Source organism: Hordeum vulgare, chromosome 5H (assembly GCF_904849725.1).
Source record: "Hordeum vulgare subsp. vulgare chromosome 5H, MorexV3_pseudomolecules_assembly, whole genome shotgun sequence".
Taxonomy (NCBI): Eukaryota; Viridiplantae; Streptophyta; class Magnoliopsida; order Poales; family Poaceae; genus Hordeum; species Hordeum vulgare.
The window spans coordinates 7,622,079-7,694,167 of NC_058522.1; the positions used below are offsets into that span (position 1 = coordinate 7,622,079).

At 45.5% G+C, this 72,089-nt stretch overlaps 2 protein-coding genes and 1 long non-coding RNA gene across 4 annotated transcripts; 2 read left to right on the top strand and 1 right to left on the bottom strand.

Annotated features, from left to right (window-relative positions):
• Positions 1–13,056: 13,056 nt before the first annotated feature.
• LOC123395625 (pathogenesis-related 5 protein Cup a 3-like) lies at positions 13,057–13,996 on the top strand. Its single transcript, XM_045090654.1, has one exon. The coding sequence runs from the start codon at positions 13,130–13,132 to the stop codon at positions 13,811–13,813; it is 684 nt and encodes a 227-aa protein (XP_044946589.1). The 5' UTR covers positions 13,057–13,129; the 3' UTR covers positions 13,814–13,996.
• A 22,230-nt stretch (positions 13,997–36,226) lies between these two features.
• On the top strand, positions 36,227–43,651 carry LOC123395672. 2 transcript variants are annotated; one of them, XM_045090699.1, is made up of 7 exons: positions 36,227–36,658; positions 37,571–37,795; positions 38,359–38,530; positions 38,606–38,828; positions 43,021–43,062; positions 43,105–43,181; positions 43,279–43,651. In XM_045090699.1, the coding sequence occupies exons 1-7, from the start codon at positions 36,327–36,329 to the stop codon at positions 43,414–43,416; spliced, it is 1,209 nt and encodes a 402-aa protein (XP_044946634.1). In that variant the 5' UTR covers positions 36,227–36,326; the 3' UTR covers positions 43,417–43,651. The 2 variants fall into 2 exon arrangements, with proteins under 2 accessions (XP_044946634.1, XP_044946633.1); XM_045090698.1 differs by having other exon boundaries at positions 43,021–43,181.
• A 27,248-nt stretch (positions 43,652–70,899) lies between these two features.
• Positions 70,900–71,341, bottom strand: LOC123397764. Its single transcript, XR_006610024.1, has 3 exons — positions 71,239–71,341; positions 71,071–71,125; positions 70,900–70,949 (listed from the first exon to the last, which is right to left on the bottom strand). It is a non-coding gene; the product is annotated as an uncharacterized LOC123397764 (long non-coding RNA).
• Positions 71,342–72,089: the final 748 nt, after the last annotated feature.

Here is a 72,089-nt window from a genome sequence, read left to right on the forward strand (position 1 = left end):
CACGTCATTGGGAGAATCACGTGATGGACTAGACCCAAACTAATAGACGTAGCATGTTGATCGTGTCATTTTGTTGCTACTGTTTTCTGCGTGTCAAGTATTTATTCCTATGACCATGAGATCATATAACTCACTGACACCGGAGGAATGCTTTGTGTGTATCAAACGTCACAACGTAACTGGGTGACTATAAAGATGCTCTACAGGTATCTCCGAAGGTGTTAGTTGAGTTAGTATGGATCGAGACTGGGATTTGTCACTCCGTGTGACGGAGAGGTATCTCGGGGCCCACTCGGTAATACAACATCACACACAAGCCTTGCAAGCAATGTAACTTAGTGTAAGTTGCGGGATCTTGTATTACGGAACGAGTAAAGAGACTTGCCGGTAAACGAGATTGAAATAGGTATGCGGATACTGACGATCGAATCTCGGGCAAGTAACATACCGAAGGACAAAGGGAATGACATACGGGGTTATACGAATCCTTGGCACTGAGGTTCAAACGATAAGATCTTCGTAGAATATGTAGGATCCAATATGGGCATCCAGGTCCCGCTATTGGATATTGACCGAGGAGTCTCTCGGGTCATGTCTACATAGTTCTCGAACCCGCAGGGTCTGCACACTTAAGGTTCGACGTTGTTTTATGCGTATTTGAGTTATATGGTTGGTTACCGAATGTTGTTCGGAGTTCCGGATGAGATCACGGACGTCACGAGGGTTTCCGGAATGGTCCGGAAACGAAGATTGATATATAGGATGACCTCATTTGATTACCGGAAGGTTTTCGGAATTACCGGGAATGTACCGGGAATGACGAATGGGTTCCGGGAGTTCACCGGGGGGGGCAACCCACCCCGGGGAAGCCCATAGGCTTTGGGGAGACACACCAGCCCTTAGTGGGCTGGTGGGACAGCCCCAAGGGGGCCTATGCGCCAAGAGAAGGAAATCAAAGGAAAAGAAAAAAAAAGAGGGAAGAAGTGGGAAGGGAGGGGGACTCCTCCCACCAAACCAAGTCCAACTCGGTTTGGGGGGGGGAGTCCTCCCCCCCTTGGCTCGGCCGACCCCTTGGGAGTCCCTTGGACCCCAAGGCAAGGTCCCCCTCCCTCCTCCTATATATATGGGGCTTTTAGGGCAGATTTGAGACGACTTTCTCACGGCTGCCCGACCACATACCTCCATAGCTTTTCCTCTAGATCACGTTTCTGCGGAGCTCGGGCGGAGCCCTGCTGAGACAAGATCATCATCAACCTCCGGAGCGCCGTCACGCTGCCGGAGAACTCTTCTACCTCTCCGTCTCTCTTGCTGGATCAAGAAGGCCGAGATCATCGTCGAGCTGTACGTGTGCTGAACGCGGAGGTGCCGTCCGTTCGGTACTAGATCGTGGGACTGATCGCGGGATTGTTCGCGGGGCGGATCGAGGGACGTGAGGACGTTCCACTACATCAACCGCGTTCTCTAACGCTTCTGCTGTACGATCTACAAGGGTACGTAGATCACTCATCCCCTCTCGTAGATGGACATCACCATGATAGGTCTTCGTGCGCGTAGAAATTTTTTTGTTTCCCATGCGACGTTCCCCAACAGTCTGCCCTCCGTTTTTTTAAAAGAGGAGGATGACGGTGGTGGAAATGTAATTATCTTCAACTTTATAAGGGTAATGGGTCATTAGCAATCCATAATCTGATTTTAGTTAGGATAGAGTAGATTGTGACTTTTTAATAATCTGTCTATCTAGTTTTTATAATCTACATCATAATTTGTCTTGTTTGAAGACTAAATAGATTATAAAAACTGAATTATATAATCGGAGTGGTTCTAAACAGGACCTTTCACGTATGCATGATCACCACCTGACAGGCTCAACAAATAGCCAGCCAGCTTGCTACACGATCGAGGCGTCACGTCACACACACACACACAGACTCAGATCGTATGGTGTACGCGGAACTTTTCCTTGATCGGTCTTGACTATACGTGCTACTGCGGAAGAAGACGAGATCAATGCTGTCTCATGTGGAAGTTCTTGGAAGAAGATTATTATACTTGTAGAGACGAAGGACAGACCTGTGGCGGTGCATTGATTTGCAGTGCAGAAACTGGCAAGAAATTCTTGGCTGGGCTTGTAGAAAAATGTGGGAGGCTACCTCATCACATTGCATGCTCGTTTGATCGACCTCTCCGTCTTATGCGGCGTCCGTCACGCATCACACTCGGCTGTGGTACATGCACGTGCCCGTTCTTTTGGAACACCTCAATATCGTTCGGACTTAACGCGTTCTCTATTTTTTTGCCAAGTTTTTGTATAATTTGGGGGCAACTGTTTGTAACTCCCCTTCAATTTTATTTTCCCTGCCGAACGAATATCGTCCTCCTTCTATACACTACCGCGTGTGCGTTGTTGCTCCGCCCTGCCTAAGCTGAGCATCTCTTACCGATCCCTCATAATTTAGTGTAACAAGAGACGAAAAAACCGCAGCTCAAAACCGGAAATGGTGAAGAAAAGTTCAGTTTATTCAGTCGGAAGGCGGAGAATCCGGGAAGCAAGCCAGAAGTCTGGGCAGTGGCCGGATTGTCGAGTTTGTTTTTTTCTTTTTTTGAGGGAGATTGTCCACTGAATCCACTGAATCATGTCCATACGATCCGGGTAAGGCCCTGTTTGGAACCATAATAGATTATAATAGTCTAGATTATGAAGATAGATTATATAATCTGGTTTATAAAAATAATCTAGATGGACATGTTTGGAAGTCAGATTATATAAACTGTAATCCAGATTTTACATTGCATAATGCCCTTTTTGCCCTCTGTTTTTTTAAAAGAGGAGGGTGACGGTGGTAGGAATGTAATTGTCTCCAACTTTACAAGGGTAATGGGTCATTAGCAATCCATAATCTGATTTTAGCTGGTATAGAGTAGATTATGAGTTTTTAATAATCTATCCATCTAGTTTTTATAATCTACACCATAAGCTGTCCTGTTTGGAGACAGAATAGATTATAAAAACTGGATTATATAATCTTGATGGTTCGAAACAGGGCCTAAGTCAACTTGAGAAACGACTCGTGGTGAACTGGAAATTTTGGGGAGTATCTTTTTGGGCTGGATTACTGCCTCTTATCCTTTAACTCATTATGTTTGGCTCGCTAAAGAAAATCCATTTCTAGCCCATCCCCAACACTTTACTCCTTAAAAATATTTTTCACAAAAAATTGAAAATCGATAGGTTTATAGGATTCAAACTACATTGCAAACACGGATATAACCATATATTGATAAGCTATATCTCAAGCCGGTCGAGAAATTAAAGATAAGCAATATCCTAAATATTGGTTTTATCTATTGTCATTTTGGATTAATTCGCTTGAAACTTGTGTACTTCCGGGAATTCCTTACTTTACTGCTCACAAGCTAACTAGGAAATTACATTGTTTATCCTTTTTTTTTACGGTCGGTGGGTGAAGGGTGGGGGGAGCTTTTAGAGAGATGTATCAAAACCTATGTTCCTAATCTAATTGTGAATCTTTGAGAGGTGATGCTCATCTTGGCAGATGAGAGCGTTGCCGGAATCGCAAACCAACCTGTGGTTGGATGGTTAGGAGGACATTGATATATCTTGTCCATCAGAGTTCAAGTACGACAGTTGACATTGGTCCTTGCATTTTCCTGATTTATTACAGGCATTCTGGTGATATGCATTCAGTGAAAAAAGATGTTCCCGTCTATTACAAAGGCATCTGTGACAACTTTGTCAATCTCAATATGATATTCCAGTTCAGTCTCCCAAAGGTGTTTATTGAGATAAGGTGTGCGTTCATGTATTTATAGAGGTGAGAGTCTATGCTTGTGTACGTGACCGCTTCCATTGAACTCTATTAAAAAAAAGAGCATTGCGAGAATCGAGAATCCCAAATCTCCCAAAGTATGGTAAGCACAACAGATGGCCGAACATTGGGGGCGAGTCTCGTTGGGGATGGAGCCTTGTCGTTTTGATTTTATGGAAAGAGATTGATTATCGGAATATTTTTGAATCACATCTTTATAAATCCTGTGCAATTTGAGATTTGGGAATTTGCAACTGGGGCATGCACTATACACGCCATTTTGTATGCAACTTTGATATTATTAAGGATCTGACTCACATCCAAAAGAACGGACACGCGTATGTACACAGCCGTGTGTGATACTTGATGGATGCCGCATAAAACGGAGAGATTGATCAATCAAACGTGGAACGTGCATGCAGCTGGGTGGCTAGCTAGCGTCCTCCACTTTGGTTTCTTTCGTCGTCTCCAACTTTTTTCTACAAGGACTCGTCCACGCATGGATAGATATACACCTTGAACGTGAAATATAGCCCCTTTTTTCACATCTCGATGATATTTCCGATATGCAAAATTAATGTCCTTAATTTTTTTAACATAATACAAACACAAACGCTCATATACATGCGTACATATTCATCCCTATAAACTCAAGCACGCATACCATATCCCTATGAGCACCTCCGAGAGATTGAACCGACATATCATCTTCAGATTTACAACAACAGTGCGGGGGAATTGTGAGGAACTTTCCATCGGCGACAACAGTGGTTTCTGTACAGGGCAATGCGCCCGCCATAGTCACCCGGAGCCGTCGATCTTCAATCCTCTGGCTCTCTTCTTTGCCTACCGATTCGTCAAGTAGGAAGCTACCCCAGCAGTAGATCTTCCATCCCACGTTTGCTGTGATTGTAACAGATAGTTCATGTTTTTATCGTGAGCACTGTAGCTCCGGTTCATGTCAATATTGTTCCTTTTCACTTTTTGTAGCTATTTAAACAGGGGAATTCGTGAGGAGAGGATTATTCTGGATGCAATCAGGCTTTGCCCTAGCGCCGTCGTGTTCCAGCCGGCCAAACCCTAGTTTCTCTTTCCTTTAGATTGGACTGAAAACCAACCATCGATTTGAGTGAATTTCTATCTTGTGTGTGAAACAGTAGCTAGAACTCCGACAGACTTAGAAGAGCTTGTCATAAGGTGCACTCAGTGCGCGGCCACACCATGGCGCCCGCGGTACCGGCGGGCCCTATGCTGGTCAATCTCCAACCAGAACCGGTACTATTGGGCATGCTATCGACAAGGTAAGGACATATTATATCTCTTTTCATCCTATACAAGGTTAACTATCTAAAAGTGCTATGCTCGGGTTTTCAGGAGAACGTCAATAAGGTAGCAAAGGATGAGGATACAGATAATATGCAGGTTGAAAAGGTGATAAAGAAAGACGAGGATAGAAACCCTAAGTCGATAGAGGTGATACAAGGAGATTCTATTATGGAGGATACAGAAAATATGCAGATTGAAGAGGTGATAACAGTACAAAATGATACAAATCTAGTGTCCGGAAAGGCTACACAACAATCCATTACGGAGGGTCCAGAAAACATGCTTTTTGAAGATGTCATAACCAAGGATGAAGATACAATCCCTAAATCAACAGAGGCGAGTTTTCTTTCTACATGGCATTACTATTCTAATTCTAATGCCACAAATCAGACTGTAATTTTTAGTACAATATCACACAAAAAATATCTCTAATGATATAATATTACCGTGTGTTTCAGGTACTGAGCAATGACGAATCAAGTGAAATACTCAACGATGGTGAAGTGGAGGAAAATAATTGCATGGAGAGCCCAGAATATACACCTCTTCTTGAAGAAAACATAGCAAAAAAGAGAGGCCGAAGATTCTGAACATACACAGGTGAGTTTGATTTTCAAACTATATCTTCTAAAATATATTTTTATGTGTTATATCCTACATAGGGATAATTCTTTTAATTTTATTTTTAGAAATTAACCAACAATGAAACAAGTCAACAAATGGTGGCAACTAAAGACAAGGTATTGGCAAAAACAATCGGCACGAAAGGGCGTGAAACTATAGAGGACGAGCTAACACAGCACGTGCATATAAAGAAGCATATATGACGACATAACAAGCCTAAGAATGCATAAGACTATGTTGTTTCTCCACAAGATACAGAACAAAACCTTTGATGTCCTAGTACTGCTAAATTATTGTTCTTTTGTTCATCATTATTAAATGTTATCTTGGCCATCATGACATATTATGCCTGGCGATGATTTGTCCGTCATAGAAACTATCATATCTGAACCAAGCGAAGAAAGACATTTAGTGAGCATCAACGACGCATTTCTGGAAAAAAAACATTTACCATTTCTTCTAACTCCTGGATAATGGGTTGGCGACGAAGTAAGTAGAATAATATTGCATTACGACAATAATATACTATTTGATTGTGAGTATGTGTCAGCTAATCTATTATTTATATTTTAAATTGTAGGTCATAGCTAGGCGCGTATATAAATTGCATGACTACTATTGAGCATCTACATGTAAGGTCAGGTGAAAGTGTGTTCTTAGAGAATGCATGCATCTCTAAAATGATAAAGCTCGGTAACTACCTGCCTTCAGATAACACGGATGATGTACCAGTATGTGTATTAAAGAGAGCTGAAAACTATTTGAAAATGATATGGTTACTCTTACTTTACTACGTATTTCTATGAATTAGAGCAAGAACGACCAATTCGTCCATATAGGAGTACAAGTAAAATAATCTTTTTCTTCAGATATTCATTCCAATAAACATGAAAGATGTTCACTCGTACCTATGTGTTATAAATGCCAGAAAACTATGTGTTCAAGTGCTTGACTCGCTAGGCACATCAATGAACCGCCAGGACCTTAATGATACGGTTAGTATTTAGTACTACAGTGAAGTCTGCTCATAAGAAGGTTTTTCTCTTGCCAATTTCTTGCTTGTGATGCTTATGCTTTTTTCATTTGTTGGTGTAAATGCTAGAGGGACTGTAGGATTTATTCAGATATGCATCCAAGCATATGCAATTAAAATACGATAAGTGGATTGATCTAAATGTTACAACATGGAAAAGGGAAGAACATATTAAGAACAGACCTCAAACGGATGGGTACGCGTCCTAACATAACTCAGTCCATTTTTGCTTATCAGGGTACATTTGTTCAATTCTTTTTTATCGAGGTTGCCCAGTCACTGACTGTGTGGTTCAATCATCATCATTTTATAATACTAATAATATTTTGTTCATATTTTTATTAATCATATCAAATTTTCGTAATCATCTAGGTCATCTTGTGGTCTTTGGATGTTAAATTACATGGAGTACTTCACGGGAGATAATTTGTCCAACACTCCCAAACAGGTATATCTTGCATCATACCATGATACTATTTATTTCATGGTTCACTTTAGGTTCGTATGACATATTTTAGAACAAAATTAGGGGTCATTTTAGTCGACTCGGAATTGAATGGTGATGATATAAGAAACTAGAACTTCGATGATGATGAGACCAACACGGATCCCACCGACTGTATGATTGTGGAAAGACCTCCTAACAAACCAAAAGCATCCAACTCATCATCACAAGTTGAGCTTAGCTCGCAATCATATATCCTTTCGCCGTCTGTCACTCCAACAAATGACAACTTAATAGACGAACTTTGCTTGTTCATGAGCATGGTTGATGATGTCCCGTTGCTAGAGTAAGACGCATTTTTCAAGTTCATTTTTTTTCTAATAAATTATTACTCTTGTATCACTATAATTGACAGAATTCCCATTTCAAAGGAGTGAATGGGTGAGAAGCTCTCACCCTTATCCTATTAGTCTAAGTTTGAGACAATTAAAACATATTAAAGAATGATGAGTACATGGATGCTGATTGTTTTAATATGGTTGTGCGGATACTAGCGTGCCACGACGTCCAACTTGCTAGAGACATCCGAGTAAACTATATGGATCTACGATTTTGTGTAAGTTATTATAATCATATATTACATTTTGCTTCATTCTAGTAATGTTTTCTTATATTATTGTAGTCCATGTCCCACTATGCACGAGTTCTAAGTCGTCGTGACGGCATGGACATTGCTATGTTGGCACGACTATTTGATAGCTGGCCTGATAGCAATGAGTATCATATCTCAGAATGTGATATGGTAAGATTTGAATTCGAAGTCATTGTTTATTTGGTCTTAATGAATGATAATGATTGTCGTGTTTCTAAATGTATGCATCAATGCAGGTTTTACTGGCTTTTGATATTCTTGGGCTATATTTATTGTTTGTCTTGGACCAACATAAAAAAGTTGTCTTCATTTTGGACCCACTTTAAGAAAGCATATACTTGAAAGTATGGTTAATGATCTAAACCTTGCTCTCCAAGTTGCAAACCGTGCCTTCAAGGACAACATCTTGACATGGAGATGCAAAGTTCCCATAGTACCCACAAACTCATACGGGTAATAATTTTGTCTCTCTTTTCTACACATAGGGTAATAATCTTGTCAATACATCACAATCTTAATTGATTCATTCAACTCACATGTAACATCTCATACATGCAGTCCCCTCTTTGGTTATTTGGTTTTCAATTTAATGCACTCATGGCGCGATGGAACATTACAGCTTCCGGTACCCAAGGTAAGTATTGACACCATGCTCATTCCTATACACGTTACACATGTTTTTTTAATAACAATGCTATATAATACATATGTTGGATGATTTTGAACTCAGGAAGAGATTTTTGGTTCATATTTTGAAGTATGAAGAGAATGAAGTTCTAAACCATATCCCGGTTTTAGAACGAAGCATTATAGACCGCATCAAAAGATGGACCTTCCAGAGCGGATCATCATCAAATAGTGACTACTAGGTTGCATATAGTATAGAAAATGCTTCACAATTTGTGGATATGAACAACAATTTTTTTACCACACGCATGGAAAGAAGCGGAAAGATAACATACCTGTATGTGTTTCACTAGTAATATTCCACAAATGAATGGCGATGTGATGAAGCCATGCATGTGGTGCATACAATGGCATAAGCATGAACAAAGTTTAGATGTCAATTGATGCATTCACATGCATTTCTGTGATAAAAAAGCGCAGATACTAACTTGGTTGTGACCCTGGAACTCTCGGTTACTAAGGCCCTGTTCGGCAATCCACCAGCTCCTTAAAATCCAAGGATCTGTGGACCACCTGGTTGATCGCTCCAACATTTTCTACTGCTGCTCCGTCCGCTCCGGGAGGGAAATCGAACAGACCCTAAGTGCCAGTAATAATGCGACATTACCCCGCCGCCACCATCCTTGGCGCCCCGGGCTTGCCCGGCGGCTGCCTCAGGCGGCGGTGAGGAAGGGAGGGGAGGGGGAGGGGGAGGCGGCTAGGGTTAGGAGGGAGGGAGGGAAAAAAAGTCATTTTTTCTTAACATGGACTGCTGTTTTTTTTTCATACACCATCCATACTGAGAAAAAAAGGCATATGTTGATTCTAATCACTAGACCACTAGTAATTGGGCGGTCCCAATGAACCGGCAAGCTGGAGGAAAAAAATCATAGAACATCGCTAGCTGCACAATAATAAAGGCTAGCTGTCGAAATGCTTAGTTATAGCATCCAAGCAAAGTGTTATTTGAAAATGCCACGAAACGGCTCCAGTCTTATACATGAAAATGCTCAAATTTTGCCCTTTTTAACTATAATGTTTAGCAAATGTTCATGAATTTATTAATAAAACATATTCATGTATTTTTTTTAAAAGGAGTTTTTAAAAAATATTTATTTTAAAATTTTCGTGAGATAAATATAGACACGAATTTGGGGAAAATTTCTTGCAAGTTTAAAAATATATTCATGAATTTATAACATGTTTATCATAGTCGCAATTGGATGAAAAATAACTTATGGTTGCGACCCACCCCTCGAAAGGAAACAGTTGCGACCTCCTTACAAAATAATGCAATTGTGGCACATTTACAAACTTGTATTTGCGACCCTTCCAAGAAAAAACATGCATTCGCAATCCTCACTTGAAAGCATGCGGTCTCCAACCCTTGAAACACTTGCATTTGCGGTACCTTAAAAAACATGCACACCCCATTTCAAAATATAGAGTTACAACCTTTCTTAAAAAACATGCAGCTACGACCCCACTTAAAAAATATGCAATTGCGGCCCCTCTTAAACCTCCTATTAAAACTATGCAGTTGCCTCGGAAAATTTGAAGTTGCCGGTTGCCTCGGAAAACATGCAATTGCGGGTTGCCCCGGAAAACTTGAAGTTGCGAGTTGCCTCGGAAAGCTTGCAGTTGCGGCCTGTTTTGTAAAACGTGCGGTTGCAATCTGTCTCAGAAAACTTGCAGTTACAGGCTGCTTCAGAAAAAACTTGTACTTGCGGTCTGTTTCGAAAACTTGCGGTTGCGAGCTGCCTCAAAAAACTTGCAGTTGCGGGCTGCCTCAGAAAACTTGGAGTCGTGTGCTGCCTCGTAAAACTTACAGTTCTGGCATGTTTTACTTGCAGATGCAATCTATTTCGGAAAACTTGCAGTTGCGGGCGGCCTCGGAAAACTTGCGGTTGCGGGCTACCTTGGAAAACTTGGAGTTGTCGGCTGCCTCAAAAAACATGCAGTTGTGGGCTGCCTTAGAAAACTTGCAATTGCGGGTTGCATCGGGAAACTTGCAGTTGCGTGCTACCTCGGAAAACATGCAGTTGCAGCCTGTTTTGTAAAACTTGCGATTGCAATCTGTTTCAAAAACTTGCAATTGCAGGCACCCTCAGAAAACTTGCAGTTGTGGGCTGCTTCAGAAAACTTGCGATTGCAGCCTGCCTCAGAAAGCTTGCGGTTACAGCCTGCCTCAGAAAACGTGTAGTTGCGGGCTGCCTCGGAAAACCTGGAGTTGCGGTCTGTTTTGGAAAACTTGCAGTTGCGGGCTACCTCTGAAAACTTGTAGTTGTGGGCTGGTTGAGAAAACTTGCGATTGCAGCCTGCCTCAGAAAACCTGCGGTTATAGCCTGCCTCGAAAAACTTGCAGTTGCGGGCTGCCTTGGAAAACCTGCAGTTGCGGTCTGTTTTGGAAAACTTGCAGTTGCGGGCTGCCTCCGAAAACTTGCAGTTGCGGTCTGTTTCGGAAACTTCAAGTTGCATCCTGGTTTGGAAAACTTGCAATTGCGGCCTGCCTCGGAAAACTTGCAGTTGCGGGCTATCTCAAAAAACTTGGGGTTGCGGCCTGCCTCAGAAAACTTACGGTTGCGGCCTGCCTCGGAAAACTTGCAGTTGTGGGCTGCCTCGGAAAACTTGCGGCCTGGCACTAATGTTTTTTGTAGACAAGTAATATAGAGCTGCCAGATAAACCACAACCTCCTACAATAAGAAATCACTGTATATAACAAAAAAATAAAAAAATCAGAAATGTGGGTACGTTGGGCACGTTTCCATAATAAATAAAAACTGTATATAGTCGTTGTACTAATGTTTTTGGGCACGTTTCCATAAAATGTGGTAGTTTTTGATTACATACTCCAAAAAACTACCTTGAAATGTATCATATTCCCACTAAACTTCAACCGAATATGGTATCATAACCCAAAACTAAACTTGAGCAGTATATGGAACCTATATTCCTATAATTAAACTGAAACTAAAAAAGATAAATGACTAAACTGCCAAAACTGAACTGTGAGAAGTAGATGCTCCTCCAGCCAACCTTGCGACTCCACACAACAATTATCAAGAAGTAAGCACTTGAAAAAAAAATTCTAGGAGATAAACAGAAGTGACAAGGGTGAACAAAAACACAGTGTCCAGAAAGTCTGTTGCCTATCACTTAGGGCATACATGTGTACTGATTTGTCTGATGATTATCCTGAAAGGGGTTGAAGAAAAAGAGATTGGAGACTGAATAAAGACAAACCGAAGGCTTGCGAGATAGATGATAAAAAGTGTGGATGTGTCTAAAGAAAAAAAGCATAACCTAGTACCTCAAAAATAAATAATTAAATACAATATTCCCTATAATCAAAACATCTACTGAAAAAAATAGACCCTGAATACATAAAAATGTATAACAGATCCTACAAACACCTACTCGAGAATAATGAACTAAGCACTAGAAAAAAACAAGATGCTTAAATATGGGACAAAAATGGACTACCACCCCCCATCTACAAATCCTAAAAAAAAGATAACGGTGCACATCATAAAAAATCTTCTGCTGCTTCCCAAAGGAACAAATCAAACAGTATCCTCACAGCACAAAAAATCTTCTGCTACTATCCAGAAAAAGAAATCAGACGGTATCCCCTCCATAACATCTGTCACAAATTGACAAAAATCCTATACCAACCCATCTTAGAAAAACATGAATTAACCTCTTAAAAACCACCACACATCACCTCCTATAAGACATAAATCTAAAAAAATCCCGAAGACAAAACCTTCTCACTCCATGCATCTACACGAACCCTAGAAAAAAAGCCAGAACAAAAAATGAACCACACAACGGGGGAGAAATGCCTCACTTGAACCGGCGGCGCAACGAACACCTCACTCCTCTTCCCCCATTCAGCTCTCCTCCCAGCAAATCTGAAGCTCGCCTCCTTCCAACGGACAGAGGAGATGTGGCGGTGGGAGACTGCAAAGGATAAAATGAGGAACCAGCTAACGACAACAACAACAGCACAAAACGAGCCTGCTAACGCTTCGGTTCTGCTAACGCATAGAAGAAAACGGGCCTGCAGAGTGAACAAACAAAAAACGGCCCACTACAGCAACAACAAATAACGGGCTGCAAACAAAACAGAGAAGTGGTTCAAACCCATGAATCGCGGCGCAAAATGATCGAACGGTTGAGATGGTGACTGAGACCAAACCTGAATCTCAGCTAGCTGAGTTTCAGCAATCCCGAATGATATTACCCGGGACTGATGCTGATCCAACGGCCAGAAACACATGGCATATAAGTCTTCAAAAATGTATTGAATATATCCGTTCAAACATTTGACTCACATGTAGTGCATTGTACACTGCCCCAAGCATACATGAGGTGTCCAAGTTTGGATTCTAGAACCATATTGCATGCTGCCAAATACGACCGTGGAAAAACGCATGCAACCTAACTATATTGTGGCTATAAATACCTCCACCGCGAGAGCTGCAGAGCAAGCCACAGTTCACCACCGCTGCACGCACGCACGCACACTACCATCACAATTCACAAGTCCTCCATGGCGTCATCTCACGTTGTTAGCCTCCTGGCCGGTCTCCTCCTTGCCGCCCTCGCCGCAAGCACAGACGCGGCCACCATCACCGTCGTCAACCGGTGCTCCTACACGGTGTGGCCGGGCGCGCTCCCAGGTGGCGGCGTGCGTCTCGACCCAGGCCAGTCGTGGGCTCTGAACATGCCGGCCGGCACCGCGGGCGCCAGGGTGTGGCCGCGCACGGGGTGCACCTTCGACGGCAGCGGCCGTGGCCGGTGCATCACCGGAGACTGCGGCGGCGCGCTGGCATGCCGCGTGTCCGGCCAGCAGCCCACCACGTTGGCCGAGTACACCCTGGGACAGGGCGCGAACAAGGACTTCTTCGACCTGTCCGTCATCGACGGGTTCAACGTTCCCATGAGCTTCGAGCCCGTCGGCGCGTCGTGCCGTGCTGCGCGGTGTGCCACGGACATCACCAAGGAGTGCCTCAAGGAGCTGCAGGTGCCGGGAGGGTGCGCGAGCGCGTGCGGCAAGTTCGGCGGCGACACCTACTGCTGCCGGGGCCAGTTCGAGCACAACTGTCCGCCGACCAACTATTCGAAGTTCTTCAAGGGCAAGTGCCCCGACGCCTATAGCTATGCCAAGGACGACCAGACCAGCACCTTCACCTGCCCTGCCGGAACAAACTACCAGATCGTCCTCTGCCCTTAAATTACGTCATTGGTATAATTACTGGGATCAATAAGGAATAAGGACTACTCTCAGTCCAGTTATGATCAGCAACCATGTGTATCAGCAACCATGTGTACTAACATATATGCATGCATGACTAGTGCGTGTATGTCGATCGAGTTGTCGACCAATAATAAATAAATTGTTACGTAATTATATGTATGGCGAACTGAGCTAGTAGATGGTTAGTTTTCTTGTGGTGGAAACAAACACAACGGGGTTCAAGTTCTTAGATTCGACACTAGTGACTGCATTTTTCTAAATTTATTCCAGTCAATCCGACAATGTCCGTTTGGTAAAAGAAGACGTTCGGCTAAGCATCTCAAAGATGCTCATAGAGGAAGGATGTGTGTGTGGGTTTGTAAGGCTGCTCAAAGATGCTCAAAACCAGTAAAATTTCTGAAAGAATTGTTGGAGTTTGTTTTAGCTGACGTTTTATTGAGGTGGTTAGGGTTCGATGTAGCTTGTCGGCACCTCTTCCTAATGCCATCTTACTACTATAACAATGGTCTTCTCAACATTTGTTGAGGGGGTCTTAAACTTCAGTAGTAGTAGGAGGAGGAGGAGAAACAGGAGTAGCAGCAACAGCAACGCTAATTCAATTTGGTCGTGGGCTCATCTTCATTGGATGAGCAGCAATATAATAAACATAGCATATTTTTTTTAAAATAGCACTATAATTTCAGGGTGACAAGTTGTATTCCCTCCGGTCATTTTAACTCCGCGTATAAGATTTATATCAAGTCAAATTTTATAAAGTATGACCGAATTTGTATTGAAAATAATATTTGTATACACCATAAAAATACTCCATCAAAGCATGTAGATTTTGTATTATAAACATTGATACTTTTTTCTATAAATAAACTTGATCAAATTAATGATACTTTAATTTAAGACAAAGCTTATATGCAAAATAAAAAGGACCGGAGGATGTATTATTAGAGACGGTTAATGTGCACCACATTGCATATGTGGGGAGCCACCAAACATTCATGTGCATACCTCAAATATCTTCTAGCTAGTTGTGGAACAAGGGGCCATATTCCACGTACGTTCGGCTGCTTGTGCAAGTTTTCGTCTAGTCTAGACAAGACTTCCACATGCATGATCATCACGTGACCTGATCGAGGCGTCACGTCACACACACACACACACTCATAACGTCCGGTGTGTGCCGAACTTTTCCTTGATCGGTCTTGACTATATACGTCGACCTAATGCACTAGCCATCATAATTTGGGATCTTCCATTGCAGAAGAAGACGAGATCAACGCTGTCTCATATGCAAGTTCTTGGAAGATGGTTATTGTACAGACGTGTGGATGGATAGAGACGAAGGACAGATCTCGGGCGGTGCAGTGATTTGTAGCGAAGAAACTGGCAAGAAATTCTTGGCTGGCCGTGTAGAAAATGTGGGACGCGACGAAACAAACCGCCCCGTTGCATTGCATGCACGCTTGATCGATCTCTCTCTCTCTCTCCGTTTTATGCGGCGTCCATCACGCAGCACGCTCGGCTGTGTACGTGCATGTGTCCGCTTTTTTTATAAAACCTCAAATATCGTCTGACTTAGAGCATCTATAGCAGACCCCGTATAATGCCTCAATTCAAAAAGTAACTCATGGGGTCATAGTTCTAGGATAGAGTCATAGGTCTGCCATACAGGTTCTACCCAAGGACTACCCCACACGAAGGACAGGACCCTAAGTCTGCCCCGACTGAATTAAGGAGTCTCCATCATCCAGTCGGTAACAGGCCCTGAATCATCCAGTCAGAGACTAGCATTCGGAGCCACCAGGCTAACCGACTAGATACACTCGGTACATCATAACCTCTCTGAAGGGAAACTGCCGTACGTTTCCGGGTGCATTTATTAGCATTTAGAGCATACGTTACCTGTAACGTATGCATTCAATCGCCACTACTCCGCCCCTGAAACAGAACCGTTGTGGAGGGCAGCGCACTCTATATAAGCCGCCCTCCCCCACTGGTAAAGTGGTTAGCAAATCATTGTATTCCATATTCCACTCGACAACAAGCTCCGAGAGCACTGAGACGTAGGGCTGTTACCTCCACCGCAGAGGGGCCTGAACTCATACAACCTCGCCGTAGTTAGGACTCTGCCCATCTCATTCGTACCCTACACATCTACTGTCAGGCTTATACCCACGACTTCCGGCGAGTTTGCGACTACTTCCTTTCGTCATGTCGACCGGTGGAGATTCGAGCATGGGTCACCAGATCTTCTTCGGCGCTCTCTCCTTCACCGTCGACGATTCGGCGTGGCTTCGGGAGGCGCCTCTCGACGTCGAGGTGCTTCCCCGTCGCGGGGCCACGCACTTCCGTGCCGGCGCCCGCGGCGTTCTTCTTCTCCAACAATCGGCTCCATTGTCGACCTGCACCTCCATCATGCGACGCAGCAAGCGGTCCCGCCGTCCGCGTCTCCAACGTTGGGTGCAGCATGCCCGAGCGCGTCAGATCGCGTCTTCTCAAGTGGCAGTTCTGGAGTCTCTTGTGGTCGCCTCGCGTTCCTAGCGCTCGGGCTCAGTTCCGACTGAGTTTCCTTCAGAGTATGCAGGTCGCGAGCCTGCAGCAGAAGTACACATGGCCAACTCCCATGAAGATCCCCGTCAAGCCGGCCGGAGCGAGCGCGAGATCGGTGAAGCATCCGGTGCACGCCGTCCACCTCGCCGTTCTGCCAGTCGGCACACTCGGCGGAGCAACGTGGAGTTGTTCCGCACACCTCTCCTCAACTTGGCTGCGGCTGCCAAGATTGCCGATTCCCTCCAGCCGACTGATTCAGAGGCAGGAAGGGGAATCGAGCAGATCCGAGCTCTGTTGCACACGGCGCAGCAGCAGAATTCGGCAGTCTCCCAGTCGCACAATCGGATCTACAATAGTTCCGTCCATGCAAACACGCATCGGTCGGTTCACAGCCCTGGTTCCCATCAGCACCACAGGGGAGGCAGCCGTTCCATGATTCATGAAGATCGCCGCCGCTCACGCACCCCTCAGCGGGGTTGGCCCTATGGGTCCCGGCATCATGACGATCAGCGTTCGATCGGCGACACTTACGACCCAAGACCCGACGCAAGAGGGCGAATCGCCCAGCGAAGGGTCGACAGAGGTCGAGCCCACCGCGATGGTCACGATATGGACCGTCCAAGTGGAAGCAGGACCATCGTGTCCGGCCCCGAGTGTTTTAGTCGAGCCATCCACTCGGCTGACATCCCGCCCAACTTCCGATTGGCAACGGGAATCAGTAAATTTACGGGGGAATCCAAGCCTGAAACATGGCTAGACGACTACCGAGTGGCAGTCCAGATCGGAGGAGGGGACGACCATGTCGCTATGAAGCACCTCCCTCTGATGCTCGACGGCTCGGCGCGAGCTTGGCTGAACCAGTTGGCCCCCTCAAGCATTTACAGTTGGGCAGATCTGGCCCGAGTGTTCATCAGAACCTTCGAAGGGACGTGCAAATGCCCTGCAGGCCTTGTGGAGCTTCAACACTGTGTCCAGAAGCCGAATGAGCCTTTGTGCGACTTCATCCAGCGATGGACAACTCTCTACCACACGGTGGAGAACGTCACCGAGCATCAAGCGGTCTGCGCATTCAAGGCAGGCGTACGGTACAGAGAGTTGTACCTAAAGTTCGGTCGAATAGGCGACATCTCCATGAGCAAGATGATGGAGATAGCGGCTCGCTATGCAAATGGCGAGGAAGAGGACCGCATCCGGAGCGGCAAACACAAGACAGTCGGCGATGTCGACGGAGGTAACACTCGGAAGCAGAAATAGAAAGTTCCGCCCACACCGCAAGCAGAAGCTGCAGCTATGACCAGCGCCAAGTTCAAGGGCAAAGGGAAGGCGCAGTTTACCCCTAAGAAGAAGCCGTTCAACAATCCCATCCTGGACCAGCCTTGTCCGGTCCACACGAAGATGGACGAAGAAGGCAACTCCATATACGCGAAGCATACCACTCGACAGTGTCGCCTCCTGATCCAGGGGTTCAGCGAGGGGCAACCGAGTGAGAAGGATCCTGAACAAGATGAGGAGGATAAGGAGGATCCCTTTCCCCAAGTCCATGCAACCCTCATGATTTTTGCTGACGTCGAGAGCAAGAGTCGACTGAAGCTGGTGAACAGAGAGGTCAACATGACCGTTCCGACTGCCCCCAAGTTCCTTAAATGGTCTCAGACTGCGATCACCTTTGACCAGTCGGATCATCCAGCGCAAGTCCCCACCCCAGGAAGACAGGCTCTGGTCGTCGACCCGGTGGTGGAAGGAGTCCGACTGCGCAAAGTCCTCATGGACGGTGGTAGCGGACTGAACATCATGTACGCCGACACTCTCAAGGGAATGGGCATTCCGATGTCCAGACTCAGCGAGAGCAGTATGTAGTTCCACGGAGTCGTCCCTGGACGGAAGGCCAAGTCACTCGGCCAGATCGCGTTGGACGTCATCTTCGGCTCCGACAAGAACTTTCGCAAGGAGAAGCTTGCATTTGAGGTGGTGGATTTCCAGAGCGCTTACCACGCAATTCTGGGCCGCCCGGCATACGTGAGCTTCATGGCACGTCCATGCTATGTATACTTGAAGTTGAAGATGCCAGGCCCGAAAGGCGTGATCACCATCACGGGCAACCATCAGCGAGCCGAAGAGTGTCTGCAGCAGGGATCAAGAATCGCCGACCAGCAGATGGCTGTACTCGAGCTCGACGAGTACAAGAAGACAGTCGACCCTGCCGACCTGATGCGCTCAAAGAAACCAGCTTCTGAGTCCGCGTTCCAGTCGGCGGGGGAGACGAAGAAGGTCAGCATCCACCCGACGGACGACTGTGCCGCCCCGAGAACATCTCCACCATCCTCGATCCTAAATAGGAAGCCGAGCTCACCCAATTCCTCCGTGAGAACTGGGACATCTTCGCATGGAAACCCTCTGACATGCCAGGTGTACCCAGGGAGTTGGCTGAGCACCGACTGCATGTGGATCCCGTCGCTCGGCCCGTCCGAGAGCGCCTGCGCCGGTCCGCCGCGCACAAGAGGAAGGCAATCGGAGAAGAGGTGGCCAAGCTGTTGGCTGCCAACTTCATTCGCGAGGTTCACCACTACGAGTGGCTCGCCAATGTCGTCATGGTGCCCAAGAAGGACAAGTCACTCCAAATGTGCATTGACTTCAAGCATCTCAATAAGGTCTACCCGAAAGACCATTTTCCGCTCCCCCGCATAGATCAAATTATCGATTCGACTGCGGGATGCGAGTGTTTGTCATTTCTTGATGCCTATTCGGGCTATCATCAGATCCGTCTGTATGGTCCCGATGAGTTAAAACAGCCTTCATCACCCCGTTCGGGTGCTTCTGCTACATCACTATGCCTTTCGGTCTGAAGAATGCAGGGGCTACCTTTATGCGCATGATCCAAAAATGTCTCCTCGACCAGATCGGTCGCAATGTGGAGGCATATATGGATGATATCGTAGTCAAGTCACGCAAAGGTTTTTACCTGCTGACTGACTTGGCAGAAACATTCGCCAACCTTCGTAGGTACGATACCAAGCTCAACCCAGCCAAATGTTCATTCGGTGTTCCCAGCGGAAAGTTACTCGGTTTCTTCGTTTCCGAACGAGGGATCGACGTCAACCCTGAAAAGATCGGGACCATCGTCCGAATGGAGAGGCCGGTCAGAATACACGATGTTCAACGGCTCACAGGTTGCCTAGCGGCTTTGAGCAGGTTCATCAGTCGACTCGGCGAAAAAGCACTTCCTCTGTACCGACTCATGAAGAAGTCAGATACCTTCGAGTGGACAGACGAAGCCCAAGTCGCATTCGACGACCTCAAAGTCCTACTTTCCACCCAGCCGGTTCTTACTGCTCCGCTCAGTAAAGAGCCCCTTCTTCTATATATCGCGACTACAAATCAAGTCGTCAGTACTGTTCTTACAGTCGAGCGAGAAGAAGAAGGAAAATCATACAAAGTTTAGCGGCCAGTGTACTACGTCTCCGAAGTCCTGACCCCTTCCAAGCAGAGGTATCCCCATTATCAAAAACTTATCTATGGGATCTATATGACTGCGAAGAAGGTGGCCCATTATTTCCAAGACCACTCGGTATCTGTCGTTTATGATGCTCCGTTGTCGGAAATTCTCCACAATCGAGACGCGTCAGGCCGAGTGGCGAAGTGGGCAATGGAGATGCTGTACTGTGACATCAAGTTCGAGGCCAAGAAAGCTATTAAGTCTCAAGCCCTGGCTGACTTTATAGTAGAATGGATAGAACAACAGCAACCGACCCACATCTACTCGGCTCATTGGACAATGTTCTTCGATGGGTCTAAGATGTTGAATGGCTCCGGCGCTGGTGTTGTGATCATATCACCAAAGGGCGACAAGCTCAAGTACATGCTGCAGATACACTTTGATTCCTCCAACAACGAGGCAGAGTATGAAGCTCTCCTCTACGGATTGCGCATGGCCATCTCACTCGGCGTCCGTCGCTTGATGGTCTACGGCGATTCGGATTTGGTGGTCAATCAAGTGATGAAATAATGGGACGTAAGGAACCCCACCATGACAACATACTGCAATGCAGTGAGCAAGCTGGAGAAGAAGTTTGAAGGTCTAGAGCTCCATCATGTCCCGAGACTGAAGAACCAAGCAGCTGACGAGTTGGCAAAACTCGGATCCACTCGGAGACCAGTCCCGAGTGATGTCTGCCTCGAGCACCTTCATCTTCCCTCAGTCAAAGAAGATCCCTTCACAGAAGAACCGGTACAACCCAAGAGCGCAACAGATCCGACTGAAGTCGATGTACCTGCTGTGGTTGATCTGGTCATGGAGATTCTGGCTGTCGTTCCCGATTGGACTGTGCCGATCATTGCATATATCCTGAGGCAAGAACTTCGAGAAGACGAAGTCCAAGCCAGGCAAATAGTTCGCAGGTTGAAGGCATTCACTGTCATTGATGGTCAATTGTACAAGGAGAGTGTTTCAGGCGTTCTTCAACGTTGCATTTCCCAGAGGAAGGGCAGTTGATCCTAGAGGATATTCACTCGGGAACCTGCGGTCATCACGCTTCTTCGAGAGCAATCGTCGCCAAGGCATTCAGAGCCGGTTTCTTTTGGCTGCAGGCAAATGAGATGGCTAAAGATATGGTCGACCGATGTGAAGGCTGTCAGTTCTACTCCAACAAGTCCCACAAGCCAACATCTGCATTAAAGACGATCCCACTAGTGTGGCCATTTGAAGTTTGGGGATTAGATACAGTCGGACCATTCAAGGCAGGCCAAGGAGGCTACACACATCTGTTGGTGGCAGTCGACAAGTTTACAAAATGGATAGAAGCCAAGCCCATCAAGAAACTCGATGCCTCAACAGCTGTCAAGTTTGTCAGGGACATCATTTCCAGATTCGGGGTACCTCACAGCATAATCACGGACAACGGGACAAACTTCGACTCGGACAGATTCAAAGGCTTCTGTGCGAGTCAGGGTATCCGAGTGGATTTTGCTTCCGTAGCACATCCTCAATCCAAAGGACAAGCTGAGCGGGCGAATGGGCTCATTCTTCAAGGTTTGAAGCCCCGACTCCTATGAGAGGTGGGACACGCTGCTGGTGCATGGGTCACCGAGTTACCTTCAGTGCTTTGGGGCCTCCGCACAACTCCAAACAGATCAACGGGGCGATCACCGTTCTTCCTCGTTTATGGAGCAGAAGCGGTCCTTCCGAGTGACCTGCTTCACAATGCCCCACGAGTCGAACTCTTCTCCGAAGCTGAAGCAGAACAAGCGAGGCAAGATGGAGTCGATCTTCTAGAGGAGGAGCGCGAGATGGCACTTACTCGCTCAACAATTTACCAGCAAGATCTGCGACGCTTTCATGCGCGTCACGTTAGGAGTCGCACATTCCAAGCAGGCGATTTAGTGCTCCGAGTGGATCAGCAAAGACCCCACAAGTTGGCTCCGGCCTGGGAAGGGCCTTTCATCTTCTCCAAGGTGCTAAACAACGGAGCAACAGACTCTACAACATTCAGAGGGAGACAGACGAGCTGCGCGCATGGAACGGAGATCTCCTCAAGCGCTTTTATACGTGATCGTCGACTGAAGCAGTGTAACGAACAAGTTTTGACGAAATAATATATACAGCAGATTCAGTTTTTTGCAGATTCAGAGTTCTTCCACGGTCGCAGACTCCGGTCACACACACACAAAACAAACTTAGCTGCGATCCTGAATCGCCTAAGTACTAACTTCCTCCGAGTGTGCACTACACGTCGCACTCAGGGACTTAGCTGTGATCAAGAATCACCTAAGTAATAACTTCCTCCGAGTGTGCACTACACGTCGCACTCGGGGACTTAGCTGCGATCCTGAATTGCCTAAGTACTAACCTCCTCCGAGTGTGCACTACACGTCGCACTCGGGGACTTAGCTGTGATCAAGAATCACCTAAGTACTAACTTCCTCCGAGTGTGCACTATACGTCGCGCTCGGGGACTTAGCTGCGATCCTGAATCGCCTAAGTAGTAACTTCCTCCGAGTGTGCACTACACGTCGCGCTCGGGGACTTAGCTGCGATCCTGAATCGCCTAAGTACTAACTTCCTCCGAGTGTGCACTACACGTCGCACTCGGGGACTTAGCTGTGATCAAGAATCACCTAAGTAATAACTTCCTCCAAGTGTGCACTACACGTCGCACTCGGGGACTTAGCTGTGATCCTGAATCGCCTAAGTACTAACCTCCTCCGAGTGCGCACTACACGTCGCGCCCGGGGACTTAGCTGCGATCCTGAATCGCCTAAGTACTAACTTCCTCCGAGTGTGCACTACACGTCGCACTCGAGGACTTAGCTGTGATAAAGAATAACCTAAGTAATAACTTCTTCCGAGTGTGCACTACACGCCACACTCGGGGACTTAGCTGCGATCCTGAATCGCCTAAGTAATACCTTCCTCCGAGTATGCACTAAACGTCGCACTCGGGGACTTAGCTGTGATCAAGAACCACCTAAGTAATAACTTCTTCCGAGTGTGCACTACACGTCACACTCGGGGACTTAGCTGCGATTCTGAATCGCCTAAGTACTAACTTCCTCCGAGTGTGCACTAAACGTCGCACTCGGGGACTTAGGACTTAGCTGTGATCAAGAATCACCTAAGTATTAATCTTCTCCGAGTATGCACTAAACGTCGCACTCGAAACAGCATTCAAACAAAAGACTAAATGCTTTCATTCCGATTCCAAAAGTCTAGAAAGGATAGATAACTCGGTGCGGATCAAGCTTACCCACACCGATTTAAAAGTATGACAGCCAACAGAAGTGGCCAAAGTACCTTACAGATAAACACTCGGCATACCGAGGACAAAGTTTTATTACGCGTCAGCCGGGCCGGCGCCAGGACTGGAGGGCTCCACGAAAGTGTCCAAGTCGATTCCATCGGCGATACGGGTAGCACTCTCAAGGAACGTCTCCATGAAGTCTTCGAATCGAAGCTTCTTCATGTTGGCGACCTTCAGTGTCTTCAGCTTCTCTTCCCGCACCTCCTTGCAATGGACTCGGACCAAGGATAGGGCAACATCAGCACCGCAACGTGCCGCCGATTTCTTCCACGATTGCACTCGGCTCGGAATCTCCTCCTGTCGCGCCATCAGGGTCTCCATCTCCTGCCGCGACTCGTCTTCTGGCCAAAGTTCCTTGTCAATTCGGCCAACGACCTCTCTTAGTCGACCGATGAAAGGACCCACTTTGCCTACGCGGATATGCGCCCGGAGCAGATCCCGATTGGCGTCCTCGCCGAGTGGCACGTTGTCCTGAATGGACCGCTCCACAGCCGACGTTTCAGCTTCAGCATCAACGCAAAAGTCTGCAACACAAGGGCAAGTATACAATAAACACCGAGTGTAACACACACGGTACAAGCACTCGGCAAAACATAAGGCTTACCAGCCAAACGAGTCATCATCTGATTCATGAGAACAGTCCTCTGTTTCCCCATTCTTTCCACCTCCTCCGTCAACACCTTGTTCGCCTCCCGAGCCTCCTCCAGGGACTTCTCTCGTCCCTCCAGAGCCTCCTTCATGCCGGCCATGGCGAGCATAGCAGCATCAAGTTCACCAGCGAACTGGTTCCTCTCCGCTCTCAGGGCCTCATAGGCCGTCCCCATTTCACAAGTTTTCTGCCACCAAGAAACAAAGGACAATCAGCAAGTTCAACAGTTAGCAGTCTAAGTTCTTCAGACCCCTGCCAACGCAAGCAGTCGACAGCGGTCTCGGGGACTACACCCAGTGGGTTCACTAAGAGTGACCCCACTGGCATGCACCTCAAGCAGGCCTGCCCTATTGAGATGCATGTTATCACCTACGCCTCCGAGGCCAATACTACCCAACCTGAGTACAACTTACTCTCGGGGACTCTTATCGTAAGTGCACTCCGACTGCAACAAATACTCGCACTCGGTAATCCTATCTACAGACACAACAAACCTCAAGGCAAAATGTATAAAGACAACTGTCGGTGCAAGCACTCGACAGAAGTCTCGAGGACTACACCCACTGGGTTCACTCAGAGTGAACCCATTGCAAACAACACCCGCTATTCAAGAACACCCAGTGGGTTACAGGGGAAAAGTAAATACTTACTAGACCACTTACTCGGATATCATCGCGCAGCTCCAAGCTCCGCTGGTACAAGGCCGCAACGGAGTCATAAGCCCTCTTGGCTTCTCCAGCCATCAGCTCCGCCTGCACCATAGCCCCTTGGCCGCTCCCACCTGCTCCTCCGGAAGACGCTGGATGCTGAATTCAGCATTCGACGAACCTGGAATCGTCGGAGGTTCCTGGGGCATCCCAAGGTCCGCCCCAGTCGGCTCCTCCCCCACCACCACTGGTTCAGTCGGTGGCGGTGCTTCAGTCGGCAGGACGTCGGCGGCGGGAGCGGCAGCAGGAGGAGCAGCCTCAAGAACAGGCTCCACGGCGGGGTCGGCTCTCCCCTGGTCGTCCTCGTCCAGGCAAATCGCCCCTGACGAGCCGAATGACATGACGTCTCAGAAAAAGAAAGAAACAAGCCCTATGATAGAATTGGAGACGCGATGGGATAAAACACCCGTCTCTCCTACAATGCACCTGGCTGGGACGAAACGACGTTGTCCGTGTCCATGGGGTCGTCCCCTTGGCGGGCCGGAGAGGTGGCAGAGGTAGCGACCCTGTCGAGTGAAATACATTCGACCTGTAAACAGGAGTTCACTCGGATAACAGAAAGAGCCGAAAGCTAGATACACTTACGTGGAGGTGACAGGGATAGCAACCCTCATTCGTGGCAGAGCCTTCCGAGGCTTAGGCTCACTCGGCTTGGGCGCCCTGGAAGACTGGCCCGCGGGCTCAGCGGCGGCGTCCCTGGCCCTCTTGGTGCCTCGAACACTCAGGACCACCGGAGCAGTAGGTGGAGCACTTGACGACGCAGGAGGAGCCGAAGGAACGGCGGGCTCGTGTCGGCGCTTGGTCCGATGCTCTGATCGTGGAGGTGGCGAGTCTTGCTCCTCATCTTCTTCCTCTTCCTCGTTGTCATCCTCCTCCGATTCCCCGCTGTCGGAGACGTATTCGGCGCTCTCCACGCTGCCCTCCTGGCTGCCTTCCTCCTCTTCCTCCTCCGGATTCCCATTCGAGACGGGGGAGAACCAGTTGGTCCACGCCTGCATAAAGTTCAGTCGGAAACATCAGGCATCACACGGAGATATAAGCAAGCGCCTGGAATTAAGACAGTTCAATGCACTCGACAAATGGCACTCACCTGGTTCGGTGGAGGATGATCCGCGCTGTAAGGCTTCACTCGGCGAGCTCCTTTGGGATTCTCACAGGGACCCATGATTTGGAGCACCCACGAGGTCACCCTCTCCTCGGTCACGCCCACCACGTTGGTCCGATGGAGTCTTCGGGCCCCGTGTAATGCCACATAGCATGGTCGCGAGCCTGCAGAGGCTGGATCCGCCGACCAAGGAAGACTTCCAGCAGGTCTATACCGGTGACCCCCCTCCTGACGACATCCACGAGTGCCTCAACCAAAGGCTGGATGTCATTCTTCTCGGCCTTCGAGAGCGCGAGCTGCTTAGGCGGGGCGGGCCGGTCTAGACTAAAAGGAGGCAGCCTAGTCGATGCATTCGGACAGGCGATGTCCTGGCAGTAGAACCACGTCGACTGCCAGTTCCTAACCGACTCACTCAACTGGAGAGCAGGATAGCTACTCCGACTCTTCTTCCGGAATCCTAAACCTCCGCGGAGCTGGAGGAGGTGCGTCTTATCGTCCGACTGACTAAGACGTTTGATAGTTTGGGATCGGGCGGAGAAGATGTGTTTGAACAAACCCCAATGCGGGGGGCAACCGATGAAACACTCGCACAAAACAATAAAGGCAGAAAGATGGGCGATGGCATTCGGAGGAAAGTGGTGAAGTTGGGCCCCGAAGTGATTCATGATTCCCTTAAAGAAAGGATGCGGGGGCAAAGAAAAACCTCGATGGACATGGCTGAGAAGCAAGACGCGCTCCCCCTCCCGAGGCGCTGGCTCGACCTCGTCGTCCGTCGGCAGTCTCCAGGACTTATGCACGAGCATCCCGTGCTCCACCAGCTCCAGCAGATCTCCCTCCGTCACCGTGGAGGGGAGGAAGTCTCCTTGGATCCACCCCGCCGGCAGCGGCCGCTGCCGCCGCTGGGCAGCCGTTGCCGCCTTGCTCTTCTTCTTCCTCGCCTCCATCTTGTTGGTCTGACCCTTGGTCATGAAGGCGACGGCGAACCCTCGAGAGGGAGGAAAAGGAAGGAGTGTTGGGGCGCTGGAGGTGGCAAGGAAGACGGAGCAGGCGAGAGCGAAAGATTCGGCGAGCGTAACGAAGAAGCCTCGCCGCCCAGATTTAAATAGAGTTCCGACTGGGTCGCTGGCGGGTGGCCCCGAAACCTCCGCCCGACTGGCCAGGGCGATATCAGTGGAGGAGTTGAAGGCGTGAGAATCGAGGCGTCAGGCGCTACTCGAGCGCGCTGGCGTCATCCCCGCTGAGCGCGCGGAACCCGAAATTTGAGATCCCGGAAAATCCGCTGCTGTCAGTTGACCGGTCGCGTCAAAAGATGCCGCAAAAACACTCGGTTCCCGACAGTCTGTTTCGCAAGCACTTCCACTCCGATCGCTGGTCAGGAAAGATAAAATGGATAGAGGCAAGCAACGCCCAAGCCGAATCTAGTCCAGTCGGATCTGAACCTCAAGCACCGCTTCGTCGTTTTAACCCCAATCCATTCGGGGACTAATGATGGGGTCATAGTCCTAGGGTAGGGTCATAGGCCTGCCATACAGGTCCTACCCAAGGACTACCCCACACGAAGGACAGGACCCTAAGTCTGCCCCGACTGAATTAAGGAGTCCCCATCATCAAGTCGGTAACAGGCCCTGAATCATCCAGTCGGAGACTAGCATTCGGAGCCACCAGGCTAACCGACTGGATACACTCGGTACATCGTAACCTCTCTGGAGGGAAACTGCCGTACGTTTCCGGGTGCATTTATTAGCATTTAGAGCATACGTTACCTGTAACGTACGCATTCAATCGCCACTACTCCGCCCCTGAATCAGAACCGTTGTGGAGGGCAGCACACTCTATATAAGCCGCCCTCCCCCACTGGTAAAGGGGTTAGCAAATCATTGTATTCCATATTCCACTCGACAACAAGCTCCGAGAGCACTGAGACGTAGGGCTGTTACCTCCACCGCAGAGGGGCCTGAACTCATACAACCTCGCCGTAGCTAGGACTCTGCCCATCTCATTCGTACCCTACACATCTACTGTCAGGCTTATACCCACGACAGTAACCGACAAAATACGGGCCAGGACGGAAAAAGCTGCCAGAGCAGACCCCGTAAACGCGTCCGATCTATAAATTTCTTGCGGGGTGCGGCAAAATGCCCAGCCCAACCCGCGAAAAACGCATGTTCTCCCCTCGTCCCATCGTTGCTCTGTATATATCGAGAGCAGTTGGTGGTTTGGAAATTTCAGCCCGCGCTTTCGCCCCACCCACCACCCCAGTCGGGTGCCGCTTTCGATTCCGGCCATACTAGCCGCTGGGATTACACCGGCGGGCAGTCACATGCCCTAGATTAACCTCCACCACTCCCTCGTGCCTCGGCTGGTCGAAAAGCTGCGGATCGACGATTGTTAGTCTTGACGGCAAAATGCCTGATTCCTGTAGTGCTTGTCCAGTAGAGCCTGCGGACTGACGTGTGGCCGTAGTAGGTTTTTCAGCATACATGTGGGTTCAATGAAGGTAGGCAGGGCAGTCTGAAGCTGGTTGAATACAGCATGGAGGCGTGTTCAGCCGGGCGGCGCTACCTCGATCGAGACACCGCTTCAGTGCCGGCACTCTTGATAGTTCTTATTCGCTCTGGACTGCGTCAATGCTAGCGTCTGCTCTACACCGCGATATTGAATGCGGGTAGCTGGCGCCGGATGTGAACACATGTGGACATGAGAGGAGGGTTTTTGATGGACCAGGTAGTCCGGAGCGGGCTTGGCAGCGGTTCGGATGCCTGCAAAGCCCCTCAGTTTTTATCAGCTTTGTGAAAAAAAGCACGTCTAAACCGTCGAGCGGACAGAAATATACCGGTGCTGGATGACACGACATGTTTAGACTATGCGGTACATGCATATGCCGACGATCTAAGGGTGTGCGCTGGAGATGGCCTAAGTGAACTTAGAATATTCTGCTCTACTGTGAGAAAATAATCTGCTATTTCCTGCACGTACGCTGGCCGCTGGGCCGGGCCCATTTAAGCCATCCCTCCGTTAGCTTCCGCTTCCCCTCGCCTCGCCTCCGTTAGCCTCTCTTTTCTCTCTCTTTTCCCCTCGCCTCGCCTGAAAGAAATCCCCAAAAACCTAGCCATCGCCGACGCCGACGCCGACGCGGACACCATCGCCGTCGCCCTCCTCCTCCATCATCAGAACCGGATACATCACCCCTTCCCGTGCCCTCCCCTCCCCCACCAGCTGCAGCGTCCTCATCAGCTGCATCGTCCATGTCCAGGTGAACGCTGCATGTTTGTAATGGCTTATAGCTGCATGTTGTACACCTGCCGCTCGTATATCTAAATGCAGAATGTAATCTCTCTTACAACAGTACCAATTCAATGAGGGCTAGCTAGTATATCTACATTGTCCATGAGACAACTATCTATATATTCTTTGATTTATTCTCTCTCTGAGCATGCTCAATAATATAGCCAGCTGCTGGCTATATCACATTGCCTTGTCGCTTAGAGTTGGTCTAATAGCCCATCCAATTGTATTCAGCAAAAAGATATATACCACTCTCTCCGTTCCTAAATATAAGTCTTTGTAGAGATTTCACTAGTGAACTACATACGGATGTATATAGACATATTTTAGAGTATACATTCAATCATTTTGCTCCGTATGTAGACATCTAGTGAAATCGCTTAAAAGACTTATATTTAGGAACGGAGGGAGTACAGTACTCCCTCCGTTCCTAAATATAAGTCTTTTAAGATATTTCACTAAGAGTCTACATACGAAGCAAAATAAATGAATATATACTCTAAAGTATGTCTATATACATCCGTATGTAGTCTACTATTGAAATCTCTAGAAAGACTTATATTTAGAAACGGAGGGAGTACATTAATACATGGCTCACCTCTAACAAAAACTTTTTCAAGCTTACTTGGTTCTCGTTCGCAAGGTTGTCCAGCTCCTATACTTGTTCGGAGTTTCCGACCCACTTTGTGTCCAAGAGTAGCCAGATCATTAGGAAAAGAACTATTTACCGAAGCTATTAGTGGTCAGATGGAATTATTCTGTTCTGAGAGCTTGAATCTTTGTAGAAAGTTCTCTTTTGATCCCTATCACCACCAAATGTCTTTGATTCTGAAAATCTGTATTCTTTTTCGGAATGCTTCTTTTTTGGTTAATAATAACTAAGTTTGAAGAAAGGTTAGTTTTCCTTTTGAGATAAGGGGTCAGGTTAACTAGTTTTTCTTACAAATACCTGTAGTCTTATTCACGCTCCCAACCATTACAGATACAATGCTATCAAAGAAATTGCAAAGTAATCCTGTACAACTATGAATTACAACGAGATCTCTTGGAGACATCTTCGTCTTGGTATCAATCCTGGACTTCTTATCTTTTATTTTTTCAGCTCTGAGGACACTGAGCAGGCAGTGCGTATTGAGGCCCCACCATTGCCAGACCACTTTCCACCTGTTTCTGCAGTGACGCCATGGGGATTGCTAATTAAGTATTTTCTGAGGGTTGATGCTGGTGGACTCTTCCACACGTATCCTCATCGAGGTGGTCCGTTTAAGACCTTACAAGAAGCTCAGGATGCTATAGACTCCTATCACACTAATCTGTGTAAATTCAAGTAAATCTTCTCTCAACTTTGTTTCTATTTTCAAGTGTTGGATAATGCTTATATGTATATGCTATGTCCTATGCTAGCACCTTATATGCAAGTATATTTCTCATTAGCTCACTCCTAACTTATAGTTTAGGCCACTATTAGCTTGGAACACCCGATGGTGATAAGTTGCAGTTTTAATGAAGTGGACATAATAGTGTTGTGGCAAAAGATCAATTTCTTAAAGTCAGTGTATCTAAAGATCAATCATCCAGGCTTTGTACTTTTTCTGAGCTATGTGACTGTGTCTTCAGATTCCTGACCCAGTGATGTTTTGCGGGTCGGGACTTAATGACCTCTTGTTTGTGATCACTGTGGACCATTGCCGCTGTGATATAAGAGCAATCCGTTGAGATCTCCTTTGGTTTACACGAATATTTAATGATAGGAATTTTGTAGGGAAAATTAATCTGAAGCCCTTCGGTTTATTGGAATGGATTCCTATTCCTATGTAGGCTAGGAACGAATCTTTCACGTTTCAAAGGGAAAACAAAATTAGCCTAGACCCAATGGTAAAGTTCCTATCCTATGTATCAAATGTGCAGCCTTTAATGAAGCCTTATTTTTAGGCTCTTTTTATAAGATTAGCCAGAACATCAGCAGCAATGTTAAAAAGTGAAGGAGAGAAGGTGTCTTTTTGCTTGAGTCTCTTCCTAGTAACAAAGTACTCCCACTGTACCATAATATATGACGTTTAAGCAGCTCAAATTGAACTGCTAAAACGTCATATATTATGGTACGGAGGGAGTAACTACCTATCATGTCATTCAGAGTATTAGCAACATGCAGCTTTAGTCCACAATGCAAACTTCCTAGGGAAACCTTTCATTTGTAGGACTGAAAACATAAATTCCAAATTGATTTTGCCGTATGCCTTCTCAAAATCTACTTTAAGAAAAACAACATGTTTTTTTGCTCTTATGTAAAGAATGTAAGGTCTCAATGTAGCATTACTACACTTTCTAAAATATACGGCCTTTAATAAAAGCATTATGAATCTTGGATGTTACATTCTCTGTAACCAGCATAGTCTCACTTAGCAATCAGGGTCTTGGTAATAAGTAAACAAGTGCCACACCAAGCGTGCAAATAGGTTTCTACATTTGGATCTTGTCAGCTCCCTGCCCCTTGCCAATCAGGGTAACAATTCCATAGTAGAATTTTTTAAGATCACAAGCTTTGTGCTTGCACTTTGAAATCTCTGACCCTCGCATATCACGTTGTTTATCCGAACTAGGTACTTGGGTGAGCTTTCCAATGAGGACAGGTATGTCTGGCATAAACTATATTGGCGTAATGGCACAAGGAAGAACTCGAAAGAAGCTTTGGACGCAATGAAGAACTATAAGCCCACTCGTGAAGTAGTTAAAGCTTTACTGGACAAGCACAATGAAGACCATCTTTTGGAGGTTTGCTATCTCCCTTGCTCTCTCTTGCCATTTTTCTTGATTGCCGCTCTCCCTCACCGTCCTTCTTTTGTTTTAGGATCTTGCATATGAATTCAAGAAAGTTATGAGTTACAAAGCTCACTTCCCGAGAAAAGATTCTCAGCATGAATGCAGGTCCTTCTCACATTTAAATGTGCTTGTAGAAAGAGGACCTAATGCCACCAAAGATCTTCTCTTCATTGAAATGACCTGCAAAACAGATGGGGAATTTGAGGAATACGTGCTTAGTTGCATTTGTGTGGTTTCATCCGACGATGATGGTATGTTTGCATTTTCTTTATTTTAACTATTCAATTCTTCCATGCAGTATATCATATGAAAATCAGTAAAATTTTGCATTCTATTCATACTTTGTATCACCGAGTCGGAAATGTTATGCTGGACCTAGTAACCATGTAGTGCAGATTTATATATTGCCCAATGAAATCATGCTCAGTTCTACTGGTAGCCAATATACGGATACTCCACAAGAGAGAAGACCATGCTGTGACAGATTCTGTATGAATTGTACTATGATAGTCATCAAGCTCTAGCATTTCTTTTGTACATTAAATTGCTAATTGTAGGTGAGTGCTGTGAATGCGATGATGTACATTAGATATTGATTGACAAAACTAGACCATAATTGTAGGTGAGTGCTGTGAATGTGGTGATGATGTGAAGCATCCCACTGGTGTGGAGTACAAAAAGGGTGAAGCCAAGCTCCGTTTTCGGTGCGGGAGGCGTATATCAGCTGAAGAATTTAATAAGGTACAGCATTATTTTGTTGGCAAAATTTGTAGATCGATATGTATGTGCAGATGAGTCAATGTTAGTTTCATGTCTTTTATTTGCAGTTTATTGTTGTGCGTGATGAAGATTGGCTGGAGGCGGAGGAGGCTACGGTGAGGCAGCAATACAGGATGCGCAGCTTTGCAGATGGCCATGGAGCGAGGGGCGAGTGAGAAGGTGAAGGGAGTGCAGGGTTTTCGCAAGGAGACAGTGCGGACCCCTCCAAATGCATGGTTTTTTTTAATATTAAAACATCTTTTTTCTAACACGAAATATTTTTTTGATAATTCTTAAAGCTTCCAAACATGGTTTTCACAAAAGGTGTTTTCATCTAATATATTTCTCTTCTGGCGAAAATCTACCCAACCAGTGACGTAGTTGTACAGGGCCGGCCCTGGTGTATGGCCGGCGGGGCGACGCCCAGGGCCCAGGCCAGGAAGGGGCCCATGACTTATAGTAAATATACACACTGTCGTTCAGTAAAAAATAGATAAAAAAATCAGATGAAAACTAGATGGCAAGGCCATCAGATAACAACCGATCGATTGGCGAAGCATCACGCTAGCCATCCGAATAGCAAGAGTCACGCTAGCTTTCTTCTGCTCATCGGTTCGTCGGCCTGTTTGTCGGGGTCGCTCGGCGTCTAGCTTGTCGCCTCGACCGGCCGCCGCCAAAAGGCGCCGCACGGCAGTCCGGCCATCCGGCATCCAGCACGCGGTAATCCGCAGCAGTACGATTGTATACGAGCTAAAGCCAAGAAGGCCCGGGCGTCCGGCCATCCGGCAAGATCCATCCAACATCCATCCATCGGCACTTCAGCAGCAGTAATCAGTAGTAATACCGGTACGTATCCATGATCCACTCATCCATCAGGAGCAGGAGTAGTACGTATGAACGTATCGATGATCCACCTATGTTCCCAATCCATACCCCCAAACACCAATTTGACCATTTCGATAGTATATTTTATTCTATATATATTTAGTGTGTACGTATTCAACTATTTATCCATGTATGTCTAGGGTTCCAATCATCTGATATATAAATTTGTAATTTTTTGTATCCTCTTTTCTCATAATTTTAGGACGTTAACCTGTCATGTTGTCTAAGAAGAAGCAATTGTCCGAGGTGGCGCTGTTTCTTGAAAGTCTTGCAAGCAAACGATCTTAACAAGGTCAACAATGGAAGCAGAACTCACAGATACAGCTACGGTTGAAGCAGATTGGCTTCGCCGGCTCTTGAATGACTTGTCAGTTGTCGAGAAACCTGTACCGAGTATCCTTATGAACTGCGACAATCAAACTGTGATCACGAAAGTGAGCAGCTCAAAGGATAACATGAAGTCATCAAGACACATCCAGAGAAGGTTAAAATCTGTCAGGAAAATGAGAAACTCCGGAGTTATTGCATTAAAAATCTGGCAGATCCTTTTACTAAGGGGGCTATCACGTAATGTGATAGATAATGCATCGAGGGAGATGGGTATGAGACCCACAATTTGAGTTGTTCACAGCGGTAACCTATTCTTTGTGATCGGAGATCCCGTGAATTAGATGTGGAAGACAAGTTGTTGGTCAACTGAGAGGAAAGTATCCTTATCATTAATAATACCACTTCATGAAGATGCAATACTTTCCTAAACTGCATGGCAGGTTGATATACATCTTAATATATTCTAAGTGGCTTACTGAAGCAGAGATGTTGTCCTCCAGAACATCTTTTGGAGAACATACATATATGAGTCAGATTGTTAAACGTCGCAATCTATGAGAGTAGGGTGCTCTCTAGTATACTCATGAAAGGTCTCGGAGTATGACGCATAAGCTCCACCCGCGGGGAAGTCCCACGGTAGCCTAGTATCGATCAAAGCTTTGTGTGAAGCTAGATTCGCAGAAAACTTGCAGTTCAAGGCCTAATCCACTATTCAAGTTGCTTACTAGTGTAGCATAGAGTTCTAGGTGGAAGTTCAACTTAACAGTCTCCATTGCAGTATCGGTATATAAAACAGTGTTTTGGAACCAAAGGCAATTTTTGTGTGTCTCTCGGATCTGATGGGGGATTGCTGGAATTTTGTCTACTTTTGGGCCAGCCCAATATATAATTTCAGAAAATTTCTAATAAATCCTAGAGGCCCACGCAGCCCATTTGTGCAAGGCAAGAGGTGGAAATGTTTAGTCCCATTTTGCTAGTTTAGTGGGAGTTGGACCTCCTTATAAGAGAGGATGTTTCCACACATGTATGAGCTTGAGAACAAGAGAGGCATACACGCGCGCTTCTCCTCCTCCGCCGCTCGCCTCGTCACGACGCGCCGCGGAAACGAGCCGAACTAAATTTTTGCCACGCACGACTAGTATACGAAAGGTCACTCGGAAATTGAATGTTTTGCTGTAGTGGATATTGAAAGCGACGCAACACTCTTCGGTTGTTGTTCGTTTCATTTCCCTCGCTCTCTTCGGCTCCCGTGGTGGATATTGTCTGCTCCCCCGCGGATGATGGAGGTAGCTTTCTTCATTGGATTGCGCACATCCAGCCGCACTCTCGCCCTATAGAAGTTGCCCTTAAAATCAAAGGAGGGCAGCTCTGAGTCCACAAACTCACCCGATTTTGATGTCAAGGTTTTCACTTTACCTTTATTTGCTATGGGCAGGTCAATGATCCGTGCCCAAATCTCGAACTTGTAGAGCTCTGTTGAAGTTGGCTTGAAATATCCATCATATGGAGCAATGATCACTCGATTGCCTCTGAAGTGCCACGACCCCCCTTGGGTGACCTTCTCCCAGTCTCTCAGGCACTTGAACTGCATCATGAACAAGGTTTCCTCCAAGGTTTTGATCTTGACTGTCCTGGCCAGATCCCACGTCGTTCTCATTTTGCGGAAGAACCAGTAGGAGCTAAACCCCGTGTCCATGTGTACATGGTCAAGGATCATCCAGCGGATATCTTCCTCCGCTGGGGCATCAGATTCTTCAAAGACGACATAGTGTAGGTCATCTTCTTGCAAGGCAAGTTTTTTCATGAGATCCTCCACCTTGCCAACCCTCATGGCGATAATGATGACGAGTCCCCGCGACACGCCATCCTTCAAAATCGAGACAGATCGATCCGACGATCCCATCAGAAAAGCTGCCGAAAAACCCCAACCCCTCCCAACCAATCGAAGGTACCAGGCAGCGCCGCAAGGCTGCCACCAACACGAGGGCAAAGAACCGGCAAACCATATTTGGCGATGCATGCGCTGGTTAAAGTGCATTTTTCTTAACCGGCGCGTACAACGTTCGGTCATGGACTGGCCCAGCGAGAGGAGGTGGGTTCCGGTTTTATGAAGGTTTTGGAATCTTCCTAGATGTTTTTTTTTAAATATTTTGATGAAGTTTTGATTAAATTTTCTGATATTTGATGAAGTTTTTCTGAAATGGATGAATTTTTCCAAAAATGATGAACTTTTTTAAATTTTGTGAAATTTTCGAACTTTTTTCAAATTCATGAACTAATATCGAAATTCTGCGAAATTTTTAAAATTTTGTGAACTTTTTTTTTAGATCACAGTGAATTTTTTAAAATTTGTGAACCGTTTTTCGATTTTATGAACCTTTTGTGTTCACTTTTTTTTTGCTTTTTGTTTATAAAAAAATCCGTCCTGAAACTAGTTTTTCGCTGGGCCTGGCCCGTTTACGCGACCCCTCCGTCTTCCTTCCCGTCGCCTCCCCAGGAAGAAAGCTTCCCTCTTTTCCCCTCGCCTCGCCGGCAGGAAGAAAGCTTCGATCTTTTCCCCTCGCCTCGCCTCGCCGGCAGGAAATCTCCAAAACCCTAGCCGTCGCCGACGATGTGGCCGTTGCCCACGCCGCCTCCCCCTTCCTCTTCACCATCAGAATCGGATGCATCTCCCCTTCCCGTGCCCTCCCCTCCCCCACCAGCTGCAGCGTCCAGGGCCACCTCTCCACCACCATCCGCAGCCGCCGCAAGCCGATCCCCTCCCGTCCCCTGCACTCCACCGCCGGCCGCAGCCTCCACAGGCCGATCCCCTCTAGTCCCCTGGACTCCACCGCCGGCCGCAGCCTCCACAAGCCGATCCCCTCCCGTCCTGCCTCGCCGCACTTATACACCAATAAATCTTCCAGACGAACGCCGCTACTGCAGTCGGCCACAGCCTCCACGGTATGACTTCATCGACATCCCTCACTCTGCTCCCTATTTCTAATGGCTTGGAACGACAGCCATACCTGCATGTTCTGCACTGGCCTTTGAGTAGTCTCCATTAGCAGGATCATCGAACCCGAGAATACGGATACATAATATAATATACTATAATCTCTGTTGCACCTGTATACCAATTCAATGAGAGCTGGTGCCGTTGCATTTTCCACGAGACAATTATCTTGATGTTCTTTGATTTATTCTCTCTTGGAGCATCCTTAATAAATAGAGCCAACTGCTGGCTATATCACATTGCCTTGTCACTTAGAGTTGGTCTAGTAGCCCACCCCATTGCAGTCATCATATACTACTATCTTAATACATGGCTCACCTCTAACGAAACCTTTTCAAGCTTATATCATGTTATTATACTTGCTCTCGTTTGCTAGTTTGTCCAACACCTATTCTTGTTCTGACCCACTTTTTGTCCAAGAGTCAGCAGATCATTAGAAAAAGAGCTATTTATCAAAGCTATTAATGGTCAGATTGAATTATTCTGTTCGAGAGCATGAGGCTTTGTAAAAAAGTACTCTTTTGACCCATATCACGACCAAATGTCTTTGATTCTGAAAATCTGCATTGGTTTCTGGAGTGCTTCTTTTTTAGTTAATAATAACTACTTAGTTTTAAGAAAGGTTAGTTTTTCTTTTGAGATAAGGAGTTAGGTTAACTAGTTTTTTTAGGAACGCCTATAGTTCTATTCACGCTCCCAACCATTACAGATACAATGATTTCGATCCATTATCAAAGAAATTGCAAAGTAACTCGTACAACTAAGAATCACAATGAGATCTCTTGGAGACATCTTCTCCTTGGTATCAGTCTTTGCACAATATATATATTCCACAAACTTATTATCTTTTGTTTTTTCAGTTGTGAGGACACTGAGCAGGCAGTGCGTATTGAGGCCCCACCATCGCCAAACCACTTTCCACCTGTTTCAGCATTGAGGCCAACAAGATTGCTAATTAAGTATTTTCTGAGGGTTGATGCTGGTGGACTCTTCCACACATATCCTCATCGAGGTGGTCCGTTTAAGACCTTACAAGAAGCTCAGGATGCTATAGACTCCTATCACACTAATCTGTGTAAATTCAAGTAAATCTTCTCTCAACTTTGTTTCTATTTTCAAGTGTTGGAAAATGCTTATATGTATATGCTATGTCCTATGCTAGCAGCTTATATGCAAGTATATTTCTCTTTAGCAACATGCAGCTTTAGTCCGGCATGCAAACTTACTAGGGAAACCCTTTCATTTCTAGGACTGAAAACATAAATTCCAAATTGATTTTGCCGTATGCCTTCTCAAATTCTACTTTAAGAAAAACAACGTGTTTTTTTTCTCTTATGTAAAGAATGTAAGGTCTCAATGTAGCATTACTACACTATCTAAAATATACGGCCTTTAATAAAAGCATTATGAATCTTGGACTTTACATTCTCTGTAACCAGCATAGCCCTACTTGGAATCAGGGTCTTGGTAAAAAAATTGAATGCCACAGTAAGCATGCAAATAGGTCTATACATTTGGATCTTGTCAGCCCCCTGCCCTTTGCCAATCAGGTTGACAATTCCATAGTAGAATTCTTTGAAATCACAAGCTTTGTGCTTGCACTTTAAAATCCCTGACCCTCGCATATCGCGTTGTTTATATGAACTAGGTACTTGGGTGGGCTTTCCAATGAGGACAGGTTTGTTTGGGATACACTATATTGGCGTAATGGCACAAGGAAGAACTCAAAAGAAGCTTTGGATGCAATGATGAACTATAACCCCACTTGGGAAGTAGTCAAAGCTTTACTGGACAAGCACAATGAGGACCATCCTTTGGAGGTTTGCTATCTCCCTTGCTCTCTCTTGCCATTTTCTTGTTTGCCGCTCTCCCTCACCGTCTTTCTTATGTTTTAGGATCTTGCATATGAAATCAAGGAAGTAGTGAGTTACAAAGATCACTTCCCTAGAAAAGATTCTCAGCATGAATGCAGGTCCTTCTCACATTTAAATGTGCTTGTAGAAAGAGGACCTAATGCCATCAAAGATCTTCTCTTCATTGAAATGACCTGCACAACAGATGGTGGATTTGAGGAATACGTGCTTAGTTGCATTTCTGTGATCTCATCCGACGATGATGGTATGTTTGCATTTTTGTTATTTTACCTATTCAATTCTTCCATTAAGTATATCAATATGCAAGTCAGTAAAATTTTGCATTCTATTGATACTAGTTGGATGCTCGTGCCTTGCCACGCAACAATATATATATGCCAAACATTAATGAAATGATAATTCTTTTTATGAGCACTGATGTCATGCATCCAGTTTAACAAATCACCCACTCATTTCTGCCAAACGGACATCTTCTTCGACGTCAGGCCGTTAGAGGACAAGTTAAGTGTCTTGCTACTACCATCCCAACCTAAATGTGTATCAGGACAAAAATGCGAAAAACATAGTAAAAATTAAGATCTCCACTTTACTTAATAACTTTGAAAACAAGCAAAACCACAAATAAGTGCCAAAAAGGAAGCAAAAATATAAGATCCATAATTTGATCGTATAATTTACATGATAAATGAAATCCATGTTATACTAAATTATTATGCTTCAAGCGAATACAAACATGTACAAGAGACGGGGCAAATCCATCTAGCTTGTACAGTGCCCAGCCCAGAGCTCGTCAACAGTGCATGCAACACATCTCTTCCTCTCACATCAAATGCGCCCATTCAAACTCCAATCCTCATGGTCTAATCTTTCGATGCGGGACACCAGATTTGGAGCTCCGAGCTGGGGAAGATGTTGCTTCGGCCACCTTTGCCTCCTTTGTCCCAGAGCGGCCAGATGTAGCCCACAACCGAGAGAACAAAAATTCAAAAGAGGCCATATAATGGTTAGGCCGCATAATACCAGATTCAGAATTCAATCATATTATCATTCCTCTCATTGCATAGAAGGGCAAACGAGATGTGAGTATCACTTGAGAATAAATCTTAGAAAGAAAACACCAAATGTAGAAATGACGGAAAGAGAATCAAGGACAAATGCTAAAAAAACACGATTAAAATGTATTTCAATGAAGAAGTACCTTCTACTTTGTCCAAATGGTAAATGTTTATTACGTTGCATCAGAACCTCAAAAGCTGGACCACAATTAAGGTTTTTAGATAGGCAGCTGCCTAATTTAAAGATCAAGTGATTGCCATTTCCAGCAACACAAATAGAGAATAAGAAGATGAAGCTTTCATGGAAATACCGTACTTCCACTAACTTCTTTGTAACGTTACCAAGTTTCAGCATGTTTGTCTTGATTTATAAAACATTTCCTATCTGCCTTCTTGGTCATGCCATTCATGTATAATAAAAACACATAAGTAGCTCTCAACACATTAGAAGTGAATCCTCGATTTCAGAAAAGAAAAATAAGAAATAGCTGGTATAAGAATTTGTCTTCCTAATCCAATGACAAAAGGAGAAGTCTTGGATGAGAGCATTGTTTGTTCGGTATGAATAATAAGTAACATAATTGTATATTTGTAGCATTGAAATAAAATAATATTAAAAAACATGTCATGTGCCGAGAGCTATTTGTGTGTTTATATGAAAGATTTAGCATCGATTGACAATTACTTCTGCACATCCTTATGAATAAAACATCATTTTAGTTAGACCAAAAAATGTACGAAATCATGTTAGCAGCTCTGCTTATTGCATTCCTTTAATGCTACTGGTACAAAGAATAGATTGACATTAAAATAGATATACCTGAACAAAACGGTAGCAAATGCATATGCACTATAACAAAAATTGAAGTGCTTAGAGCAGATATACAGATGTGGGAGACGAGCGATGGTCTAGACGCAACAATGTCAAAGGTGTGGAGCAACTTCGACGACAACCTAGTCATGCTCCTCCCACTCCTGCAAGCATTCATTCATACACAGATGCAAATAATAAAGGGAAAATACAACTAAATACCATGAGGCGAACAATTGATCAAGCACGAACACATATTGGGAGCTAGAAGCACACCAAATTTGCAAACACACATGCTCATGTTCTCTTCTTCCTATTGGTAATAATCAAAAACTGCCCTCAGGTATATAGCCACATAGTCCAAATCAGTGAAAACCACAATAACTTGTAGCAAATCAATATGGAGAAGAGGCCAGAAAATGTCAAGACAGGTTTTTAAATTGCAGAACCAACTTTCAAAGTAACCATTGGAGGACCAAAAAACACATCGCTATCAACCATTGATATCGATGAACCAATCATCTTTGGATGATCCAGAGCTGCTACAAGTCAGATAACCAGAAGTTCATGAAACATGTTTTTTGGCGCCTTCCTGATGCGACAAATAAATTCTGCATTGTTGAGGTCTAAACTTTTCTAGACAGTGTACACGTACCTGTTCTTCTCTTGAAAAATAGGAGTCATTTGGAATAGTTCAAGTAGAGAAGCAATCTTCTTGGTGGGATCATGTGCCTGCTATTATTAATGAAAATATCTTATTAGGATGGAACATACAACACATGAAAACATAGAAAGTGATCCAATGGCAGATGCTTGCATATATCAGATCCAATACAATGCTTTCACATAAAACAAATCCCTTACATTAATTGATCAATGGTGATCATAATTCGGACTAATTAATGGTCAAATTAAAAATCTCACTCGCACTACTGAGAAACATGCCAGCGAAATACTCGTAAACACGTGTGAGTTGACACTACTACATAGTTGATAACTTGTTACTCATCCATTTCTTTCTTTGCTTCCTCTGCTTTGCTGAGCTAAGTATATAAGACTACAGCCAGCGAGACTACGCTGTGGACGACCTTTCTTCTTCTGCTTTGACCACTTGAGCGCACAACACATCACTTGAGCGCAATATCCATTTAAAGTAGATGAGGCATCGTGATGACTTGAGCTTGAGCATGCCATGCTTCCTGTCTTTCTTCGAGCAGCTCCAAAGGTGGCCTGCTGCCCTGCTCACATGTGACGGATCGACATATGGATCGTTGGACTGCACGGTGTCAACTATCTGCTCCACCTCTGTACTAAACCATTATAGCTGGTTCACGACCAATTGCCTAAAACTGACAATATGTTCTCAGTTTATTCACTTTACCAATGATGACCGAACTACATCGTCACATATCCAACCAACTATATGTTGTAGTTTTTTGACATATATGTGACAAGTCAAATACGCAAGGCTGTCTTCACTACCAATTGCGTCAAAATGATAGATACTCCAACAGTCTGAATACTGAAGGTTCAAGATCGGTAAGTTCTGTAATAAAAGCTTGGGGCTCTCCCATAAATTAAGTGCATACCCAAAGAGCAGAACCATGATATAATAAAGGATGTATGTTGAAACAGCAACAAAAAGTAGTCACAGCATTAAGCTCATGACGTTATATTTACACTGCAGAATTCAACTGGTTCACCAGTCGCGAGACGAGGATGATCGATGTTAGCAGCAGCAGCATCGTCGTTAGTATAGTAGAAGCCCATCTGCAGGCTGCAGATGATCACAGGAAAAAAGCAATATACCTACAGCCTAGGGTCATGTGATTGGAACTGAAACTCCAAAAAAGTCCGCCGCAGCAAAGCTTAACAATTTACGTGTGGGACGTGAGTTCGTGGGCGGCTGGTTCGTGGGGAGAGTTTTTCTTTTACGTTTCTCGTTGTTTCTTTTTGAACGGAAACGAGGGAGAGGTGGGCTTATCTATCGTGGGAACGACGATGTCGAACCATCACGATGACGGCAGATTCCCTTCTAATAGTAGAGACTTTGTATCACCAAGTGCCTTTTAACGAAGTGGTACTGGTAGCTGTTTTCACACTTATTTAATTCAATAGAAAAGTAGATGTGTTCGTTGCATCGTAAAAAGACAATAAAAAAAATAAGAATTTGCTCACAGCACAAGTTTTTGACTCATTTGAGCATGTCTAAAAACATAAGAGTACGCGTGTTTGCTAGCTGTTTCAGATATCCACCAGGATATTAACTGTGTTGTTCTAGCATAGTAAACCGATGAAACAGTACAAGTGTTCCTAAAATAGATGTTATCGCGGACCTAGTAACCATGTGGTGCAGATTTATATTGCCAATAAAATCATGCTCGGTTCGACTAGTAGCCAATATACGGATACTCCAGAAGACCATGCCGTGAGGGATTCTGAATGAATTGTACTATGATAGTCATCAGGCTCTAGTATTTCTTTTGTACGTTAGAATGCTAACTGTAGGCGAGTGCTGTGAATGCTATGATGTACACTAGATATTTAACAAAACTAGACCATAATTGTAGGTGAGTGCTGTGAATGCGGTGATGATGTGAAGCATCCCACTGGTGCGGAGTACAAAAAGGGTGATGATGTGAAGCATCCCACTGGTGCGGAGTACAAAAAGGGTGTAGCCAAGGGTCGTGTTCAGTGCGGGAGGCCTATATCACGTGAAGAATTTAACGAGGTACTATTTTGTTGGCAAAAAATTTAGGGCAAAAAATTTAGAATGATGTCTGTGCAGATGAGTCAATGTTAGTTTCACGTCTTCTTTTCTTTTGCAGTTTATTGTTGTGCGTGACGAAGATTGGCTGGAGGCGGAGGAGGCTATGGTGAGGCACCAGTTCAGGACATTCGACATAGCAGATGACCATGGAGCGAGGGGGAAATACATCATACCGGCAGAACGTGTGCAAGCATAGATGCAGAGTCGATGGGGCCTAGTGCTTTGTTGTATGCCATTCTTGTCCTGCGTTTGTTTTTGGTACCTGTGATGTTGAGTCAGTACTATGTGTCTGAGTGTTTGGCTTGCTGATGTAGAAGCCTCGTCTGGGTGTAGGATAAGCTGGTACAGAATCCTCGTTTATGGTGTGGGAATAAGCTGGCAAAACTAAACTGACCGTGTGCTTTGTTGGTGATTTTGTGTTGTTTGGTAAAGCAATGTGCTCTTGCAGTGGATGGTAGGTAGCTTGAAATGCGAGTGTCAAGACTTGTGAAGTTATCATAGAAATGTTTGAGAATTGAGAGTATGTTTAGTTGCGGATTCGTGAAGAGCAGCACCTTATGATGTTCATGACCAATTGGATCTTGACGTATGAGTGGGTCGGTGGAATCTTGACGTACACTGACATCGCTATGATCGTTACAGTATCGAAGAGATGTGACAAAGTGTTCGGAACATTGCATATGCAATGTCCTAATCAAATGCTTAGTGGCATGATCAAAGCCGATGATCGTAAGCTATGTCGTGCATCACGATCTCGAATGAAACTATCCATGGAATCGCTGATAATTTTATTTACGCTGCTGATATCGTTCAAACTTGTTTCAAGCGTAAAAAATCAGCGATCCTTTGATTCTGTTTCTTGGGAGGCACTGGCGGCAATTTTAAAAGCTAAAGGTTTTCCTTCGAAATGGTGTGATTGAATTCAGAATCTCAATCAGACCAGTCAGTTGGCCATGCTTCTTAACGGTAAGCCGGGACCCTGGATTACTTGCAAAAAGGGGCTCCGACAAGGAGACCCGACATCCCCCTCCTCTTCATTATTGTCGCCGATGTTCTCCAGCGTCTTATTCAGCAGGCTTCCTCAAATGGCCTCCTGTCCCACCCCATTGACTCGATCATCCCCTGCCCGGTGCTTCAATACGCCGACGACACTCTAATTATTCTGCAAGCAGACCTGGAACAACTTCAAACGCTTAAATCAGTCCTGCTTCAGTTCTCAAATGCTACGGATTTGGTGATTAACTTCCACAAGAGCACTTTCGCTCCTATTCATGTGGAGCCGGGCTTCGCATCTTCTCTTGCATCTATTCTAGGGTGCGCAGTTGCTTCCTTCCCCCAATCCTACCTAGCCTTTATCCACCCACAAACTAAACATTAAGGACTTCTTCTTCATCATCGACAAGATTGACCGGCGTCTGGCAGGTTGGCGAGGTGTGCTTCTTACCATTGCCGGTCACGCAATCCTGGTTCGAGCTGCTCTGAGAGCCCTTCCTGTCTATGCCATGACCGCTCTCTTGCTGCCTATGGGCATTGTTCAGGAAATCGATAAACGTTGTCGTGCATTTTTTGGGCAGGACAGGACAAAGTGTCGGGTGTTCAGTGTAAAGTGGCTTGGGAATTTGTGTATGCTCCGTTTTCTCGAGGGGGTCTAGGTTTTTCTTCTCCGCATCACTTAAAATCTTGCTTACTCCTCTCTCACTTGAATAAACTCCACTCAAGCATCCAATATTCAAGCAGCTCTCACCTTGCGGCCAAATATGGTTGGTCGGATTCTCATGACATAGACACTACTCACCCTTTTCAATCTTATGTTTGGCGAGACATCGCCAAGGGGATTGATTTCTTTCTGTCAATAACTATGGTGCATATTGGAAATGGTATGAATATTGCCTTCTGGCTTGACCTCTGGGTCCCAAACCACACTCAAAATCTTGCAACTATTTACCCCGCCATTTTTTCCCACTCTCTTCGACCTTCGGCCTCAGTTGCACGCGTGCTTAGTAATCCTTAGTTGCAACTTGATTTAGCTCCGAGACTATCTAATGCTGCAAACATCGAACTGGATAATCTGCGTACCTTGTTGGCATCTGTCTCCTTGAATGTGGTGGTTCAGGACAAACGAATGGGATGTATCGATGACAAGCCTCTAACTTGCAACTCCGCATATAAGGCGGGTTGGGCAGACAAACTCGTCGATCCGTTTGCGTCGGTCATCTGGAAGAACTATGCACCCAATAAATGCAGATTTTTCCTCTGACTTTCTTGCAAAAATCGACTCTTCACCAACGAAAGACGCTTCAACAGGGAGTTAACGGACTCTTGCACCTGCCCGTTCTGTCCAGCTTCGGAATCAACGGAACACCTTTTCCTTCTTTGCATCCATCTTGGACCGGTGTGGCAAGAGCTCTCAACACTGTCTGCCTCTCCACCAACGGACTTTAGACAACTTTGGGGGCCTCACCATGCTAGCAAGACTCGCTCCATAATAATCACTGTTATCTTATGGAATATATGGAAAAGAGGAAATGCAATGGTCTTCAGGGGGGAACTGCAACCTATCCACCTAATTGCCCGATCTGCGGCAGGCGACATCATGCTCTGGTCGAACAGATGCTCAAAGGAGCAGCCCATTGTCACGCCCAAGATGCGACCCTATCCTCAATTTGGCACGAAGGCCTTGTCAGGGATAGAAGCGCATCTCGTCGTGTCGCAAGAATGGATATCGTTACAAGTACATGTACTGAAAAGAAGAGATATATATATATACAGAGTTGGCTTACACTCACCACAAGCTACATCAGAGTCACATCAGTACATTACATAATCATCAAGAGTAAGAGCAGGGTCTCACTACGGACGGAAAAAACGAGAAAAATAAGAACGACGTCCATCCTTGCTATCCCAGGCTGCCGGCCTGGAACCCATCCTAGATCGATGAAGAAGAAGAAGAAGAATCAACTCCAAATGTACAATCAACGCGCTCGCGTCAAATAACCTTTACCTGTACCTGCAACTGGTGTTGTAGTAATCTGTGAGCCACAGGGGACTCAACAATCTCATTTCCAAAGGTATCAAGACTAGCAAAGCTTACTCAGTGAGGTATGGTTAAGTGGTGAGGTTGCAGCAGCGGCTAAGCATATATTTGGTGGCTAAACTTACGAGTACAAGAAATAAGAGGGGGAAGATCTACGCATAACGGACGTGCACTACTGATGATCAAATGAATGCTCCTGAACACCTACCTACGTCAGACATAACCCCACCATGTCCTCGATCGGAGAAGGACTCACGAAAGAGACAGTCACGGTTACGCACACAGTTGGCAAGTTTTATTTAAGTTAACTTCAAGTTATCTAGAACCAGTGTTAAACAAAGTTTCCACGATGCCACATAACCGCGGGCACGGCTTTCCGAAAAGATTTAACCCTGCAGGGGTGCTCCAACTAGTCCATCACAAATTACCACAAGCCGCATAGAAATCCTCAATCACGAAGCTCGCAATCTTGTCGGATTCCGTAGTGGAAAACCTCAACTCTGAGATTACCCAAAGCATCACCGGAATCCCGATGCACAAGATATCTCGTCAAAGGTAAAACTAATCCAGCAAGGCGCCCGACGTGTCGACGATCCCGATAGAAGTCGCGTACCTCGTTCTCAGGACACGACGGATGAGCGATGGTTACCACGCCAAACGCCGAGTTGCCCCGGGTAGCGTTAATAAGCTGCTCTGTTTTGGACCAACACTCACGAGGAGCACTAGCCCGGGGGTTGATTAAATTATCCTCGGGGTCCGGAAAGTCCCTATGCAATTTTATTAGGTGATAGGCAAATGTAGTACCAATGTTGGGCCTTGCCAGACCAGCTTTAATCTAAAACGAATTATCAAGGGGGTCCTCATAACAACCCCGATCGTGTTAGGAGCGCTCATTTATGGAACATAACAACGGTAGCCGGAAACTAAGGGGGCAGAGGTGGAACAAAACACCAGGCTAGAAAGGCCGAGCCTTCCACCTTTTACCAAGTATATAGGTGCATTAAATTAAATAGCATTTAATATGGTGATATAACAAGGAACCCATGCTTTCACATGGAAGCAAAGCACCTGCAACTAGCAACGCTAACACAGGGTTAAGCAAGCAGTAACATAGCCATTCAATGGTTTGCTAGGTTGAATAGGTTGAAGGTTTTCATGGCATTGTTAAGAGGCTGATATTTAACATGTGGTAGGCAACGAGACATAAACGGTAGCAACGGTAAAACTAGCATGGCAATGATAGTAATGGTATCTAGGGAAATGGTCATCTTGCCTGATATCCCGCTTGGAAGAAGAATGACTCCGTGAAGCAGACGAACCGACGTAGTCGAACGGGTCCTCACAATCCGACACGCTTGCGGAACTCTATCGAGACGAAGGAAACCGGAAACAAGAATCAACACACGAAATTCACCACACGATGCACAACACAAATGATGCATGAGCAGCTGAATACATGCAAGTCACGGCATGACAAATCACACAAACAAACACTACACATTAAGTGAAGTTCAATATGCAACGAGTTGCATATTGACGAAACTCCACGTTTATTTATTTAGTTCTATCCCGAATAGATACACGGAAATATTAAATGTGGTTAAAAATGGCAAGAGGTGAAGCACAATTAATCTACCTATCTAGGCATTTTAAATGAGGTCGGAAATGACATATAGCACCTCCGAGACGACCTCACAAGTTAATTTACAATTCTGTCCAGATCTGAACTAACACATTTAATTAGTTGTTAAACAGCAAAACAAATAGGTTCACATGATTCTACGCATCATGGCAAGCAACCTACACATAAAGAACATCTCCAACGGAGCTACGGTTCAAAAGATACAAGCATCGCAAGATATGATGGCATGAATGCAATATGTGTGCAACGGCGGCTACGAGCACTTCAAAACATACAACCAGCAAGAGAAAATGAAACTACACGGGATTCTAAGTAAGTTTCATGTAGGACACGATCAAAACGGAGCTACGGTTCAAAAGATACGAGCAAAACAAGAAATCACTACAATCTGCCAAAATCAGCCACATAGCATTTTCTACACTCCACAACTACGAGCTACACTACTCCGATAAACTCAAGCAAGGCATGACACAAAACAGGGCAAGGAGCACTACTACAAACAACTAACAACAACTAGCATGGCATCAAGGATCACTACGGAAAAAAGACACAAAATGACATCTCACACACTATTTCAGACTTAGTGAAAATTACACCTCATGAAAGTGCAGTTTTCGATCTGAAGCAATATTGGCAGCAGCAAAACCTATAGCTACAGGACTCCAAATGGCATGAAAATTTAGATCATGCTAGAGAAACACAAGGGGAACAACTAACTCCATTGTAACAACCTCAAACGATCTACAGATCACAAGATAGAAGCAAAACAAAACAACAACAAAATAATAACAGATTCCAGACTTGGAAATATTTCAGCACCTCCAAATCAGCACTATTTCTAGCAACTTGAGGGCAATCAAACCACACCTAAACATGCATTTCTATTGCAACTAAAAATATCAGGGGCTAGTCTAAACACCCAAGAACAACTCCCTAGTTGACAACTTAATCAAACGACGCATGGAATAAATCATACGAAAAAGACAAGAGGGCAACATAGCAAAATATCTCGCGAACTAACTTACTCAAAAGATAAAACTAATTGCACAGAATAATCCATGGGATTTTTCTACCCCGGAAACATATAAAATATGTGGGGTTGCAACAACAAAATAAAGCCACACATAAATGCAGGAAAATAACCTATATACGGGAAAATAAACTAGAGGCAATTCCCTACATTCAAAAATACAAATGACCGCTCTAAAATGCATGGAAAAATGGTTCCTAAAACATGAGCATTTCTAATACGGCATTCGAGATATTCGAACACGCGCGGAAAATTAAATACGCGACTAAACCTATTGGGACAGCACGCCAAACGTTGCATTCGACACGCTAAACGATGTCAAACATATAAGCAAGTCGCGCCAACGTGTTCTACACGGGAAACTACGTGAAATACATATATTAGTCGCTTCGATCCGACATACGGATTAAAAATTACGGTCATCTAATATATGCCCATATTCTGGAATTATAAATTCCTAAAACATGGTAAATCCCTAATGGGCCGAACAGGTCAAGCGCAACAAATTAAAACGCGCTGGGGGTGGGGAATACCTCACCTGGGCCTGGCCGGCCTGGAGGGCGCTGGTGGAGCAGGCCGGGGCGCCTGGCAGGCGGGCGAAGGGCCATCAGGCCGCTGGGCCGGCTCGAGCTGGGTCGAGCGGCGCTGCACTAGAGGCGGCCCGCAGCTCCAGCGGTCAACGCGGGGGAGTCGGATCGATCTTCCTCCCGTGCCCGAGGGCACGGGGCCTGGCGGCTGGCCGACGCCTGCAGCGAACGACGGCGAGGTCGCCACGGCGCGGAGGGATTCGGCCTGGACGAGGCACCCTCGACGAGGCGGGGGCTTGCCGGCGCGGCGGCCGGAGGAACAAGGCGGCAAGGGCTCGCTGCAGCTTGGGATTTCGCGCGGCGGCGAAGGTCGCAGGAGGCGGGCTGGCGATCTGTGGCAGAGGGGGCGTGGGGCTCCGGCGAGCTACCGGCGGCGGCTGCGGGGCGGCCGAGGCTCCGGCCGGCGGGGAGCGCGCAAGGCGGCGGGGTCGACGGGGCTGCGGGAGAAGGAAAACGGGAGCAGGGACACGGGGCTGCTCGGCGAACGGCGGCGGCGCGCAGATGGGCCTGCCCGGGCCCGATCTGGGCTCGGCGGGCCCGGCGGCTGGTGGGAGGCTGAGGGGAGAGAGAGAGGGGGTGGAAGGCGGCTAGGGTTTGCACGGATTTCGAGGTGGAGGAGGGGGCTGTCTAAAAAAATATGATGGAGGGGGTATTTATAGAGAAAAGAGGGGCTCGGTTAACCGGAATCGCGTTCCGGATCCAACCGTGCAGTCGGATTCGGACGATTCCGCACGCGGGAATGGGTACGTGGCTGTGTAGGGGGATATCCGGGGACGAGAGGGAGAACGGGCGGCGCGGCAATGAATTTTAAAACACCGACAAACGTCCCACGGTAGACCGACTACGGTGCCGCTACGGTCGACCATTCGGGTACCAGACGGACTCCGATCGCGACGAAATTCGACAGGTGGCCTACCTATATTAAAATAAGACTGCACGTCAAATCTCAACCCGATCAGAGAAAGTTTTACGCACACTTTTGAAAACAAGGTCACGAACGATGCCGCGGGCGCGTGTGAGTGCGGTCAGACTCAGAACGGACAACGACGAGAACCGGCAACTAACAAAGGATGCAAGTTTTTAAAAACTGGCGGCAACAGGATGCCGCTGCAATGCTGATGATGCGAATGATGCGATGATGATGCGACAAATAAAAATAACCACACGACGAAAACAGAAAGGAAAGGGAATCTTCTGGAACGTCGGCATCGGGCTGTCACAACTCTCCTACACTACAAGAGGATCTCGCCCCGAGATCCAAGAATGAAAGGGGGAGAGGATGAGAAAGCAAGAGGTAAAATTTAGTCGCTTCTTGACAAACGAGTGAAACCAACGATCCTTGAAGGTTGCGAAGAGATGAGGAATGGAATGAGAAAGAAGCAAGAATTCACGGAAAATTTTGGCAGCAATTCGGTAGGGAAATGGGACAAAAAATTCGATAAGAAGAGAGAATTAGACAATATGCACAACAAACTAGTAAATAGAGCAAGGGAACACCATGATCTTGATAGAACAACATAATAGACCCAAAAGAGCAACCACAATGCCTCCGGAAGAAGAGAATATGAACTAGCTCAAACGGAAGAAGAGAATGAAGCAAAAGAATGACAACTATCATCACAATAGAATTGAAGAGCCTCCGGATAGAGAATAGACAGAGTAGTTGGAAAACCAACGACGAAAAGAACAAGATAGTAGTGGGCTTATGAAAATCATCTCAACAAATATGAGGTGACAACCAACCACTAAAAGAAACAAGGATAGTTGAAAGCAAAGATAAGAAAACTTCATACACCAAGAGGGTACATTGAGAACTAGGATTAATGGGAAGCACCATGATAACAACAATCCATAGGAAAAGCTTTAGGTGAATCCAAACCAAAAATAGCTCAATGAAGAAATCATGGGTTGAAATACCTCATGATCAAAGAATTGATGGATTTAATTGTATCATTCTTGAAAGGAAAACTCTTCGAGGCTCCTACACTAACAAGAATGCTATAATACCACCTCAAATGATAAAGGAAGAACAATGCACTGAAAATGGAAGCGAAAGAATACTTGAGGTATTCCAACAGGAATCTTGAAGAACACATGAGAATGAATCACATCCCTGAAGAACCAGCATGACGAGCCTCCGTATCAAAATGAATGACGCAACGATATGAAGGTAGAAAAGAATAAGATTATGACCTTGCCAAGATTTAGATGAAGCTTCACAAATAGATACTTAAAAGAACTTGGAACTCCGGAAAAGAAATACAGGCACTTGAGAAAAGAACTGATATCATGAGTCCTCCAGAAGAAGAATTGAAATATCTTGGAAGAAGGAAGAACAAGAATAAAAATTATGTTATGCTTAACCTTCATCAAGTTTAATTGATGACAAGCAACGGATTTAGCATACAACTTATTCCTCTTGAAAGAATCTTGAAGAGACAGAGAGATAAGCACCACTTGAAGCATAATTGAAGAAAGCACCGGTAAGAATTCACAATTGAATGGGAAAACCAAGAATTAATGGAGATACAAGAGAATGAAAAGATCTTGAGCCACCTAACAGAAAACTTGAATAAGGCACCGGAATAATCGAGAGACGAACGAAGAGACAACAATGGAGAAGAATTAGAGAACGAAAGCTACAAGCTGAGAACGAAGAATCTTCTGAAATGATGGCCTTCGCAGGATCGAGAAATAAAAATAACTCAGAGAAGCACCGGATAGCACGAAAGAGATTACTCATGATTGGAACAATTAAGATCATGCCAGAAGGCTGAAACTATGAATCATGAAGAGAATGGACCAAGATTGAGAGAAACGCTCCTTCAAATTTGCAAGCTGAGAATGATGACGAGGAACAACACCAATAAAAATTAATGAGACACTCCGGGATAAAGAAGAATGAAAGGTTGAACCAATATGAGAATTAATTCAAATAGATCTTGACGAAGGGATATGATTGATGGAAATCATACTTACGTCATAGCTGAAAAGAATTAAAGATCTTCGGAAGATTACAAGAGACATATAAGATCCTGGGAAAAACCTGTGGGTTATGGGCCCACTCAAAGAAACCACCGTTGAAAAGATTGCTCAGAGGGACAGAAATTGCACCGGTATAATAGAACTAGATGAGGTTAGCACCTCGAAATAACTAAAGAATTGAAAACAAGAAACTCTGAGACATCTTCAATGCTTCGGATGGAATAGCTATAACTGAATAAACAAGATAGGCTGAAACGAATCTCCAACATAGGAAAGACTTACAAGCACGAAAAGGATATGATGAACACAGACAACTGAATTAAATTCACCGGGAAGGAACAAAATGAAGAAATGATGACTCGACTCCTGAGAATGTTCACAATGAATCACCGGTTACGAAAAGAAGAAAAGATAGCGGAAGCATCACTGAATATAAAGGCACTAGGATGATGACTGAAACATTGAAGAAAAGGGGTGGGAGGGCGGGGAAAAACAAAGACAACTTGGGACAGATGAGATGAACTCCGGAATAAAATGAGAGAATGATCTTGCAAAAATTGGAGAGGATTGAATCCACTTGGAGAGAAACACACCGGTTGAATGGATTTGATAAGATGACTCCGGTTGAACGGAATTGATAAGACAATTGATAGAGCAAAGAATTAATACTCTCATAAAAATATGATAACACCTCTTAGGAAAGATCTGAAATCACCATTTGACATCGAAGCAACACGAATTACCATATTCCAACAAAACAAAGGGTGAGGCTTATGAAACAAGCCAGAACAAACTCATGAGAAAGATTTCGTCCAATATTTTCATGGACATGAATCCACTAGATGTCGAACCCCAACCTAACATCATGCATTTGTTGGAAGATTGTCCTATAAGTAACTACTTGAATTCCCACCTATGAATTCCCGAAATATCTGGTCATGCAATCTGGTACACGGATACAAGGAGTAATATCACACAACTCCTATACTAACCCGTCACATGTATCACATCCGTCAACACACAACCAGAATCTCGGACCTTCATCTACTACAGACCCTCGTGATCACAACGATACAAAGTATGGCAGTACTCCCGAACAATCTACACCAGTACTGGGGACATCGGGGTTATCTCGCCACTACTAGTATTGAAGCAATTACGGACATCCTTCGTCCTGAGATATTAAGAAATCTAAAAGATAACGATGTGCTCAAGAATCCCCTGGAGCTCAACTCCCCTGAGACTTAAAGCAGATAGGAGGCACCAAGACAGAACTCCGTCACATCGGCATCATATAGATCTCAAAAATATCCGCGTGATCCTAAAAAAATTTTGAGTGAGAAGAGGAGTAGAATAAATTATTACGTCAAGATTCCTCACCAGAGCATAGAAGAGGAGAAAAAAGAATCCTACTCTCCGATATATAACTAGACTCAAATCAGTTTTTCACTAGACTCGACTCGGCCAAGTTTGATCAATCAAGGAGGCTCCTAAGTCGGTACTGCTATGATACCAACTTGTCACGCCCAAGATGCGACCCTATCCTCAATTTAGCACGAAGGCCTCGTCAGGGATAGAAGCGCATCTCGTCGTGTCGCAAGAATGGATATCGTTACAAGTACATGTACTGAAAAGAAGAGATATATATAAAGAGTTGGCTTACACTCGCCACAATCTACATCAGAGTCACATCAGTACATTACATAATCATCAAGAGTAAGAGCAGGGTCCGACTACGGATGAAAACAAACGAGAAAAATAAGAACGACGTCCATCCTTGCTATCCCAGGCTGCCGGCCTGGAACCCATCCTAGATCGATGAAGAAGAAGAAGAAGACGAAGAAGAAGAATCAACTCCAAATGTACAATCAACGCTTGCGTCAAATAACCTTTACCTGTACCTGCAACTGGTGTTGTAGTAATCTGTGAGCCACAGGGGACTCAGCAATCTCATTTCCAAAGGTATCAAGACTAGCAAAGCTTACTCGGTGAGGTATGGTTAAGTGGTGAGGTTGCAGCAGCGGCTAAGCATATATTTGGTGGCTAAACTTACGAGTACAAGAAATAAGAGGGGAAAGATCTACGCATAACGAACGTGAACTACTGATGATCAAAGAATGATCCTGAACACCTACCTACGTCAGACATAACCCCACCGTGTCCTCGATCGGAGAAGGAACTCACGAAAGAGACAGTCACGGTTACGCACACAGTTGGCGAGTTTTAATTAAGTTACTTCAAGTTATCTAGAACCAGTGTTAAACAAAGTTTCCACGATGCCACATAACCGCGGGCACGGCTTTCCGAAAAGATTTAACCCTGCAGGGGTGCTCCAACTAGTCCATCACAAATTACCACAAGCCGCATAGAAATCCTCAATCATGAAGCTCGCGATCTCGTCGGATTCCCTAGTGGAAAACCTCAACTCTGAGATTACCCAAAGCATCACCGGAATCCCGATGCACAAGATATCTCGTCAAAGGTAAAACTAATCCAGCAAGGCCGCCCGACGTGTCAACGATCCCGATAGGAGTCGCGTACCTCGTTCTCAGGACACGACGGATGAGCGATGGTTACCACGCCAAACGCCGAGTTGCCCCGGGTAGCGTTAATAAGCTGCTCTGTTTTGGATCAACACTCATGAGGAGCACTAGCCCGGGGGTTGATTAAATTATCCTCGGGGTCCGGAAAGTCCCTATGCAATTTTATTAGGTGATAGGAAAATGTAGTACCAATGTTGGGCCTTGCCATACCAGCTTTAATCTAAAACAAATTATCAAGGGGGTCCTCATAACAACCCCGAACGTGTTAGGAGCGCTCATTTATGGAACATAACACCGGTAGCCGGAAACTAAGGGGGCAGAGGTGGAACAAAACACCAGGCTAGAAAGGCCGAGCCTTCCACCTTTTACCAAGTATATAGGTCCATTAAATTAAATAGCATTTAATATGGTGATATAACAAGGAACCCATGCTTTCACATGGAAGCAAAGCACCTGCAACTAGCAACGCTAACACAGGGTTAAGCAAGCAGTACCATAGCCATTCAGTGGTTTGCTAGGTTGAATAGGTTGAAGGTTTTCATGGCATTGTTGAGAGGCTGATATTTAACATGTGGTAGGCAACGAGACATAAACGGTAGCAACGGTAAAACTAGCATGGCAATGATAGTAATGGTATCTGGGGAAATGGTCATCTTGCCTGATATCCCGCTTGGAAGAAGAATGACTCCGTGAAGCAGACGAACCGACGTAGTCGAACGGGTCCTCACAATCCGACACGCTTGCGGAACTCTATCGAGACGAAGGAAACCGGAAACAAGAATCAACACACGAAATTCACCACACGATGCACAACACAAATGATGCATGAGCAGCTGAATACATGCAAGTCACGGCACGGCAAATCACACAAACAAACACTACACATTAAGTGAAGTTCAGTATGCAACGAGTTGCATATTAACGAAACTTCACGTTTATTTATTTAGATCTATCCCGAATAGGTACACGGCAATATTAAATGTGGTTAAACATGGCAAGAGGTGAAGCACAATTAATCTACCTATCTAGGCATTTTAAATGAGGTCGGAAATGACATATAGCACCTCCGAGACGACCTCACAAGTTAATTTACAATTCTGTCCAGATCTGAACTAACACATTTAATTAGTTGTTAAACAGCAAAACAAATAGGTTCACGTGATTCTACGCGTCATGGCAAGCAACCTACACATAAAGAACATCTCCAACGGAGCTACGGTTCAAAAGATACAAGCATCGCAAGATATGATGGCATGAATGCAATATGTGTGCAACGGCGGCTACGAGCACTTCAAAACATACAACCAGCAAGAGAAAATGAAACTACACGAGATTCTAAGAAAGTTTCATGTAGGACACGATCAAAACGGAGCTACGGTTCAAAAGATACGAGCAAAACAAGAAATCACTACAATCTGCCAAAATCAGCCACATAGCATTTTCTACACTCCACAACTACGAGCTACACTACTCCGATAAACTCAAGCAAGGCATGACACAAAACAGGGCAAGGAGCACTACTACAAACAACTAACAACAACTAGCATGGCATCAAGGATCACTACGGAAAAAAGACACAAAATGACATCTCACACACTATTTCAGACTTAGTGAAAATTACACCTCATGAAAGTGCAGTTTTCGATCTGAAGCAATATTGACAGCAGCAAAACCTATAGCTACAGGACTCCAAATGGCATGAAAATTTAGATCATGCTAGAGAAACACAAGGGGAACAACTAACTCCATTGTAACAACCTCAAACGATCTACAGATCACAAGATAGAAGCAAAACAAAACAACAACAAAATAATAACAGATTCCAGACTTGGAAATATTTCAGCACCTCCAAATCAGCACTATTTCTAGCAACTTGAGGGCAATCAAACCACACCTAAACATGCAACTAAAAATATCAGGGGCTAGTCTAAACACCCAAGAACAACTCCCTAGTTGACAACTTAATCAAACGACGCAAGGAATAAATCATACGAAAAAGACAAGAGGACAACATAGCAAAATATCTCGCGAACTAACTTACTCAAAAGCTAAAACTAATTGCATAGTATAATCCATGGGATTTTTTTTACCCTGGAAACATATAAAATATGTTGGGTTGCAACAACAAAATAAAGCCACACATAAATGCGGGAAAATAACCTATATACGGGAAAATAAACTAGAGGCAATTCCCTACACTCAAAAATACAAATGACCGCTCTGAAATGCATGGAAAAATTGTTCCTAAAACATGGGCATTTCTAATACGGCATTCGAGCAATTCGAACACGCGCGGAAAATTAAATACGCGACTAAACCTATTGAGACAGCACGCCAAACGATGCATTCGGCACGCTAAACGGAGTCAAACATATATGCAAGTCGCGCCAACGTGTTCTACATGAAAAACTACGCGAAATACATATATTACTCGCTTCGATCCGACATAAGGATTAAAAATTACGGTCGTCTAATATATGCCCATATTCTGGAATTATAAATTCCTAAAACATGGTAAATCCCTAATGGGCCGAACAGGTCAAGCGCAACATATTAAAACGCGCTGGGGGCGGGGAATACCTCACCTGGGCCTGGCCGGCCTGGAGGGCGCTGGTGGAGCAGGCCGGGGCGCCTGGCAGGCGGGCGAAGGGCCATCAGGCCGCTGGGCCGGCTCGAGCTGGGTCGAGCGGCGCTGCACTAGAGGCGGCCCGCAGCTCCAGCGGTCAACGCGGGGGAGTCGGATCGATCTTCCTCCCGTGCCCGAGGGCACGGGGCCTGGCGGCTGGCCGACGCCTGCAGCGAACGACGGCGAGGTCGTCACGGCGCGGAGGGATTCAGCCTGGACGAGGCACCCTCGACGAGGCGGGGGCTTGCCGGCGCGGCGGCCGGAGGAACAAGGCGGCAAGGGCTCGCTGCAGCTTGGGATTTGGCGCGGCGGCGAAGGTCGCAGGAGGTGGGCTGGCGATTTGTGGCAGAGGGGGCGTGGGGCTCCGGCGAGCTGCCGGCGGCGGCTGCGGGGTGGCCGAGGCTCCGGCCGGCGGGGAGTGCGCAAGGCGGCGGGGTCGATGGGGCTGCGGAAGAAGGAACACGGGAGCAGGGACTCGGGGCTGCTCGGCGAACGGCGGCGGCGCACAGATGGGCCTGCCCGGGCCCGATCTGGGCTCGGCGGGCCCGGCGGCTGGTAGGAGGCTGAGGGGAGAGAGAGAGGGGGTGGAAGGCGGCTAGGGTTTGCACGGATTTCGAGGTGGAGGAGGGGGTTGTCTAAAAAAATATGATGGAGGGGGTATTTATAGAGAAAAGAGGGGCTCGGTTAACCGGAATCGCGTTCCGGATCCAACCGTGCGGTCGGATTCGGACGATTCCGCACGCGGGAATGGGTATGTGGCCGTGTAGGGGGATATCCGGGGACGAGAGGGAGAACGGGCGACGCGGCAACGAATTTTAAAACACCGAGAGACGTCCGACGGTAGACCGACTACGGTGCCGCTACGGTCGACCGTTCGTGTACCGGACGGACTCCGATCGCGATGAAATTCGACAGGCGGCCTACCTATATTAAAATAAGACCGCACGTGAAATCTCAACCCGAACAGAGAAAGTTGTACGCACACTTTTGAAAACAAGGTCTAGAACGGTGCCGCGGGCGCGTGCGAGTGCGGTCGGACTCAGAACGGACAACGACAAGAACCGACAACTAACAACGGATGCAAGTTTTCGAAAACTGGCGGCATCAGGATGCCGCTGCAATGCCGATGATGCGAATAATGAGATGATGATGCAAAAAATAAAAATAACCACACGACGAAAATGGAAAGGAAAGGGAATCTTCTGGAACGTCGGCATCGGGCTGTCACACCCATGCTCCTGCTTCGGGATTGGTGCACCATGTTGTTTCACCTTTCGGAGATATTGTAACCTAAATACTTTGTACCCTTTCTCTTCCTCCAGCCCCCTTTCCTTTGTAATTGTACTGATTTTATTAATGAAATGGTTTAGGTCGGCGTAAGCCTGCCGTAGCACCGTAAAAAAAAGACTCAGGTTAAGCTCTAGGAGTAAAGCATCCTGGGGTTGGCGCATCTCGTTGGGCGTGGACAAGCATTGGGAACCCCAATATCTTTCTTTGGAGCATTTTCTCTTCCCGCCCCCTCGCCCCGGCATAGCGCTTCGCTTCCGGTTCTTCGGAAGAATCAACTCACTACTCCCTTCTTCATTGATCCGGGGGAAAGGAAACGTCTATCAGTTCGAAAGCTAGACATCAAGGTTGTGGCTTGATGAGGATAACTAAGTTGACACACCGGAGTTGGCTGTTGGCACAACTGTTGGGGAACGTCGCAAATCAGCCCTAAAACCTCCGTATATATAGGTGGGAGGGAGGGGACCTTGCCTTGGGGCTCAAGGAGCCCCAAGGGGGTCGGCCGAGTCCAAGGGGGGAGGAATCCCCCCCCAAACCGAGTTGGACTGGGTTTGGTGGGAGGGAGTCCCCCTTCCTTCCCACCTCCTCCTTTTTTTTTCTTTTCTCTCTTGATTTTCTCTTCTTGGCGCATAGAGCCCTTTTGGGCTGTCCCACCAGCCCACTAAGGGCTGGTGTGCCACCCTCAAGGCCTATGGGCTTCCCCGGGGTGGGTTGCCCCCCCCGGTGAACTTCGGGAACCCATTCGTCATTCCCGGTACATTCCCGGTAACTCCGAAAACCTTCCGGTAATCAAATGAGGTCATCCTATATATCAATCTTCGTTTCCGGACTATTCCGGAAACCCTCGTGACGTCTGTGATCTCATCCGGGACTCCGAACAACATTCGGTAACCAACCATATAACTCAAATACGCATAAAACAACGTCGAACCTTAAGTGTGCAGACCCTGCGGGTTCGAGAACTATGTAGACATGACCCGAGAGACTCCTCGGTCAATATCCAATAGCGGGACCTGGATGCCCATATTGGATCCTACATATTCTCCGAAGATCTTATCGTTTGAACCTCAGTGCCAAGGATTCATATAATCCCGTATGTCATTCCCTTTGTCCTTCGGTATGTTACTTGCCCGAGATTCGATCGTTAGTATCCGTATACCTATTTCAATCTCGTTTACCGGCAAGTCTCTTTACTCGTTCCGTAATACAAGATCCCGCAACTTACACTAAGTTACATTGCTTGCAAGGCTTGTGTGTGATGTTGTATTACCGAGTGGGCCCCGAGATACCTCTCCGTTCACACGAAGTGACAAATCCCAGTCTTGATCCATACTAACTCAACTAACACTTTCGGAGATACCTGTAGAGCATCTTTATAGTCACCCAGTTACGTTGCGACGTTTGATACACACAAAGCATTCCTCCGGTGTCAGTGAGTTATATGATCTCATGGTCATAGGAATAAATACTTGACACGCAGAAAACAGTAGCAACAAAATGACACGATCAACATGCTACGTCTATTAGTTTGGGCCTATTCCATCACGTGATTCTCCTAATGACGTGATCTAGTTATCAAGCAACAACACCTTGTTCATAATCAGAAGACACTGACTATCTTTGATCAACTGGCTAGCCAACTAGAGGCTTGCTAGGGACGGTGTTTTGTCTATGTATCCACACATGTAAATGAGTCTTCATTCAATACAATTATAGCATGGATAATAAACGATTATCTTGATACAGGAATTATAATAATAACTAAATTTATTATTGCCTCTAGGGCATAATTCCAACAGTCTCCCACTTGCACTAGAGTCAATAATCTAGCCCTCACATCACCATGTGAATTACATTGTAATAAATCTAACACCCATACAGTTCTGGTGTTTGATCATGCTTTGGCCGTGGAAGAGGTTTAGTCAGCGGGTCCGCTATATTCAGATCCGTGTGCACTTTGCATATATTCACGTCCTCTCCCTCGACGTAGTCGCGGATGAGGTTGAAGCGTCGTTTGATGTGTCTGGTCTTCTTGTGAAACCGTGGTTCCTTTGCTAAGGCAATGGCACCAGTGTTGTCACAGAACAAGGTTATTGGATTCAGTGCGCTTGGCACCACTCCAAGATCCGTCATGAACTGCTTCATCCAGACACCCTCCTTAGCCGCCTCCGAGGCAGCCATGTACTCCGCTTCACATGTAGAATCTGCTACGAGGCTTTGCTTGGAACTGCACCAGCTTACTGCACCCCCATTAAGAATAAATACGTATCCGGTTTGCGACTTAGAGTCGTCCGGATCTGTGTCAAAGCTTGCATCGGCGTAACCTTTTACGGCGAGCTCTTCGTCACCTCCATACACGAGAAACATCTCCTTAGTCCTTTTCAGGTACTTCAGGATATTCTTGACCGCCGTCCAGTGATCCACTCCTGGATTACTCTGGAACCTACCTGCCATACTTATGGCCAGGCTAACATCGGGTCTAGTGCACAGCATCGCATACATGATAGAACCTATGGCTGAAGCATAGGGGACGGAGCGCATATGCTCTCTATCTTCATCAGTTGCTGGGCACTGAGTCTTACTCAATCTCGTACCTTGTAGAACTGGCAAGAACCCTTTCTTGGACTGTTCCATTTTGAACCTCTTCAAAACTTTATCAAGGTATGTGCTTTGTGAAAGTCCTATCAGGCGTTTTGATCTATCCCTATAGATCTTAATGCCTAGAATGTAAGCAGCTTCTCCTAGGTCCTTCATAGAGAAACTTTTATTCAAGTAATCCTTTATGCTCTCTAAAAATTCTACGTTGTTTCCAATCAGTAATATGTCATCCACATATAATATTAGAAACGCCACAGAGCTCCCACTCACTTTCTTGTAAATACAAGATTCTCCAACCACTTGTATAAACCCAAATGCTTTGATCACCTCATCAAAGCGTTTGTTCCAACTCCGAGATGCTTGCACCAGTCCATAAATGGATCGCTGGAGCTTGCACACCTTGTTAGCATTCTTAGGATCGACAAAACCTTCGGGTCGTATCATATACAACTCTTCCTTAAGGAAACCGTTAAGGAACGCCGTTTTGACATCCATCTGCCAGATTTCATAATCGAAAAATGCAGCTATTGCTAACATGATTCTGACGGACTTAAGCATCGCTACGGGTGAGAAAGTCTCATCGTAGTCAACTCCTTGAACTTGTGAAAAACCCTTTGCCACAAGTCGAGCTTTATAAACGGTCACATTACCGTCAGCGTCCGTCTTCCTCTTAAAGATCCATTTTATCTGAATAGCCTTGCGGCCCTCAGGTAGTACCTCCAAAGTCCACACTTTGTTCTCATACATGGATCCTATCTCGGACTTCATGGCTTCCAGCCATTTGTTGGAATCTGGGCCCACCATTGCTTCTTCATAATTCGCAGGTTCATTGTTGTCTAACAACATGATTGATAAGACGAGATTACCGTACCACTCTGGAGCAGCATGTGGTCTCGTCGACCTGCGTGGTTCGACAGAAACTTGAACTGGAGTTTCATGATCATCATCATTAACTTCCTCCTCAACCGGCGTTGCAATGACAGAGGTTTCCCCTTGCCCTGCGCCACCATCCAGAGGGATGAGAGGTTCGACAACCTCGTCAAGTTCTACCTTCCTCCCACTCAATTCTCTCGAGAGAAACTCCTTCTTGAGAAAAGCTCCGTTTTTAGCAACAAACACTTTGCCCTCGGATTTGAGATAGAAGGTGTACCCAACTGTCTCTTTTGGGCAACCTATGAAGACGCACTTTTCCGCTTTGGGTTCCAGCTTTTCAGGCTGAAGCTTTTTGACATAAGCATCACATCCCCAAACTTTAAGAAACGATAACTTTGGCCTTTTGCCATACCACAGTTCGTATGGTGTCGTCTCAACGGATTTTGATGGTGCCCTATTTAAAGTGAATGCAGCTGTTACTAATGCATAGCCCCAAAATGATAACGGCAAATCAGTAAGAGACATCATGGATCGCACCATCTCTAATAGAGTACGATTACGACGTTCGGACACACCATTACGCTGTGGTGTTCCAGGCGGTGTTAACTGTGAAACAATTCCACATTGTCTTAAGTGAGCACCAAACTCGAAACTCAGATATTCACCCCCACGATCAGACCGTAGGAACTTGATCTTCTTGTTACGATGATTTTCCACTTTACTCTGAAATTGCTTGAACTTTTCAAATGTTTCAGACTTGTGCTTCATCAAGTAGACATAACCATATCTACTTAAATCGTCAGTGAAGGTGAGAAAATAACGATATCCGCCGCGTGTCTCCACGCTCATCGGACCACACACATCGGTATGTATGATTTCCAACAAGTCACTTGCACGCTCCATTGTTCCTGAGAACGGAGTCTTAGTCATCTTGCCCATGAGGCATGGTTCGCACGTGTCAAGTGAATCAAAGTCAAGTGACTCCAAAAGTCCATCAGCATGGAGTTTCTTCATGCGCTTTACACCAATATGACCTAAGCGGCAGTGCCACAAAAATATGGCGCTATCATTGTTAACTCTAACTCTTTTGGTCTCAATGTTATGTATATGTGTATCGTTATCAAGATTCAATATGAACAATCCTCTCACATTCGGTGCATGACCATAAAAGATGTTACTCATAGAAATAGAACAACCATTATTCTCTGACTTAAAAGAGTAACCGTCTCGCAATAAACAAGATCCAGATATAATGTTCATGCTCAACGCAGGCACTAAATAACAATGATTTATGTTCATCACTAATCCTGACGGTAACTGAAGTGACACTGTGCCGACGGCGATTGCATCAACCTTGGAACCATTTCCTACGCGCATCGTCACTTCATCTTTTGCCAGCCTTCGCCTATTCCGCAGTTCCTGTTTCGAGTTGCAAATATGAGCAACAGAACCGGTATCGAATACACAGGCACTACTACGAGAGCCGGTTAAGTACACATCAATAACATGTATATCAAATATACCTGATTTTTCTTTGCCCGCCTTCTTATCTGCCAGATACTTGGGGCAATTGCGCTTCCAATGACCCATACCCTTGCAATAGAAACACTCCGTTTCCGGCTTAGGTCCAGCTTTGGGTTTCTTCGTCGGATTGGCAACAGGCTTGCCGCTCTTCTTTGAATTGCCCTTCTTGCCTTTGTCGTTTCTCTTGAAACCAGTGGTCTTATTCACCATCAACACTTGATGCTCTTTACGGAGTTCAGACTCTGCGACTTTCAGCATCGCAAACAACTCGCCCGGAGACTTGTTCATCCCTTGCATGTTGTAGTTCAACACAAAGCCTTTATAGCTTGGCGACAGTGATTGAAGGATTCTGTCAGTGATAGCTTCTTGCGGGAGTTCAATCCCCAGCTCAGCTAGACGGTTTGAGTACCCAAACATTTTGAGCACATGTTCACTGACAGATGAGTTTTCCTCCATCTTGCAAGCATAGAATTTATCGGAGGTCTCATACCTCTCGATCCGGGCGTTCTTCTGAAAGATAAACTCCAACTCCTGGAACATCTCAAATGCTCCATGACGCTCAAAGCAACGTTGAAGTCCCGGTTCTAAGCCATACAAGACTGCACATTGAACTATTGAGTAGTCCTCCTTACGTGCTAACCAAGCGTTCTTAACATCCTGATCAGCCGTAGCGGGTGGTTCATCTCCTAGCGCAGCATTAAGGACATAATCCTTCTTCCCAGCTTGTAAGATCAGCTTAAGATTACGAGCCCAGTCTACAAAGTTGCTTCCATCATCTTTCAACTTAGCTTTCTCTAGGAACGTATTAAAATTCAGGATGACTGTCGCGTGAGCCATGATCTACAACACAAATATATTCAAAGTGGACTTAGACTATGTTCAAGATAATTAGAATTTAACTTAATCAAATTATTCGCTAAACTCCCACTCAAAAAATACATCTCTCTAGTCATTTGAGTGGTTCATGATCCACTTACACTAGCTCAAGTCCGATCATCACGTGAGTTGAGTATAGTTTCAGTGGTAAGCATCCCTATGCTAATCATATCATCTATATGATTCATGATCGACCTTTCGGTCTCATGTGTTCCGAGGCCATGTCTGCACATGCTAGGCTCGTCAAGCTTAACCCGAGTGTTCCGCGTGCGCAACTGTTTTGCACCCGTGGTATGTGAACGTTGAGTCTATCACACCCGATCATCACGCGGTGTCTCGAAACGACGAACTGTAGCAACGGTGCACAGGCGGGGAGAACACAATTTCGTCTTGAAATTTTAGTGAGAGATCACCTCATAATGCTACCGTCGTTCTAAGCAAAATAAGGTGCAGAAAAGGATTAACATCACATGCAATTCATAAGTGACATGATATGGCCATCATCACGTGCTTCTTGATCTCCATCGCCAAAGCACCGGCACGATCTTCTTGTCACCGGCGCCACACCATGATCTCCATCAACGTGTTGCCATCGGGGTTGTCGTGCTACTCATGCTATTACTACTAAAGCTACATCCTAGCAAAATAGTAAACGCATCTGCAAGCACAAACGTTAGTATAAAGACAACCCTATGGCTCCTGCCGGTTGCCGTACCATCGACGTGCAAGTCGATATTTCTATTACAACATGATCATCTCATACATCCAATATATCACAACACATCATTGGCCATATCACATCACAAGCATACCCTGCAAAAACAAGTTAGACGTCCTCTAATTTTGTTGTTGCATGTTTTACGTGGTGACCATGGGTATCTAGTAGGATCGCATCTTACTTACGCAAACACCACAACGGAGATATACGAGTTGCTATTTAACCTCATCCAAGGACCTCCTCGGTCAAATCCGATTCAACTAAAGTTGGAGAAACCGACACTTGCCAGTCATCTTTGAGCAACGGAGTTACTCGTAACGATGAAACCAGTCTCTCGTAAGCGTACGAGTAATGTCAGTCCAAGCCGCTTCAATCCAACAATACCGCGGAATCAAGAAAAGACTAAGGAGGGCAGCAAAACGCGCATCACCGCCCACAAAAACTTTTGTGTTCTACCCGAGAAGACATCTACGCATGAACCTAGCTCATGATGCCACTGTTGGGGAACGTCTCAAATCAGCCCTAAAACCTCCGTATATATAGGTGGGAGGGAGGGGACCTTGCCTTGGGGCTCAAGGAGCCCCAAGGGGGTCGGCCGAGTCCAAGGGGGGAGGACTCCTCCCCCCCCAAACCGAGTTGGACTTGGTTTGGTGGGAGTAGGGGTGGGCGTTCGGTTCCCCCGAACCGTTCGGTTCCCCCGAACCGTTCGGTTCGGTGCTTCGGCACTATTTTTATTTTCGGTTCTCAAAACACATGGACCGATCGGTCTCTATCAATTAAAATAACCGAGAGTTCGGTCCCTGGATCGTTCGGTTCGGTCCTCGGTTCTGAACCGAACATACGGTATGGGATAGCTGACCTGCTACTGAAAAGATGGGACGTTGGGCTAGGTTGGGATGGTTGGATAGAATATATTATATATATAGCTGCTATGGATAGCTGGGTTGGCCTAGCTAATAACAAACGTAAGAGAGACACGCATGGACGCACAACTTCCTTTCATAAAAAAAGTTCATACAGCTACAAACTGCACCAACAGAACATGCGCGCTTACAAACCATCAACTATAAATTTTTATAACACGCGATCATGTGCAAATTATGTACAGAAAAGTGGGTAAAATATAGGTACATAAAATATTGTGAGCATAAAACCTGTAACTCTTCTCCGCAAAAAAAAAAAAAACCTGTACCTTCTCTGATAAATAAGAATGACGGTAAAAAAGTGATAGATAGTAAATTCTTGATGATTAACACAAACTGGGCATAAACATAGCAGATTCGACTCTGCAAATTGTATCCAACAACCACATGTAGTTTAACACAAACCACACAATGAGAAGTCTAACTTAACACTTAAATCTGATAAAACAAAATAGAACCGGGCAATCATAGGAAGCTTTTCAGACAGGATCGGTATATCATCGCGTTCTGCAACCTTCGTCTATCCCGGAAGACATCCATAACATAAAGCAAAAGGTTGGTTCAGACAGGAAGTACGCATCAGAACTTGGATCAAATCATGAACTTGGATCTGGATTGAATCAAGAATATGATCGAATGGAATCAAGTACTTACATCACAACCTCGCAGGCGAGCAGCAACAATTGATGCATAATTGATACAACCGTTTGATGTGGCTTGCAGCTGCCAAATTTCTTCTTCATGTGCAGAGATCGACCAGATGTCGTGGCCATACGCCAGGGATTTGGGAGGTGGAGCGGCAACATAGATCGAGATGCATCCGGATGCGGTGATTCACCACTCAAATAGGGTGCTCGGGAGACAAGAAATCAAGCGCCCATGGAAGGTACAAATCACGCACGAGTCTCAAGGAGGGCAAGGATTGATTTATCCCATGATTTTGGGAGGAGGAGATTTGGGACGAGCACCCTTTTTGGAGAAGGCAGCGCAAGTTCTGCAAACTGCTCCTGTGGCGCGTGCGGGATTAGGGAATGTGGCCTGCGGGAGTTGGAAGAGAGTAATAAAGGTGGTAGGGCGTCATCGGTGCTTCGGTCAATTCGGTGCATCGAGGGTACAGACCGAAATCACCGAAATTAATTCGGTTTCTTAGAAATGGTAACCGAGCTTAATACCGAACATTTCGGTTTCGGTCACTTCAGCTTCGGTCCAGGTTAAATCAGTTCGGTAAATCGGTTATCGGGTTATATGCCCACCCCTAGGTGGGAGGGAGTCCCCCTTCCTTCCCACCTCCTCCTTTTTTTTCTTTTCTCTCTTGATTTTCCCTTCTTGGCGCATAGAGCCCTTTTGGGCTGTCCCACCAGCCCACTAAGGGCTGGTGTGCCACCCTCAAGGCCTATGGGCTTCCCCGGGGTGGGTTGCCCCCCCCCCCCCCCCGGTGAACTTCCGGAACCCATTCGTCATTCCCGGTAACTCCGAAAACCTTCCGGTAATCAAATGAGGTCATCCTATATATCAATCTTCGTTTCCGGACTATTCCGGAAACCCTTGTGACGTCTGTGATCTCATCCGGGACTCCGAACAACATTCGGTAACCAACCATATAACTCAAATACGCATAAAACAACGTCGAACCTTAAGTGTGCAGACCCTGCGGGTTCGAGAACTATGTAGACATGACCCGAGAGACTCCTCGGTCAATATCCAATAGCGGGACCTGGATGCCCATATTGGATCCTACATATTCTCCGAAGATCTTATCGTTTGAACCTCAGTGCCAAGGATTCATATAATCCCGTATGTCATTCCCTTTGTCCTTCGGTATGTTACTTGCCCGAGATTCGATCGTTAGTATCCGTATACCTATTTCAATCTCGTTTACCGGCAAGTCTCTTTACTCGTTCCGTAATACAAGATCCCGCAACTTACACTAAGTTACATTGCTTGCAAGGCTTGTGTGTGATGTTGTATTACCGAGTGGGCCCCGAGATACCTCTCCGTTCACACGGAGTGACAAATCCCAGTCTTGATCCATACTAACTCAACTAACACCTTCGGAGATACCTGTAGAGCATCTTTATAGTCACCCAGTTACGTTGCGACGTTTGATACACACAAAGCATTCCTCCGGTGTCAGTGAGTTATATGATCTCATGGTCATAGGAATAAATACTTGACACGCAGAAAACAGTAGCAACAAAATGACACGATCAACATGCTACGTCTATTAGTTTGGGCCTATTCCATCACGTGATTCTCCTAATGACGTGATCCAGTTATCAAGCAACAACACCTTGTTCATAATCAGAAGACACTGATTATCTTTGATCAACTGGCTAGCCAACTAGAGGCTTGCTAGGGACGGTGTTTTGTCTATGTATCCACACATGTAAATGAGTCTTCATTCAATACAATTATAGCATGGATAATAAACGATTATCTTGATACAGGAATTATAATAATAACTATATTTATTATTGCCTCTAGGGCATAATTCCAACAACAACAGGGTGGTGCCTTACCGCACCGGAGGCACACACGCAACAGGGTGGTGTCCGAACTAAAAAGGGGTTTGCTGCTGCTAATCTTTTGGAGAAGTTGGTATGTTCGCAATCAACCAGTACACTCTAAACCCGCTCCTCCACTATCGGTCTCGGTGAAATTCCTGCAGGATTATGTTGAGGCGTTATCAAGCATTAATGAAGGCTCTTCCAAGGATCTGATCGAAGGGAAACGGAGTTATAGTTTCAGCAAAACCCCATCTAAAAGAGTAGGAGAGATTAGTCGTGCTACCCCTTGGAAACCACCCCCATCAGGTTGGGTTAAACTGAACATAGATGGCTCTTTCTCGGAAGATGGTGGTGCTGGGGTAGGTATGATCCCGAGGGACAACTTGGGGGTTATTGTGTTCTCCTCTTGCATATCTCTTTTCTCTTGCAGAGATGCTTTGGAGGCCGAAGTGTGTGCTTGTATGGAAGGGATTTCCTTTGCCATTCAACGATCCGACCTGCCAATTCTGATAGAGATGGACTCGAGCAGAGTTGTGGCGATGATTTCAAGCGGTGGACCGGATCGATCGATGTATGCTTCACTAGTTGGTGAAATTAAATATCTTATGAGCCTTAGGAAAACTTGTATTAATCTTATCCCTAGATCTTAAAATAAACCTTCTGAACGCCTTGCTAGTTTTGGTAGGATCGAAGGTAGAACTATGACTTGGGTTAGTTCTGCTCCTGAGGATGTCTTGAAGCTGGTCTTGGATGATTGTATAGACCCTCATATTGAGTAATACAAGTATTATTCCCGCAAAAAGAAAAACAAATGAACAAGACATAAAGAAAATGTTTCTTTCCAAATTTATTGTTCGTGCAAGAGCATATGAGCTCGGGTTTAATTTTCAGTACCGTATGAGCACGTCCTTTTTTCCTTTTAATAAATGCATTTGTTTTTCCTTTTGTTGCCTGCTATTGCAGGCTGAACGCGACCGAACAATATTTGGCACGACCATTTTGCCTCATGTCGATCATTTTGAAACCAGCGTTTTGTTTTTTTCTACGACATAAGAATGAGGTAACACGCGGTATTGGTTTTGGACCTGCTGCCTGCTGCCTGCTGGTGCCCTTGGGCTGGGCCACGGGACAAAGTCTTGGTCAACCACACACCCAACCAACACTGACCACGACTCGCCATGGTACGTGTACTTGGCAGGACTAGTAAACATGCACGTGCAAATGCACGTCTCAACTGATATACAAATATATGTTAAAATTAACATGAATAAAAAAATAGTCATTAAGAGGATCTCCAAGTTCAACAACCACAAGCAAAAACTTAGAATGAACAAAACACTTGACTCCACCGAAAAACAAACACTTGACTTCTTATTCATTTAAGATCTATATGCCTTGTTTGATCAAAATTTGACAAAAAACGGGCTGAATTAAATTTAATGGCCTTTTCAAATGTATATAAACTTTACCTAAAATTATCAGTATTATATTAGATAAAAAAATGGCATCATGTAGGCATGGGTACTCGATATGTTCAAAAATCAAATAATCCAATCCACACTTAATCAGGTCTCACATTACAAATCGTCACATAAATTTAAAGAAAGAGATTTGTAGTTTGATCTGCCCTCTCTTCCTTCTTAAACCAAATAGTCGATCCACACTTAACCCTAGTGCAAATATATGTTCAAATTAACATGAATAGAAAGATAGTTTGGTCGCACCTAAAATATTACAAATCAAGAAAACATTTCCGGGTAACATCACATGCATGGAGACAAAAAATACACTATTATCTTAGCATTTTCTAATACTGCTAATCATTGCTCGTGCGACGGGATGCTTGCACTTTGGGTTCCCCACCTGCACGGCTTCATTCGCAATAGAGAACTCTTTGGGCAGAGAAGATCAGAAAGATACATGCTGATGTACAACATTTCTAACACCCGGGAATCGATCAGCCCAGCGCCTATAACCTGCAACCAGTACAAAAGGGAAGTTAGATAATGCTGTTTCAAATCACAGATCACACACATCGAATGAGTGTCGCGTTCTCTTCCTCTTTCATTTGTAAGTTCGACGGGTTACTGTGTTTACCTGATGCAATGATTTGCTTTTGGTTAAGCTGTTCACTATCGTCGTCAGGGATATCCTGTAGGCCAAATTCAGAAAGCCAACATCAAACAAACACATCCAGAATTAGAAAAGGAAGCAAACGCATGCGGGAGGAGAAAAATCTCACTTAAGAGATGATGGCATTATTACCTGATGCAAGCTTCTGGCAATGAGGTCAGACAATCTCCCAAGGGTCTTGGGGTCAAAACCTGAGCAGCTCAAGAGAAACTCTTATGATGTCAACTCCATCACCATCGTGCATAAGCTGGCGGCTGTCATGATGACTGATGAAGCATCTGTTGTTCCTATAAGCTCACACATTCATACTTAATGATCAGCTCACATTCAAGAAAAAAGAGAGCTACCGGTCAACCCGTGAAGAGAATCAACATGAAAATGAGTATCAATATTTAGCATGATATTTATGTCTGGATTAGTTCATTTCTCCTTGGTTAGTGAATATCTCTACCAGAGATAGATCCTCGTATCCTGCTATAGGACTACATGTAAGAGATGCCAGATATGCCAACAGGCAGATATTCAAGCAGCTATAAAATTATTGCCATGATCATGGTTCAGAAACCAGTGCCAGGTTTCAATCAAAATTGATCCATATATGATTTGACGTGTTTCTAAAAGGGTGCTGGTTTACGACATTAATGACACCATTTGACCGTCAGTGTTTGCAGTGATGTGTATTTGTATTACTTAGACATCAAAACTTCAACAACTCATCTGTAACAATTTGAAAAATAAAGAACAAACGTAAACTGACCCAGCAGCGGTTTTGAGATTAAAGCAGTTTTTTGAACCTTTGCCAGGACAACCAATGTGCACTTTGACAACTATGCACAGACCAACAGAGGGAAGTAATTTCTGAAGTATGTCTGATTCCAGTTACAATGTTGAGTATATAACAAGATGCAGATATCCAGAGGCAATCGTCTCTTCCCAGATTTTAGTAACAGAATTTGTCACGCTCACTAAGAGGGCAGCCTGGT

Coding starts and splice junctions, on each gene's coding strand:
- LOC123395625 (XM_045090654.1), top strand. CDS start 13,130: ATGGCGTCATCTCACGTTGTTAGCCTCCTGGCCGGTCTCCTCCTTGCC.
- LOC123395672 (XM_045090698.1), top strand. CDS start 36,327: ATGTGGCCGTTGCCCACGCCGCCTCCCCCTTCCTCTTCACCATCAGAA. Junction 36,659..37,570: donor AGTCGGCCACAGCCTCCACG/GTATGACTTCAT, acceptor TTGTTTTTTCAG/TTGTGAGGACACTGAGCAGG. Junction 38,829..43,020: donor GATCTCATCCGACGATGATG/GTATGTTTGCAT, acceptor CCATAATTGTAG/GTGAGTGCTGTGAATGCGGT.